General features: G+C 40.4%; 3 protein-coding genes across 5 annotated transcripts in view; 1 reads left to right on the top strand and 2 right to left on the bottom strand.

Annotated features, from left to right (window-relative positions):
* Positions 1 to 5,043, bottom strand: part of LOC121135338 (zinc finger protein 709-like) — a 159,872-nt gene extending 154,829 nt beyond the window's left edge. For all 3 annotated transcript variants that reach the window (XM_040733905.1, XM_040733907.1, XM_040733906.1), the window contains exon 1: positions 4,960 to 5,043. In XM_040733905.1, coding sequence (XP_040589839.1) covers positions 4,960 to 4,986 — 27 coding nt within the window. In that variant the 5' untranslated portion in view covers positions 4,987 to 5,043. The remainder of the gene's footprint in view (positions 1 to 4,959) is intronic.
* A 20,884-nt stretch (positions 5,044 to 25,927) lies between these two features.
* Positions 25,928 to 38,747, bottom strand: LOC121135299 (vomeronasal type-2 receptor 116-like). Its single transcript, XM_040733823.1, has 6 exons — positions 38,542 to 38,747; positions 32,468 to 32,759; positions 31,319 to 32,119; positions 30,016 to 30,243; positions 28,788 to 28,911; positions 25,928 to 26,856 (listed from the first exon to the last, which is right to left on the bottom strand). The coding sequence occupies exons 1-6, from the start codon at positions 38,745 to 38,747 to the stop codon at positions 25,928 to 25,930; spliced, it is 2,580 nt and encodes an 859-aa protein (XP_040589757.1).
* A 13,471-nt stretch (positions 38,748 to 52,218) lies between these two features.
* On the top strand, positions 52,219 to 52,592 carry LOC101825378 (zinc finger protein 431-like). The gene is made up of 2 exons (XM_040733824.1): positions 52,219 to 52,363; positions 52,528 to 52,592. The coding sequence occupies exons 1-2, from the start codon at positions 52,219 to 52,221 to the stop codon at positions 52,590 to 52,592; spliced, it is 210 nt and encodes a 69-aa protein (XP_040589758.1).
* The last annotated feature ends 19,497 nt before the right edge of the window (positions 52,593 to 72,089 follow it).

Here is a 72,089-nt window from a genome sequence, read left to right on the forward strand (position 1 = left end):
AGGGAGAGGGACCTCATACTGACTTGTGAAGCAACCTTGTTTCTTATCTAAATTTAAAATGGAAAATAAAAAAAATTAATAAATATAAAAAAAAACAAATGGACTTCTTGTGTCCATGGCACAAGGAGGGATGCTTTCTAAGCCTGGAATATGGGGGGAGTGCCTGGACTCTGCCCTGAGTGAAATGACAGACTCTGGATAACCCCTGTGTGGATGTAAGTGGGGATGCGGTGGGAGGCTTGGGGGGATTGTGGTGGGGTGCAGGAGGTGAGAGAAAGGGAACTGGGATATGTGGAGCGAGCTATTTAAAATTAAATTGATAAAAATTTATTTTTGCATCTTTCATGCTTTCAGAATGAGTATAACATGGTTTATTCCCCAAATTTGGGTTTTAAGTTGTCATGGATGCTACCACAATTATACCAGAGTTGCAGGAAGGTCCGTATGAAGTTGCTTCTTCAGCTAAGGAATCAAGTTGCCTATTCCTCCTTAAATTAAAGGCTTAGATGGATGCAGTCTTACCGTTTGGATATCTTCCTAGGTTTCAAATGTTGAGAGAGACCTTTTCTTCAATGGCGCTAAACTTCTTGAAATTTCCTGCCTCTGCTTCAACACAGTACTGCCATTTGAATATTTTCCTCTACAAATCTGACTGTTCATTTCTTTCTGTCCCACTTGCTTCTATAGCATCATTAATAAACACCCAGCAGAATAAATAATTTGTCCATGAAATCAGCCTATTAACTTTTAATTCTGCCTCACTCAAGTTCTCACGGAATGGAGAAAAAAAGTAATTTGGGAAAAATAGTATGCAAATGACCTCTAGCTAAAGATTTGATTGAGTCTATTTCCCACTGAAATCCTGTGACCTCAAGCTTCACTGTCTGCATTTCTTTCAACACTGCCATATTTCTAGTCCTATAAGAACAGTCAATTAAGAACTTGAGCAGCTTTGTATGACTTTTGCCATCCAAAGTGGCAATATCTTCCACATTCCTCCAAAAGACAACATTCTCACATTCTACCCAGCAACAAAACTACTTTTGATGCACCACATTGTGATGAAACTCTTGTTCCTTGCTGTGATTAAATTCTCTGATCAAAAACATCTCCATTTATGTGGGTGATATTCCCGGATCACAACCCATAATTGCGGGAGCTTAGAATAGAAACTCAAGCAAGAAACTGAAGGCCAAAACCACAGGGAAACTTTTGTAAGGCTTTCTGTCTTGCTTGATAACTGTCTTTGCACAGCTAGCTCTGTTTTCCATACCAGGCCCACTTACTTAGTGTTTTGCAAACAGAGTGGCAGTGCAGTCCCACATCAACCACAACCAAGACAATTACCCATAAACAAAGGAACTAGTGATTCTGATCTGGGCAAGCCTCAATTGATGTTCCCTCAGATGATTCTAGTCTACATTATATTGACAACTGAAGCTAATAAAGACAGAGACAATAATATAGGAGAAGATTTTAAAAACACAAAAAGAATATATTAGTCATATCAATTACTTTTGCAGAAAAAATACCCAAACATGAATTTAGCATGGAAAATGCAGATATATCAAGAAATGAGAAGAAGCAAGTCTCTAAGATCAAGAAGAGAGAATGAAAGCTGTCTCTCAACAGACACTTCCAAAAAAAGTTAGGGAACTTATAGTGCTATAGTAAATTTTCTGAAAAAAAAAGGTGTTGATCAACCATTTTCTACAGAAATAACAAAACAATAACTTTAATTGACAATACAATGAACAACATAGATGGCACCACTGAGCAGACAAGACAAAATGACATACCTACAAACATATATTATGGTCCCTTAGACACAAATAACAAGATTCTAATGGAAACCATAGGACATCACTGGCCAGCACTCATCCTGTGCACTCCAGTTCTGTCCTTTGCCAATAGTAGAAAACCGAGTGGGCATGGAGAGCTCTACTGCCAAAACTGGAGAGATTCACTTGAGGATATCTGAAGATTAACTTTGTAGAGCATAGTTTTGACTACTAAAAGGATGTCATTCTCAGCCAGGCATTGGTGGTGCACGCCTTTAATCCCAGCTCTCGGGAGGCAGAGGCAGGCGGATCAGTGAGTTCGAGGCCAGCCTGGTCTACAGAGCGAGTTCCAGGACAGCCTCCACAAAACAATACAGAGAAACCCTGCCTCAGAAAATCCAAAAAAAAATCAAAACAAAACAAAACTAAAAAAAAACAAAATAAGGATGTCATTCTCTTGATAAAGAAAAGGTTGTCTGATAGGATCATTCAGGCACCTTTTCCTATGACTAATGATTGACAGTCTGAATCAAACTGAAGAAATTAAAACTTTTCCAAACCAAATGCAAGATAACAGATTCTATAAAAATCAGTGTACACCTAAAGCAACTTGTTTTACTCTAATTGCTTTATGAGTCATAAGTACTTTTGAAAATATTCTTGTTGCTATTTTTTACATATTTGTGCATGAGACAGAATGTCTTCCATTTGTTTACAGGTGACATACAAGAAAACAGGGTGTCAGATGTCCTGGATCTGAATAGTAGGTAATTATGAGCCTCCCAACCTGAGTGTAGATATCTGAACTCACGTCATCACCCAAAAGAATATGTGCTGAGCCACCTGCCAAGACCCATAATATCTTTTATCCAGTCAACCAAAAGTCTTTCACGGATTAATAACAAGAACAAATACTAAATAAATAAAGAAGTAAATAAATGATCCCGAGTAACATGATGCATCAATGTTAAGATGTTGTACATGGTAAATTTGTACCATAAAATGACTACAATCCAATGACAATGCCCAACAATTTACAACAGGAAAGATGATTGCAAAGCTACATTCACAGTGGAAAAATTCAGAATGTGCAATGTGATTATGAAAACAAAGTACAGGTTGGCATAATGGATTCTATATTTACTGCAAAGACACAACACTCAAGAATGTGTAAAATATTTGTGAAAGTATAAAGTGGATTGGGGAGAAAAAGCCAAGAACACAGGCAAAAGAAACAAACAGAAAAAGTTGACAAGTGTTACCCAGCTACCTACGTTTCTATGTGTATAGAATTAAATAAGGGTGGACTTCACAACTTTCACAATATTAACTCAAAGTGACCCTGAAACTGTTGTTTCTGGGCCTCAAGATACTGATATTTCTTCCAAAGACAGAAGCCCCATGCTCTAGAACTCCCTCTGCAAATGGAGGTCATCTCTTGCTATGACTCTACAGTCCCTTATGCCCCCTTATGGTTTCAGGAAACACAGCCCTACTGATGTGAATCCCAAAACATAGAAGAATGATTTAAAATCTACTTCCTGCCACATAGATTATGGCACAGATGTGGATCCTGTCCTAAGTACCTGCCAAACACCATGCACAACTGAGAAACCTCTGCAGAACAGAAACTCCTTCAGTCTCCTGGAACTAAACTGCACTGAATTATCCCACTGTGGCTGGATAAAAGCCACAATGAAAGTTAAAAGCATTCTAATCAAGTATTGCTGTGAGAAAATCCACATACACCATCTTTCTGCCAGTTTCTAATGTCTATGTAACTTGTATACAGAAAAACTTGAAAGCAGAATGCAGTATTCAGAATTTCTAGAAACCAGACCTTCAGTTTACCAATCTGTCTTCCCACTGCACACCAAAAGCAAATCCTGGGTGTTTGCATTAGACACTCTTTTCCACTCTCCTAGAGTACATCCTGTTCCTCATGCAAAGCACAGGGACCTTTGTGTGCACATTCCATTACACACTCAAGGGGGATCTCAGGAACATTACTGATTAAGCCCACAGGGCCTTGGGTCTGAAAACCATGGCTCTGTATGCTGGGAAGCATTGGGTTCTCAGGATCTGAAGCAACCTCTCCACAAATGCCCTGGACCCTGACCATTGCAATTGCTCCCAAGAACATTGCTGATTTTAAAGAACCAGCTGTGTTTTTTGTTGCTGTTGTTGTTGTTTTGTTTTGTTTTTGTCAATGTCAGGCTCTTAGGGAAATCTCCCAGGCCCTAGGCCCCAGGCTGTTACTAGCTCTCCCAGGAATGTTCCTCTTCCCTGCCTGAGGGCTTAAATGAAAGGCTTGAATGACTAGGCAAGTCCTTAACACATAGTGTTTTACTTTTCAAATACTTGTCACCTGGTGTCATATTGCCCATCTGGCAGAACTATGCTTTTCTCAAGAAAACTGGGGCTTTATGTCACACCAGACCCTAAACTTGGCTGTGGCCCTGCAATGCCTCCTTGAGCAGCTTGTTTGAGGCCTTTTCTTTGATACAGGCTTGGGCCTAATGGCTTGTTATGAATCAGGGATGGCTCCTTTTTAATGGTTTGGAGGCAAGTGTCTGGACAATCCTGGTGAACAAAGTTAATCCTACCCTCCTAATCTCTAACAGGCCAGGTTAGCCTACACTTATCTTTGGGGTGTTTTAGATGCAGTTCTCCCTCAGCTAAATTCTACTTTGTGAGACTCACTATATCCTAAGAATTTGTAAATCGTTTCTATCACCAATTCTACTTCTCTACATCACCACAGAGTAGTGGATACACCACACACAAGTCACCTTTACAACCTCCACAAACTTCATATGAATGGAACTACCAGGTTCATTACAAAGTGCTGACCATTAGAAAATACTGGAGACATTAGTCCTCTCCAACTTTGGAAACCTGCTTTCCTTCAGTGCACTAAAAGCATGCTGAAGTTGGCTACAGAAATATTTCTACACACAGTTCCCTGCTTCCAATACTCTAAGCAAACCCAATCCACAGAACAAAGTTATTCAGATACCTGCCCCTGGGCCCAAGGAGTTTCAGGGACTGCATGGGTCCTAACAGGACAGGGAATGTGGCTGCAAGTTTCCAACCAGATCTAAGTAGGACAAACCACACTGGCTCCAGCACCTCACCATCTGCTCCTCCCATCTGGGACCAGCAACCCCTCACTCACCATGTTGTGGTTTCGCAGCTCGCCCATGCTCTCTGCTCAGCTGTCTGTAGTAGCAATGGCAGCACAGCACACAGAAACACTAGAGCCAGTTCCTCTTCAAAGCCAGTCCTGAAGCTGGGGCCTGAAGGTCCCTGTACCACTTCAGACTAGCATGTCGCCAAGGGGCCTGATTGGCTAGTGAGGCCTGACTGACAATAGCACCTCCCATAGGATTCCTGTGTGCTTAAAGACACAGCACAAAGATTCCCAGCCCTGCCTTTCATAAAGAGTAGTCTTTCAGCTGGGCGTTGGTGGTGCACACCTTTAATCCCAGCACTCAGGAGGCAGAGGCAGGCAGATCTCTGTGAGTTCAAGGCCAGCCTGGTCTACAGAGCAAGTTCCAGGATAGGCTCCAAAACAATACAGAGAAACCCTGTCTCAAGAAACAAAAACAAACAAACGAGCAAACAAACAAAAAGAGTAGTCTTTCTAGAAAATTGAATATTTAGAGAGTACCATAGCTGGGAAGAGTGTGTTTATGAGCACTGTTGTTAGCCAGCACGTCTTCCAGGATGGACAGGTGATTGCGATAACACAGCTCCATTATTCAAGGTTCTGTACATGAACAGGACTGAGAGGATGAATCTCTCCATGTATGTAGAAAAAGTGTTTATTTATTTCTGATTTTCTAAAATAAAATGTAGCATTAGATATATCTTTAAATTTGGTTATTGGTTTTGTCACACTGATAGATACTTGTTAATTAGTGGAAATCTTGTTTATTAATTTAATCTTTTTTATTCTTTTTTGTTTTTTTGAAAGAGGATTTCTCTGTATTGCTTTGGGATTATCTTGGAACTTGTCCTGTATTAATTTAATCTTATAGTCATTCATTTTTGAAACCTATTAAAGTTCACAAATTAAGCAAATTGTTGGTTAAAAAGCTCCAGTCACCAAAGAAGGAGAAAGTGAACTCTGTCTCCAGTTCTAAAGCCACTATTTACAATTATAGTTAAATGACTGAATGATGGGGCTGGAAAGATGGTACAACAGTTAACAATAGTGGATGATCTTCCAGATGACCTGGATTCAATTCTCAGCACACACATGATGGCTCACAACTGTCTGTAGATACTGTTCTAGAGGATTTGATGCCTGCACACACATATACATGCTGGCAAAACACCAATGTACATAAAATAAACACCAATGCACTTAAAATAAACATAAACCTTGGCCAGAGACCCACTACCCCATCAGCCTGGGACCAGGCAGCTGTAAGGCAATGTTTACTAAAATCAATACAATTCCCAGGGCAATAAGTTCCTGAAAAGGGCTTGCCCATGGGAACGCGCTGACTTCAACCTTTTCCAAAGACTAACCACCTCTTCTGACCCACCCAACGCAGTCTCTGGTGTCAGGGCAGAACCAAACCAGGGGTAAGACAGGGAACAGAAGCTTTTCTGGAGGGAAGCCTTTCTTGGGAAGTCTTCTTGAGCCTTTTTCAGGCCTGCTTAAAGTTTTCTTTACATCATTGACTGGTCTCTGTGTCATCAATCCTGACACCCTCTGCACATTCTCAGATAGAGGCTGCATAGTGGCCAGGGCAAGTATGTTTAAAGTACTGAATATAATTTAGCATGGCCTTCCAAACAGAAATGTCTTATTTCAGTACCATCCTGACTTTACAGATTTCCCAGAGGTATGTTTGTACACCACCACCACCTGCCTATGTAGTTTTGTTTTGTTGAGGTTTTTTTTCCTTTTTTATGAATCAGGCATGTCTGATCCTGGCAGCACCAATATACTTCCAAGAAGATGATAGGCACTAAATGTCTCCAGGTGGAGTCTACTTTCTTTGCAGCAAATGTAAGCCACTGGGAAAGAAAGTGCTCATGCCTCATCTGCTGACAGGATGCTGTCCAAATCGGGCAAGCAGAACATAAATGTGAGTGAGTGCCGAACCTTCCTAAGACAAGAGGAGAGGTGGTGGGGCAGTTCTTCAAAGAGACTGCCTCATAGAAAAGACTGTTGAAAAACCTCAATACACCCCCACCTTTTTTTTGAGACTCAGAAGGTCCCCTCAGTGGAAAATTCCCCAAGGTCCCTTCCCCTGGACAGGGAACAAGGTCAGATTGAAACGAACATCTGGTCCAGACTACTGATATAGGACAACAGCAGGCTGTTAAATAAGTTTAATTTTGACCTTGTGGTTTCTCCTGGAAGGATGAGTTATGAGTTATTCCCGCACTTCTTACAATACCCCTATTGCTTTGCTTGCCAAAATTATGTACATAAAAAGAAACTGTCCTAAATCCCAGCACACTCAGTTTGCTACCTGGCTACTGAGGTGCCCTTAGGCCTTTGTAATCAATAAACCTCTTGCGGTTTGCATCCAACTGTCTGGTTTTTGAGCTCTGGATATTCAGCCTGATTACTTCAGGTCTTTCACTGTTAGATATTAAAGGTATTCTTCCAAGCCCCATTCTCTCTGAATATTCAACTGACATGAATTTTCTGTATTTTCTTTTTTCTTTTCTTTTTTTTGGGCATTTTTCAAGACAGGGTTTCTCTGTATTGTTTTGGAGGCTGTCCTGGAAATCTCTCTGTAGACCATGCTGGCCTCGAGCTCACAGAGATCCACCTGCCTCTGCCTCCTGAGTGCTGGGATTAAAGGTGTGTGCCACCAAAGCCAGGCTTCTCTGTTTTTTCAATGGGGTTGTTTTCAAGACAGGGTTTCTCTGTGGCTCAGGAGGCAATCCTGGAACTATCTCTTGTACAACATGCTGGTGTCAAACTCAGAGAAATCCACCTGCCTCTGCTTCCCAAATGCTGGGATTATAAACATGCACCACCAACTCCAGGCAGAGTGCCGCATCTGCTGCACAGCTTGTGTCCGAGAATGTGCGGACGGTGTCAGGATTGACAACACAGAGACTTGTTCAACGATGTAAAGAAAACTTTAAGCTGGCCCCAAAAATGCTCAATTAAACTTCCCATGAAAGGGCACCCTCTAGAAAAGCTTCTGCTCTCTCCTCTCCCCTGGCTGGTTCTGCTCTGACACCAAAAACTGATCTGGGTGTGTCAGAAGAGTCAGTTAGTCTTTGGACAAGTTCGAGGTCAGGGCGGTTCCCGTGAGGCAAGCCCTTTCCAGGAACTTATTGCCCTGGGCATTATATTGTTTTTAGTAAACATGTTTTTAGTAAACATTGTCTTACAGCTGCCTACTCCCAGGCCAATGGGGAAGTGGGTCTCTGCTCAAGGTCTGGTGTCCCCACAATTCACCCTTTTTATTTTCTAACGAGGCACTCCTGGCTTAGGTCAAGTAGGGTCACCCTCCCTTGCCCATCTTGGAGGGACCTTGAATCCCTGTCTTAGGTGGGATGGCTCTTCCTCACAGGTTGTCCCTCAATGGAAGAACCTCATCCTTAAATCATCTGTAACCAACCTTCATGGCTATCGGGATTGCCATGGGCTAAGCTAAGCAATACTTGGTTACGGATCTCTTGCCTCTGGAACAAGGCACGTTTGAGCTCGGCATAAAGCCAGAATGCCTACCACCACTGCCACCATTTCCAGGTCCCACATTGACATAGCACCTATCCATCACCATACTCATCACCAGATCTGGGCCATAACATCCTACCAGCCTTCGTCTGTTACAAGGATAACCCGCACGTGATTTGCATTCTGCTACAAGGGTAACCCGCATGTGATTTACATTTACAATTTGATAAAGTTTACAATCATTCCAAGATCTGCTCAGGAAAGCATTTAGAAAGTGCACTTGCACAGATACATTAGGTACAATCATTGATGTTACACATGTAGCATTATAAAAAATATGAACAAGAGGCTTGTTGCACTATCCACAGAGCACCAATTTGTTTCTGTGGTGATGCAGTTTGTTGATTTAATGTCAGTAGCCTCAGCTAAATATGACTTGAGCCAAAGTCTCCTTTTTGTCTCATTAGGACAAGTTGCATTTCTCCAGAAAAATACACTGGCATAGGCACGATTCCAGAAACAGGAACCACCAAGTCTGATATTTCAAGTGACCATGTCCTGTTCAAATACTAAGAAAAAATGGCTTTTGCCACTCATCAGATTCCATACCAATGTCCAAATGTTTTAAATGGGACAATTTTGTCCCCACAGGGAAAAACTGGCAAAATGATTTCTGTTGTTTCAAGGTGTGTCAAGGGAAGACAGTTAGTCTTTCCAGTTCTCTGTTGGCTTCAGGATGAAAACTCATGGGTCTGGGAGGTTGATGCAGCAGGCCTGTTGAGAAACTGGAAATCTCAAACCAACTGTTTTCCAACTTTCTCGGGCTGTAGATTCAATGACATCAAGGGGCAGGAACACTGATTTAGGAGATCTCACTCAAACTGGCTTAGGTAGGCTCCCATGGTCTCAGGTCCAGTTTTTCTCTGCTCCATGCATCCCAGCAAATGGTCTGACAGCTTCCAAAGCTTTATTCTTTTCCTGCAAGAAAACACAAACATGCCCTCGATCCCAAAGTAGGGTCTTCTCCACTGTCTAGTGCATGGATGTCTCCATTTGACCTGAGCAATAGTTGCTTACGTTCCATCATGCCAGAATCTGTCTGAAGCAGATTGCTCACTGGCATTCACATTTTAAAATTTTTAAATGAGGAGTGTACTACTTGATGAGTCATGTGGGGACTGGGGACATTACTCCCCCTTTTTTATGTTCTGAATTTTCTTTGAACTTTTGAAGCTGAACCATAACAGTAGATGGATTTGTCTACCCTCCTTAGTTAACTATCTAGGTGAATTGGGATCACTATCTAGATTGTTAGTAGATGCTCTTTTTATAAAGGACATATAGATTAAATATTTCCCAAAAAAATTCTGAAAATCACTCAAAGATTGTAAACTATACTGTGTCCAAATATCTTTTGAAAATTATTTGAAGTCTGTGAGCAGCCTTTCCCAATCTAATCTGTAGAGCTCTAACTAGCTGACAAGGCTCATTTGTATCTGAACTATTCTGTTAAAACATTAACAGACTGGTTGCATGTTACTTTTGTCTATATTTAAAGCAATCTAGGTAGCTTTTTAACTATTTTTGAAGGGATTTAAGCATCCTTTCACTCATATAAGCAATTCACACTCACGCATTCACAATCACATTTCATACATACCAGTTTGGCCAGACCATATATTCAGAACATACATGCATTCTTTGGTCATCCTTTTTCCCAAGGTCATGATTAGTCTGTTGAAATGTAGCTTCCTTAATTGAAATCTATGTAAAAGAAAAACTCCAGCCAATCCTTGAACTAAAAAGGTTAAATAGTCCTGCATGCTCTTCATCATTCCTCCATTTGAGCTACAGTCATGGGGTACAGCCGTGTCCACTCCTTGTAACTCTGTAGATGCAAGGTGGAGAGGCCAGGCTTTTGGCCAAATTTTTTAGAGATGACTCACAAAATTGACCTTAAATGCAATCAAAATTTTCCATTCCATATACCTTTGTCTTTTTCTTTTCTTTACTTAATACCAGTACCTCTTTACTGTTACCACAAAAATATTTTTTGATTCATCCATTTTTTTTGAGTCAGGGTTTCTCTGTATTGCTTGAGGCTGTTGGTCCAGCCTGGCCTTGAACTCACAGAGATCTGCCTGCCTCTGCCTCCCAAGTGCTGGGATTAAACGGCATGTGCCGCCAACTCCCGGCTTCTCTATTTAACACTATCCTGTTTCTTATATTTTTTTCTCTCAATCCTACATATATTTTTTTTTGGTTTTTCGAGACAGGGTTTCTCTGTGGCTTTGGAGGCTGTCCTGGAACTCGCTCTGTAGACCAGGCTGGTCTTGAACTCACAGAGATCCACCTGCCTCTGACTCCCGAGTGCTGGGATTAAAGGCATGTACCACCAATGCCCGGCATCCTACATATATTTTTAAACACATTGTAAACCGTTAGAGGTTTTTCTTCATCTGAGTCTGGTGTTCCCACAGCAGAGACTATTCTTTTCATTACTATTCATTTCTCATAGACTTGGCATGAATTTCAGTAGTAAAACTCCAAATGCAATGGAGCTGTCACCCAATCTTCTAGCAGGAGAAAAATATATCATCTTGTTTGTGATCTGGTTCCTGCATTTCTGTCATGGTTGTCTGAGGATCCTCTGACTGTAGAATCAGTTCTTCTGCTTCTGACCTCAGCAAGAAGCTACAGTACAAACATTACCACCATCATCATCATCATCTTCTTCTTCTTCTTCTAATTCTTCTTCTTCTTCATGTTGTTGGTGTACTTCTTTTTGTTGTTCTTGTTCTTTGGTTTTTCGAGACAGGGTTTTTATGTGACTTTGCAGGCTATCATAGCACTAGTTCTTGTAGACCAGGCTGGTCTGGAACTCACAAAGATCTGCCTGCCTCTGCCTCTCAGTGCTGAGATTAAAGGTGAGTGCCAAAACCTCCTGGCACAAACACCTCCTTTTGTGTCCTAAATGTCTCTCTTAAGTTTTAATATCCTGGGCACACTTTGATCATTTGAATAAGAGAATCAGTCCAATCTTCATTGGGTAATTGTCTGTGCAAGCTTGGCACATTTTGTGGAGGAGGGAGAGGAGGATGAACCTGTGAATTGCAGAAAGAGAGCTGGGTTGTATACTGGAGACAGGGGTAAGTGATACTGAAATTTGCTTCTCTACACATCTCTAAAATGTCCAGGTCTGGAGTACAGGCCACGTCCAGGAAACCCTGTGTTATGTCTTTAAGAACACAGTAACCCTTAAGGAAGTGCTCTTGTCACCTGACCCTCACTAGCCAATCAGCGACTCTAGGCCAACCTACCAGTCACAAGTAAGGCAGGACACTTCCTGGATCCATGCTGCAGACTTGTATTTACAGCACAACAGGCAACAGGGGATTGACTGCTTTGTTGTGAGTGCTACATTAGGGTATTGTGAGGGGAGCATGGGTGAACACAGAAGCCAAAGCATTGTGACCAAGGGGATGCTGTCCCAAGATGGGGAGAACAGAATGGGGAGTCATGGGAGACTGTGTGCCAGAACCTCCCAGAAGCTGGTTGGGAAGCTGCTGCCACGTTCATTGTTCTGTGAGGTTCCACATGGTCCTAGCAACTCCCCAGACCCTGTTTCTGTCCTACAAATTCTTCACTCTGTGGGCTGTATCTGTGGAAGGAATTTTGATTAGGGAACTTTGTGTAGAAAAAATTTTGTAGTCAATACCAAAGTGCTTTTGTTGCATATGGAAGGCAAGTTGCCAAATTTGGAAAGGGCTAGTTTCTTTAGTCTTCTAGAAGTTTGTACCTCACATTGAACATTTGGGTGTAAGATCCACTTTCAGTTAATTTTGTGCATGGTGTAAATGGCATTCCTTTTCTGCATTTTTTATATTTAATTATTTGGGGGTTTTTGAACCAGGATTTCTCTGTATAGCTTTGGAGCCTGAGCTGGAACTCGCTCTGAAGAGCAGACTTTCCCCAAATCATACAGATTTGCCTGGCTCTGCCTCTTCAGTGCAGGTGAGGGCAAATAAAGTCACTTGTAAATGGACACACTCTACTAATAAGCTGTGCTGTGGAAGAGTAGAATTTTTTGTATAAAGGTTTTCACAATTCTCCTGGAGTCACAAAAAAAAAAGAATTTAGCTGCGGGAGTGCTGCCTCTAAAATAAGTAAAAGATAAACAGTATGCTGACTAGGCCTTTTACAGATCTGATGTTAAAGCACACATCTCTTACCCATGATTGTCCAGACATTTGACTCCAAATCATGACAAAGGAGAAAGCCCTGATGTACAAACAGCCCTAAGCCTATAACCACACTATTGAACAGGGCTGCTGTTTTTTCTTTTTCTTTTCTTTTTTTCAAGATGGGCTTTCTTTGTGGCTTTGGATGGTGACATGAAACTATATCTTGTAGACCAGGCTGGTCTTGAACTCACAGAGACCTGCCTGCCTCTGACTCCCAAGTGCTGGGATTAAAGGCATGCCTACCAATGCCCGGCTCAAATAGTTCTTTTAAGCATTTGTCTGATCAATCAAGGATTTCATTTAGGCCCTCAGTCAGGGAGGAGGAACATTCTTATATCTTCCAACAGCCTGGGGCTTAGGTCTTTTGTGCTTTCCCTAAGGGCTTGATGTATTGACAATAAAACATAGAGCCTTGTCTAAAACCAGAAATTTGCTTGGGAGAACTGGAAATGGTCTGCAAAGAATCCTTTGAGTGACCTTCTCTTGAGTTTCTTCTGTTGTGTGATACATTCTGCTGACTTCTTAGAAATTTCCTCTTTCCCTCCATTTCCTCCTAGAAGTAGTATACAAGAAGCTATTCCTCTTAAGAAGCTTTTGTAGATTAAGACACAACTTAAGCAAGACCTCCATGCCCCAGCTTTTATCTTTTCTTTGTTCTGCCTTTCCTGTCTTTCTCATCTCCTGTCACCTCTGCCTCAGGACCTGTCCATAAAATATAAAGTTCTGTTTCATGTTACTTTTGTACTATGAAATAATTATGGCAATATCGTTTCTGTTGAAGTGCTTCATTTGCCTACCTGTCACTACTAGCAGTGTCCACAACATGATTTCACTTCTTCAATGTGTATGCTGAATTCTGACCCTAAAAGAAATAAAAGATGACACCAAATGTGGAATGCAAAATTTGTTTTAGGAGCCAGGGTGTCGTGGTGAATGCCTTAAATCCCAGCACTCAGGAGGCAAAGGCTCTGTGTCCATTGGTATTTTGATGAAAAGCTGATTATAGTTTTTTTTTTCAAGATAGTGTTTCTCAGTATTGTTTTGGAGGTTATGGTCCAGCCTGGCCTCGAACTCACAGAGATCTGCCTTTCTCTTCCTCCCCAGTGCTGGGATTAAAGACATGTGCCACCATCGGCCTGCAAAAGTTGATTATAGTTTCATGCTTGTGTTCTTGGCTTTTCCTCTCCATCATACACTTTCTCCAATGCTGTAGATGTGTTGTAGGTATAGAAGTCATGCTGTGCCGAGTGTAAAATAATTTGTATGCCTTTTGAGAATTCTCTTTCTAATTTGCATATAGTTTTGAACCAGAGATCCTATTATAAGGTGTTAGGAATTTTCTTTAGATTGTATTCAATTTCATGCTGCAGTTTTCCTCAAATACTATTGTAATATTAATGAACCAAGTTTCCAATAAGTATTTATTTATATAGGCTCATTTATTCTTGCTGTGTTTATTCTCTGAAATAATTTTAGTGTTTGACTGAAAAAGTATTATGGGGCTTTGTAGGTGGCTCAACAGATATTCTTCTTGGGGATGACCTGAGTTCAGATCCCAACACCCAAATTTGGTGGCTCATAATTACCAGCGACTCCAGATTCAGGGTATCAGATTACCTTTCTCTGGTATGTTGAAAGACCCCAGGCGGGGGACTTTCATGGGAGGGAGACCCGAACCCAAGGAACACCGAGACCACGAGCTTGGATGCAACAGCAAGAGGCTTTATTGATAATACACGGGTACCCCGGGGCATCTCAGTCTCGGGAACTGAGAGCCCCGAGCTGGGGACTCAGGGGTTCTTTTATAGCAAAAAGCGCAGTACAGAAGCGAGAAGCCTAGTTACGGGACCCTGATTGGGTAATTTAAATGAGGCTGGGGCTCAGAGCGAGGGCAATTAAGGTTTCTCTCAGAACTCAATTCTCGGCCTTGGCCCTGTCTGAAGAACAAAAGGTTTCTGTGCCTGCCCAATCTTTCTGGGCTGGCTATGCAGACCATAGACACCTGTGCCCCTATCTGGACAGAGATAGTAGTGACTATTCAGCTGCGAAGACCTTGAGCTGAGCTCCCTCCTGATAAAAAATGGCTGAGCTGTGGGGGAAAGGAGTTTTCCATAAGCCTCAGCTGCTTGCGCTGGGCCGGGGTCTTTCATTCCCCCATTGCTCTTGTAACTGAATGAAATCTTTCATTCAGAGGTTTCTGCCATCTCGAAATCCCTTTGCTTTAGCTGCTGGTATTGCTGAGTCAAGACCAGTGATTGTACAACCGATAGCCTTTCTTTTATCTTGGCCAGGTTGTCTCTTACCACTCCGTTATGGTCTGCGTAAAAGCAGCATTCTTCTTTAAGGGCCGCACAAATTCCCCCCTGCTGTAAAAATAAGAGGTCTAGTCCCCTTCTATTTTGGAGGGCTACTTCTGCCAGGGCAGCGACAGATTCCTCTAAAGACCGAACATCTGCACACATTACTTGTTGTAGGAGTTGGAACTGTTTAGTTTCCTGCAGTGCGACAGTACCGGTTCCTATTCCTGCCGCTATGCCTCCCATGGTTAATCCCCCTAGTAGGATGGCAGTGGTGATGGAGATAGGTTCCCTCTTACTGCGGCCAGTTCTTATCAGGTCAGTCATAATCAGAGGGGTGGTAAATTACCTTAGGCCATAATTCGATCAGAACACAATAGTCAATGGTGGTATTAAGTACCGTGGTGGAGACACAAGGGGTTAATCCAGTGTTGCATGCCCAATATGTCCCATTGGGGGCTATCAAGTAGCGGCTACTTTGGAGCAAAGGCTCAGTGGCATTGCATAGTCCTTGATGCGTAGCGGGGACTTTACCTATATATAGCCCCTTTCCAGACACTTCTGAGATGGTTAATTTATGTTGCATGGCTGTCCCACAAAGAGCCTCGGCTGTGGCCTGATTTGTATATTCGCCCATAACCGCTAAGCCTTCATAATAGGGAGGTTGTGGAGTCAGACAAAGCCAGCATTTCTTAGCCTTATCTGGGCAAGTTAAATTCAGAGTGGCATATGTCCCTTTAATTAGGGCTAATATTCTATCTCCCGTGCCTTCAAGGGGGGACCTGAGGAGGGGGGTTTGGGAGTGCTTTCTGTAGGCGCGGGAGCGGCTGTGGTTTTAGGCAGGGTCAGGGGCCTGGTATCAGCCTTAGGCATGAGTAGGCTAGGCTGCTTTTGATCAGCAAGGACCTGGTTAGGGCCTATGGCCTGTGGATTAACCGGAGCCACCTTACATCTGATTGTAAAGATTACCCCCTTGTCTGGCCCGTACAGATACCAACGCAAACCCCAAGTATACCCAGTCTGCCAGTCCGGGGCTTGCTTTCCCTGCGCAGTGAAGGAAATGGCAAGAGGCCTACCTATCATTCCAGATTGTCCTTTGTCCCAGCCTCTGCGTACCTGTATTTTATCCCAGGATGAGGATGGCCTCCAATATGCGTCCCCTGTAGTCTCGCACCCCAAGCTGCACAGAAAAAGTAGTCATATCCCCCACATTTCTGGGCCTGTTGCCAGGCATGCCCATCTCGGGGGCAGACATAGAAGTCCTTTGAACTTAGCTGCTCTCTGGCTCTTTGATCAACACACCCGGGGGTGGTTTCTCTGGAGTCCATGAGTGCACGTCGACGTCTGTAAAAGTGGGAACCACTGGCGCATGCCTTTGGGTGGCAATGGGGAATGTCCCAAGTGTCCAACCCTGCTACCAAATCACAAAATTCAGGCCATAGAGTAGGCCACCATGTCCCAAGTGCATGTGGTTCCGTGACAGCATAAATGACCTCCCCCACTTGGGAGAGAACCTCCCAGGTTAATTTATAAACGGTATGGGGACTGGAGGCCACACCAGTGTCTGATTTTATGAGGAGGGCTATTAGCAGGAGGGAGAGGAGCGGGTAAGTTTTATTTTTAGAGGATTTTGAGTGCGCTGAGCCTTTCATCCTGGGTCCGGATCCTCAGGGAAGGCAGCTTTTACGTGCCAGGCATGTATCCAAGCAGCAATCCCGTCCACCTTGAGAGCAGTAGGGGTGGTTAACAGGACCGTGTATGGTCCCTTCCAGCGGGGTTCAAGGTTCTTAGCCTGGTGGCGCCGGACCCAAACGCTGTTCTCGGTAGGCTTGGGCCAGAGGCTTCCAGACTTCCTGCTGGACCAGCTGGAGTGCCTGCAGGTGAGCTTGAAGAGAGGAGGAATTGGCATAGTCAGAAATATCTTGGTCAAAGAACTGAACAAAGGGAATGGTGGTTCCATGTAAAATCTCAAAAGGGGTGAAGCCATGGGGGCTCGGTGTATTCCGGGCACGATAGAGGGCAAGGGGGAGCAAGAGGACCCAGTCTTTAGTGCCAGCTACAAGCGATAATTTAGTTATAGTCTCCTTAATGGTTCTATTTATTTGTTCTACCTGTCCTGAGCTTTGGGGTCAGTAAGCACAATGTAATCTCCAATTAATCCCCAACAAGGTGGCCACAGACTGACTTACCTGAGAAACAAAGGCAGGCCCGTTGTCTGTCCCCAATACCTGTGGCATTCCGTAACGGGGAAGATTTCTTCAAGAAGTTTCTTGGTGACCACCTTTGTTGTCTCGTGCTTGGTGGGGTAGGCTTCAGTCCATCCCGAGAAGGTGTTAACAAAAACCAGGAGATCTGTGAAATCTATTTCCCAGTGCACCCCAGGCCAGTGCCCCCGAGCTCGGGTCCCCATGGGTAGCTTTAGCCTGGTCATATTGACGCGGGCGCAGGCGTCACATTGCTCAGTCACTTGTTTTATTATTTCTTCTATTCCCAACAGGTGGCGGGTATTTTCTTCCCGGGCTAACAGTTCTCTCATTTTCCTGGAGCTCAAATGAGTGAGTTTGTGTAGGCTGTTAACCAGATATCTAGTCATTAGGCGGGGAAGGACAGTTTTTCCTTGATAGGTCCAGAGACCATCATGTACTCGGGTCGCCCCCAGTCTTTTCATGGCTTTGATGTCTTTTATCTCATAGTCCCATGACGGGGAGGTCTTCTCGGAAGCCTCATTAGTTACAGGGACTACAGCTGCCTGGAGGAGGTGACTGCTGCTTTCCAAAGCCAGGGCAGCCTCCCGGGCGGCCAGGTCTGCCCTCCGGTTTCCCCGGGCGACTGGACTGTCACCTTTCTGATGCCCTGGGCAATGTATAATACTGAGGGCGGTTGGCAAGTGCAGAGCCTCTAAGAGGGCCAGGATTTCCTTTTTGTTTTTAATGTCTCTGCCCTCTGAGGTCAATAGCCCCCTTCGCCTATAAATTTCACCATGGATGTGAGCGGTGGCAAAAGCATAGCGGCTGTCTGTGTAGACAGTGAGTTTCTTACCTTCTGCCAGTCTCAGGGCCTGTGTCAAGGCAATCAGTTCTGCTCGTTGGGCTGATGTTCCTGGCGGCAAGGCCTCGGCCCAAATTGTTTCTGACTCAGTTGTCAATGCAGCACCGGCTTTCCTTTCCCCTTGATGTACGAAGCTGCTTCCGTCCGTGAACCAGACATGGTCGGGGTTGGGAAGGGGTTGATCCGTGAGGTCAGCTCTCGCCCCATGGACCTCAGCCAGGACCTGCAAGCAGTCATGAGTCTCTGCTTCCCCGGGGAGGGGAAGTAGCGAGGCGGGGTCTAGGGTCACCGGAGCCCCGGAGTGGATTCGGTCCTTGTCCAGCAACAGAGTCTGGTAATGGGTCATCCTGGCATTGGTGAGCCAGCGGCCCGGTGGCTGCCTGAGCATAGATAGTCAAAGGCTGCCCCAACGTCAATTTGTCAAAGGGTTCAGTCAGATCAGGTAACCCCAGAGCTGGGGAGCTGAGCAGAGCCTTCTTGATGTCCATGAAGGCTTTCTCCTGGCTCTCCCCCAGTCAAAGTTGTCCCAAGATTCCCAGGTCTGCATCCTGCCATTCAAAGGCAAACAGTGGCTGACTGTCTTTGTGTAACCGCAGGCAGAAGAAGGCATCCTTTAAATCCAGGACTGAGTATCAAACATAGTCAGGTGGCAGTCCACCCAGGAGGTTATAGGGATTGGGGACCATGGGGTGTATGTCCTCAACCCGCTTATTGACTTCCCGGAGGTCCTGGACCGGCCTATAGTCATTGGTTCCTGGCTTCTTGACTGGCAACAGGGGAGTGTTCCAGGGAGACCGGCAGGGGGTTTGGGTCTCTGAAAGGTCCTTCTTTCTAAGTGAGGCCCCCTTTGTCCCTCTCTCTACCTATCCTGTCTCTGCGACTACTGTGGCCAACAGTTTAGTCATTTCTCTGTTACGCTTCTTGTCCCTTGCTATCCTGTCTCTGACATTCTGTTTCCATCTTTTCTCTCTCTCTCTGAGCTTCTTTTTTATTAAAAAAAAAATGCGTTCTGTCTCCCTCAATACATCTGGTAGTGTATACCCCTGTCATATGGGTTATACATTCTGTAAGCTTTCTTAAGTCTTTCAAAAAATGCGGCTGGCGATTCCTCTGCCTTCTGAACTATCTGTCTTACCTGGGCCAAATTTATAGATTGCTTATCCGTCTCTCGGAGACTCGCTACAAGCAACTGGCATTAAAGACATAGATGGGTCCTACCTGCCTCAGTAGTGAAGTCCCAGTCTGGGCAGCATCAATTTCATTTGGAAGCTGCGTAGGTTGTCCATTTGCCCCAGGAACAATTTTTCCGGGCTTCAAGAAGGATCCGCTATCTCTCCTCCGAAGTTAGGAGGACTTGCAAAAAGCTGTTGGGCAGTGAGAACCGATTCTAATAGATCAGTCAGTCTCACGGGGTCTGCTGAAAAGGAGGGGTTATTATTTTTCCAGTTATAAAGATCTGAGGCAGAGAACGGCCAGTACTGCAACTGGCCATCATGGCCCGTCCGGAGGCAGGGCGGTTGAATCCGGGAGCGGGCTGAGGCCGCGGCGCCACCCGGAAGGGCCGGAGCGTCTGCCGGGGAGCGGGGGCGAGGGGCGTGGCGGCCGCTCTCTGACCCGGTCCATCGCGGGCCGCAGGGAGGCAGACACAGCTCCCCTCGCATTGTCGCCGGTCGCGCCGTCACATTCAGGGCGCCCTTCGCGCAGCGGCCGGGACGCTGAACGCGAACCGGGAATGAGCTGCAGTCCGAGCAGTGCCTGCAGCTGCGGCGGTGGCGGGGGTTAGGGAAGAGGAGGGGGAGGGAGGGTCATAGACCAGCACTTCCCAGGTAACTATACTTGGTCCGGGTGGCCCTGGGGTCCAGGATCCATGACTTTCTCTTTCACCTGGAAAATAATTTGAGAGTTAAAGGTGCCATCTCGTGGCCAGCCAACATCAAAAGTTGGCCATTCAGAAGAGCAAAGGGTGATCCATTGCTTCTTGCGCGCATCGACAGTCCGGTTACGAGCATCTCGAGAGCGATGACAAACGACATTCAGACGGACGAACAGATAAGAAACAAAAACAAACAGATTTTCGCTGCGCGGCTTTGACGAAAGTCAAAAGCAAATTCAGATCGGGGACGGGGGCCTTGTGCTCCCGTCCTTGTCCCCTATCAGGATGGAAACTCCCTCGGCCAGCGGGACTTCCCCAAACAGACGGGGCAGATTCCTAGGCATCTACCCCAAACAACTGAGTCCCTAAGGACTCCCAGATACAAACGGGGCAGATTCCTAGGCATCTACCCCAAACAAACGGTTCCTTAAGAACCTCAAATACAAACGGGGCAGATTGACATCCACCCCAACAAATGAGTACTCCAAATACAAACGGGGCAGATTGACATCCACCCCAACAAATGAGTACTCCAAATACAAACGGGGCAGATTGACATCCACCCCTACAAATGAGTACTCCAAATACAAACGGGGCAGATTGACATCCACCCCTACAAATGAGTACTCCAAATACAAACGGGGCCCCCAAACAAATGAGTACTCCAAACGCTACCAGGACGTCTCCTGGAGCTTACAAATGCATACAGCTGTATACTACAAACGCAGGCGCGAGAAAATAACAGGCATAGACAGACAGCAGACAACAGAAACAACAGAAATTTAGTCCGGACAATTCTTACCTCCCAGAAGTGGGTCGGTGGTCCCTGGGCGGGGTCTCAGTTCCCGGCCAATGCACCAAATGAAAGACCCCAGGCGGGGGACTTTCACGGGAGGGAGACCCGAACCCAAGGAACACCGAGACCACGAGCTTGGATGCAACAGCAAGAGGCTTTATTGATAATACACGGGTACCCGGGGCATCTCAGTCTCGGGAACTGAGAGCCCCGAGCTGGGGACTCAGGGGTTCTTTTATAGCAAAAAGCGCAGTACAGAAGCGAGAAGCCTAGTTACGGGACCCTGATTGGGTAATTTAAATGAGGCTGGGGCTCAGAACGAGGGCAATTAAGGTTTCTCTCAGAACTCAATTCTCGGCCTTGGCCCTATCTGAAGAACAAAAGGTTTCTGTGCCTGCCCAATCTTTCTGGGCTGGCTATGCAGACCATAGACACCTGTGCCCCTATCTGGACAGAGAGGCAATTAAGGTTTCTCTCAGAACTCAATTCTCGGCCTTGGCCCTATCTGAAGAACAAAAGGTTTCTGTGCCTGCCCAATCTTTCTGGGCTGGCTATGCAGACCATAGACACCTGTGCCCCTATCTGGACAGAGATAGTAGTGACTATTCAGCTGCGAAGACCTTGAGCTGAGCTCCCTCCTGATAAAAAATGGCTGAGCTGTGGGGGAAAGGAGTTTTCCATAAGCCTCAGCTGCCTGCGCTGGGCCGGGGTCTTTCAATGTCACATGTACACACATGGAAAACCTGTCTCACAAACAAACTCTTTATACAAAATAAATATTATGATATATCTGAACAGTTAGGAATCTGCTATAAAAGAAAGGTGAGCCAGGCAGTGTTGGCTTCTTTAATCACTGAACTTGGAAGGTAAAGGCATGTGGATCTCGGGGAGTTCAAAGTCAGCCTGGTATATAAAGTCAGTTTTCGTACAGCCAGGACTGTTTACAGAGAAACCCTGTCTCAAGAAAGAAAAAGAATGGAGTGTTAGCTTAGCATGAAACAGGGCAAAGCAAGAGAGAAATCCACATATTTTTCTGTGGCTTTGCCTCCAGTTATTAGCTTGAGCTTGAATCCTGAGCTCCCACAATCATGTACTGTATCCTGAGAATGTCAGCCAAGTAAGACTTTCCATTACCTGAATTGCTCTTGCTTAGAGAATTTAATCAAAGTGATAGGGAATCATGTTACTAAAAAAATGGTAACTCAAATGTGTTTCAGTCACAAAGGACTTGGATATATTGTCCTTTGGAGTAATGTGGAAGATACCAGAAATTTAGATGGCAATGCCATAGAGAGTTATGAACAGAGCTCAGTTCTTTATTCCTGCAGGACCTGGAATACAGAATGGTCAATGGTAAGGTATAGAGTTGAGGTCAAGGTCATAGGATTTCATTGATAGTCTCCAAGAAAAATTAGGTAGGAGTCATTTATGTAATATTTTGGTTCAAAATCTTTCTCATGTTTCACATGTACTGCAAAACTGAATGAGGCCAAATTAGAAAGGAATGGGCTGATTTATTGGAGAAAATATTAATTTTATTTGATGGTTACTACAAATGAATCATTCAGGCATATAGTAAGAAAGAGCAATAATTTGGTTAAAAAGAATTTCAAACTCTGTGTTTTGTAGAGGAAAACAGCACTATGTAATTTCAGATGGCTGCCAAGTACTGAAACAGAGGCAGGGAATTTAGTATTATCAGCATTTAAAAGAAAGCCTTTGCTCTACACTGGGACCTTAGCAATGTACTCTATTCATTCAAAACTCTATTCAGCACATCTTCTGTTAATGGAAGGAGTAGGCAAAGGGATTCCTATTTGCAGGAAGCAGCTCTATACAGATCCTGCTGCAACAAGTTTCCTAGCATGGCATTATGATATTCTCACTACGCTGTCTGAAGAATTAGGTTTATTTTCATTTTTTTCCTGTGTTAGATTTCTATGTGGCTGATATATTCCAAGGAAGTGTGATAACATCCTAATTGACAATAGCACAAATTACAACACACAAATAAGTGAACTCTGTGTGAGAGATTTCTGGTACAGCTGTTTTTCACTATATGGAAAAACAAAGTTTATTCCATGAATGATAAAAGATCTTCAAGAGACAGGACAAGGGTTAAAGACATGCCCATTGTTTTGAACAAAAGCAGAGATATGTCACTTAGAACATGGGAAATCATTTATGTCCTGATTGGGTAACACAGAATAAAAGGACCCCTCTGTACATCTACAGACTTGTAAGAAAGAGAAAGCCCAGTAGTTTTGCATCACTGCATTTCAGTCTAAAGAATGAAATGTAAACTGATAACTAATACCCTCTATAGCAGAAGTCACTGTATTATTAAGAGAAGACCATTCTTCCCTCAAACCTCATGCATTCACTGTCTTCCTCCATACATGTGGCACTGCTCAGGGGTGTTAGTAAACCTAATTTAGGAAATGGGACACAATGGAAGGACATAGGTCACTATGATATTCCCAGTCTTGCTAATTCCCCTTGTTCCACAGTGTCAGGGTCCTCAGCCATAAACTGACCATAGCAGTATCCAGGACACATGGTAGAAATACCACCTCTTAGGATATGAAGCAAGTTCTGAGAAACAGTCTAGCAGTTTATCTGTCAGTTAAAGATTAAGCCAAGTGAAAATTACCAAGTCACTTGGGCGATAGGCTTGAGCAATAGAGGGTAGATTGTGAAAGATAGAATTGGAACCTGCAGCTAGGTCACCAGGATGGTCAACCCCTCACTCCACTTTTTGCCCTCCCAGCTTCCTCGAAGCTGCAGTCAACACCCCACTCCCTCCCCTCCTCACATCCCACCTACAGCCATATATGTATAAACCCCTTTGGAATGAGTAAAGGTTGTTAGCTCCATAAGAATGCTGTCTTGTCATCCATTCTCTGTACCACTTTTCACCAATTATCTCCTAGGTGCCCCTGCTCTTACACTAAGTGTCCCTGCCAGATGGGTCACCACAAAGTGAACAGCATGTGTTTTCTCAAGTAATCTGCTAGCAGGATGTTCTGTCCAAGTACACTGGGCCAAGTAACCACAGGTAAGCCCTCTAATACAATGAACCAAAATATATTCTATTTCTGATAAATTATTCTATTGACATTTTTACATTGGTAAGAAATCAAATACATTGTGCTTCAATAGTGTGAGGAGCCGCCCTCGCTATCGCTATCGCCATTAGAAGATGGCACTGACATCTGCTGTCAGTTGGAGTTTACCGTTTAAGCTGTGCCTCACCCATCATCTGGGGTGATGAGCAAACCACCAATCCCAGCTCTACACGTCTCACTCGGAGCTCCTAGGCTTATATAAGGGGCTGGGTTTCTTAGCTTGGGGTCTCCCTCTCAGAAGCTGATCATCTATCTCTCAAGATATATTAAAGCTTTACTGCAGAAGGATCCGAGTGTCCTGCGTCGTTTTTGCTGGCGAGACGGTAGCGCGGGACATCTGGTGCCGAAACCCGGGAACTCTTCAACATCGCCGGCGCCGCGGGAGACCCCTCGGAAGACGGGGCAGATTCAGAACTGCAGGGACGTAAGTTCAGAGAGGTATGCTTTATCCTGAACACCCCTTTTCTCGACTTTGGCCTTAGTTTGTCATCACCGTGGGACGGGTCAGTGGAGGCTTTGGTGCTAGTCCTGTTTGTCCTTCTTCTTCATCGTGGCTGGTGCCGACAGAACGGTGCTGTCAGTCTGGTAAAGGAGTCGAGCGCCATTTTTTAGATAAGCCGCTAGCGCGATGGGGTTGTCACAGTCAGTGGTTACTGCCCTACAGACTGTGCTAAAACAAAGAGATCTCAAAATTGCACCACGAACACTTCAAAATTTTGTGAAGGAGGAAGATAGAGTGGCACCATGGTATGCTTGTTCCGGGTCCCTCACTGTGGCCTCATGGAACAAGCTAGGTAAAGAACTAGACAGGAAGCATGCAGAAGTAGATCTCCGCTTAGGTACCAAAGCCATTTGGAAGCTAGTTAAAAACTGCTTGGAGGATGAGGCCTGTCACCCTGCTATAGTAGAAAGTCAGGGAACATTAGAGGAAGTTCAGGATAGCATGTCAGAAACTGAACGGAGTGAGAGAATGGGAGCTCGCAAAAGGAAAGACATGTCTAAGAACAAAGGCCCTCCCCAAGAAGTTAAGAAAGGGGGAGAGAAAGAAGGGAGTGATCATTCACCCCCTAACAAATCTAAGAAAAAGAAAAAGCCAGAATCTAGCCTATACCCTATGGTAGAGCTAGAAGCCTTGGAGCTAGATAATTCCGATTCTGACACTCTGGATTCTAGCGAAGAAGGTGGACTAGAGGAGGAGGTGGTACGTTATGAGGAAGAAAGATATCACCCTGATAGACACCGGCCGCTGAAAACACAATAGCATGTCAGTAATTGGAAGAAAATATGAAAAACACTCTATTAAGTCCTAGAGAATATGAAATTTGACAAATATGAATAATCAAAGCTACACCACCCATCACTTATGAAAATTTAAAATTAATAATGTTGGTGAGACATATTGCACTCTTAAGTGGGCTCTAACAATATTGGTAGCTTCTGAGAATCAGTTTTCAGGAGTAGGCACAGACTAAGTTACAAGAAGAAGCAGTGTATCCTATCTGTGGTGAAGGAGCATTTGGTGGTGATGTAAGAATGGATAAATCTCGCTGGGTGTTGGTGGTGCACGCCTTTAATCCCAGCACTCGGGAGGCAGAGGCAGGCAGATCTCTGTGAGTTCGAGGCCAGGCTGGACCGACAGCCTACAAAACAATACAGAGAAACCCTGTCTTGTAAAACCAAAAAAAAAGGATAAATCTCAGTGAAATTTAATGAATATAGGAGCATTTTGACAATCTTCTAGGATCCATCTATTGTACCTGAAATGGATAGCATGTAATATTGAAGCAAAGATGTCAGATCTTTAAAGTAGTATTCTAACATATTCCATAATTTCAAATAAGCTACCATGTTTGACTTATTTCACCTTAATGTACTTATTATACAAATGTCCTCTATCACAAGCCAGAATATTTGTCAAATTAATCTTTCTAATATAGATAAACATGCAAAACATGTTCCAAAATGAGAATGTAATGATGGATTCATTAATAAAAGAAAACAATAATTATCCAACATTACACTGCTTCACTATCTCTGTCAACTGGATTGCTCCTATATTGACATGAAGTATTATATATAATTAAGAAAACCATGGACTAAACTGTATAATCGACTTTTCCTCTAGAATGTGCTTTGTTCCTGACTTGATGAAGCATATTCCTATGTGGTCTTAACAAAATAATATAGCACTTGGGGATAAAGATGCAACCTAGGATACCTGCATTAGAAACCAAGATAGAGAATACTTCCATGGCAACCACAAGTTTCCCGTTGGTGCTATGGTAGACAGGAAGGAATGTGACCCACACACTGAAGAAAATCAACATGCTGAAGGACATGAACTTGGCTTCATTGAATGTGTCGGGCAGGTTCCTGGACAGGTAAGCCATAGTGTAGCTCCCAAGTGCCATGGAGCAGAGGTAACCCAGCACAGAATGGAAGGCAATAGTGGAGCCCTTGTTGCATATAATAAGTATGTGTCCATGATTTGAGTAAGCATCTGAGTCAACAAAGGGAGGAGAGGTGCTCAGCCAAATTCCACAGAGCACAAGTTGGATGAGGGTGCAGATGGGAATGATGAAGTTAGGAGCCCTTGATATCATTATCCACCTTATCAGTCTCCCTGGAACTGTGATCCTGAAAGCCAGAACCACAGTAATACTTTTGGCCAAGACTGTGGAAAGAGCCACTGTGAACAGAACTGCAAATGTGCTCTGCTGCAGGATACAGGTGGCTGTGTTGGGGTGGCCAATGTAGAGCAAAGGACAGAGGAAACAGAAAGTCAGAGTGATGAGTAGGATGTAAGTCAGAGCCTGATTATTTGCCTTGACGATGGGAGTGTGGTGGTACTTCACAAAGACACCAAGAACACCAGCTGTGAGCGCAGAGAAGCTCAGGGCCAAGGAGGTCAGTGCCATCCCCAAAGGGTCTTCATAGGCCAGAAAGGTCACTGTTTTCTGGAGGCAGTGATTCTGCTCAGTGTTTGCATAATGACTTTCTGGACACCTCACACAATGATCCATATCTGCTCAGGAATTCAAAGATTGTGAGTCTCTGTTCAGGTTACCCCTTTATCCCAAACCACTTCCCAGCACCAGCCCTCTGGAATTTTCCCACATATCTTTTGTTGTTTCAGGCTCAAGTAAATCAGTGCTCAATACTGAAAACTCCCAAATGCTTTGAAATTAATGATTCTAGGTTTTTTATTATACATATAATAAGCAAGTCTATTCTTTTTATTAGCATACTTAAATATATTTTCACCTGAATAATGACTAGTAATTATTTATATATGCATAAAGTACTGATTTAAATTACATAAATCTAATTGGTCATAGTATCAACTCAATCTGAATTCCCATATGTGACTTTTTTCTGAGAGTTCAGTACAAGGAGTATGTGTTTTTATTTGATTTCAATGAATGTCCTCAGTCATAAGATCTAAATTAATCTGTTCCCATAATGTTTAATGAATGAATTCTTCAGGGTGCTGATTCTCTGATACTGCATTTAGAATGACAGTTATTAGATTTTTCAAACTTGGAAAGTTCACTTTTGTGAAACTGTTTATTCCTTTCTAGGGATAAATGATCAATTTAACAGATAGATATACGTCTGCAATTTTAGTCTTATTCGTTCTTGAAATAATTGAGTGATGCTTAATCACTTTTAATTTTTGAGCTCCTTTTTTAAGTAAAAAGATAAAAATATCATTGTATTTATAATATTTTCCTTCCATTAAAATATTCAATACTTCTGCAAAATGGATTTTTCAATTTGTTGAAAATTCACATTTAAAGATCTATTGAATTCATCATGTTGCTAGTGCCTACTCTCTTTTACTCCATTATCAGCATTTTATTTGTTATTTCTTCCAGCTCTGCCATCATGTTACTCTCTCACTCTCAAGGTACTTTGTCTCCTCTACAGCCTGTGTGATTATTTCTATTGATTCTATCTGAGCATGAATGGCCCATAAGTACAAACTTATATCTTCGATAATAAAAGCAATGGGTATATAAGTCATGATAAATATTTTTAGAAATTGAAAATTATATTTTTAAAGATAGTTACACATTATTCTATAAGTTTTGAAGTATGAGATTCACTGCTTTGAAATATTTAGAATTTTTGTTTTAGTTTCTTCTTTGTTACTATATATATTTGGAAGTGCCTCCTTAAACTGCAACAATGCATTGGTTGATACTGTTGCTTCTAGTTTCCTCCAAGGAATATATTTAACATTTGCATCAAATTAATATGACTCCAATGTAACAAAGTATAAGCACAGTAAGTCTTTGATAGCATGTATAGTATGGCTCAATATGCACATTTTGAATTTAGGCAAATCAAACTCACCAAAACATTGAAATTTCTCCACTCCTTAAGAGGAAATATTAACACATCTGAGTGTTCAGGAAAGACATTATTTTACTCAAAATATTTCAATTGTTATATGAAGAATCTATTAGATATTAATGTTAAGATTCAGGAATCCTCTTTGATTTTCTCTCCATATTAAACATTGTGTCTAACCATGCTCATTCCAGTCACTGTTTTCAAGAGTCTCATGCCTATGTCCTATTCCTTGGATATGCTTTCAGATAATATTGTTGTGGAATATTAAATGAAGATGGGTTACATTTGTTTATGATTTAGAAAATGTGTTTCATTATGCAAAGAGATTAATGGCCAGTAAACTGGAAGAAGAATGCATGGGCAGGGGAAATATGTGGAAACAGTATGTAGATGAGAGATATTGGGAATGAGAATCAAGAATCAAAAGAAGGATGAAATGAGGACATCAGTGGTCAGGCACCAAGTAATACAGCAAGTCATGGAGTAAGAATTTTAAAAAGGTATATAGAACAGAGAAAGTTGAAAACCAAGAGGCATGAGGAAGACATTTCCAAACAGGTGGAGACCCAGTTGTCACCCAGTGAGCATGACACTTACCTGTCTCATTGGAAATCTCATTGTGTGGACACTGAGTACAGTGATAGCAACAAGGAGGCCTCCCCTCCTGGGCAGATTTTCTGAATCCAGGAAAACAGCTCTCACTGCACACAGAGCGAGGAAGCTGAGAATAAAATACATGGTGAAAATCTTCAGGAGTGGACAGTTTAAAACAACAAAAGTGGTATTTTCCATTACTGAACAATAGGATGCAAACAACAATATATATATATATATATATATATAACTTGCATCCCTGTTTTGATGTATAGCTCCTATTTCAATATATTATATGGTATGAAGTTCACTGTATTTAATCAAATGATCATAAGACAACAAAATATGAACCAGTGTGTAAATATTAGAGGTAGGGAAAATTAAGAAAAATTTAGGTTACTGAGAACATGTCTAAAGGGGCAACTCTAATGCCATTGCGGTCCTAATGTGTACTTCCTGACAGCTGCAGGAAGCAGCTTTGTTTTCCAATGGTGATGTGTAATCTACATGTTTCAGCTTGACTGATTCAGAATTACCAAATAAGCTAGTCTTGCTCACTTTCTGTGAAAGATGGTTACATTAAGGCACTTAAAGTGAGAAGACATAAATGGCAATATGTAGCACCTTTTTATTGGCAATTGTTGTTTACTGAATGAAAACTAAAAAGGGATGTGAAGAGCAGTGTTCTCCAATATCTACTACCTGCCTGAACAAACAACATGATATAATTCCTCAGACTCTTGCCTACATGTTTGCCTGAAACATTATGTGCTGCTAATGGCAAGTGTGACCAACAAAAGGCTATGTTCTTATGTTAGGTCGGCCTGGATTTTGGTTTGGTTTGGTTTGGTTTTCTTGGGTCCGGTTCTTGCTTTTGTCATGTAACTAACTCCATGCTCTTATGCACTTCCTGTTGCCTTAAAGCTCAATGACTATAAACTTACATTTCTTAATCTGGGAGTCAAATTAATGCTCTTGTCAGGTGGTTTCAGCACATGGATGAAATGTGAATGAATTGATACTGTATTTATAACTGGAAGTAAGAGCCCATAGGAAAAAAGGATTTAAAAATAAACAATCCCATTAATCAGAATAAGGAAACAAATAATTCCTCAGAAGACAGTAGTTTTATGTATACAGATGGGCACTGAGTAAGGAATCAAAAGCCATTACATCCACAAATTAATGTTTATTGATTGAGATCAAACCTATTAGATAAGATCCAACCCACCTCTGCAAATCCTGTGGGCCACTGTATCATATGGTCAGACAAAAATATTTCTTGTCCCTCTGGAGCATTTGGAGAAAATGTTCCAATTTTCATCTTTTGTCTGAGACCAAGTGGAAAATTCCAGTGGTTGAGAATATCATAATCTGTATCTAATTTCCTTCGTGGGTCCAGAACCACAGTGTTTCCAGCAGCATTTTTGAAATTCATATTCTTGAGAAAGTGGTTAAGCTAAAAGAAATGCAGAATCTGGTGATGCTCATTCATAAAATAAATACATCTGTTCAACGATATTCATGCCCTCATTTTTTATACTAACCAGAACCTGGAAGCAAACTAGATGTCCCTCAACCTAAGATGGATAGAGAAACTGTGGTTCATTTGCACAATGGAATCTTGAAATTTGCAGGCAAATGGATGACACTAGGAGAAACAATGCTGAGTGAGGTAAACCAGTCACAAAAAGACATACATTAGGAGGGGAGAGGAGGACATGGGGGAGCAGGAAGGTTGAGTTAGGGCATGAATAGAGGAGAGCAGGATTAGAGATACCATAATAGAGGGAGTCATTGTAGGTTTGAGGATAGATCTGGCACTATTGAGATTTCCAGTGATCTACAAAGATGACACCAACTGGCAAACTAAGCAATAGTGGAGAGACTACCTTAAATGCACTACCCAATAATGAGTTTGATGACTACCTTAAATGTCATCCTAGAGCCTTCATCCAGTGGCTGATGGTAGCAGAGGCAGACAAGCACAGCTAAATACTGAACTGAACTCCTGGAACCCAGTCACAGAGGATGTGATAAGCAAAGGGGCCAGGACCAGGCTGGAGAAGCACACAGAAACAGATTATCTCAACAACGGGGAGTCTAGGGACCCCAGACTAATGACTGAGAGGCCAGAATGGGACTGAACCAAACCCCCTGAATGTGGGTGTCAGTGAGGAGGCCTTGGCAATCTATGTGGCCTTGTGTAGTAGATCAGTACTTATCCCTGGTGTATAAATGGACTTTGGGAGCCCATTCCACATGAAAGGATGCTATCTCAGCCTTGATACATGGGTGAGAGCCTAGGCCCTGCAGTGGATTATATGACACACTTTTGATATCCTCCATGGAGAGCCTCACATTCCCAGGGGAGTTCAGGGTGTGGGGTACAGGGATATATGAGGGTTGATGGGGGTCAGGGGAGGGAGAGTGAGCTGGGATTGACATATAAAGCAAACTTGTTTCTAATTTAAATAAAATAAAACATTACTTTTTCACCCTGCTATTCTTAAAATAGAAAAGGTGAAAATTACCTCCCATCGGTTAATGTTCATCTCCCCATTTTCTTGGGGATAATTTTGCACTTGCTTGCTGGTCATCTCATGGAGACTGTGAGCCACAGCATATACAGAATTGAATACATTGTAACTCTCTTCACTCATGTCCATTTCCCAGTAATTTCTAGGCAACATTTCCAAGGAAACATTGGGTGGACAGTTACCAAGAATTTTACAATCAGGGCCAGAAAAGGAGCAATTGAAGTGTCGTTTCCAAAGAAAAGCAAGATAATAATCATCTGGGTATTTGGAAGGGTTGTATGTCTGGATAAACTTCCTAAAATCAGAAAACTCAGCATGCTGATGTGTAAAAATGAGACTCCCGTGTAATGAATCCAACATGAAAACATCAGCAGTAAAATTGAGATCCCATTGTGACTTCATGACCCAGACTTTCCAATTCATTAAATAGTATCCTATAGATAAGATTATGCCACTTAAATATTCATTGTCACCATAAATGACAACCACATTTGCAGTTGTTATCATGATCTGGAGAATAGCTTTGTTTTTATTGAAAAATGAAGCCACATTGCCTGGAATCATTCCTACAAATGCTGTACACACATGGTTCCTGTCCATCTCTCCTCTCAGATCTGAGAGAATCTCAGCCCCATTGTTGTCATCCATGAGAACCAGTCCTACCCATGTCCACTTGAAATGCAGCATCAAAAGGACAATGCCATGTGGCAGAGATGTGTCCTTGGGTGCTGTCTGGTAGAGAGAAGAGAATTGGTGTCTGTCACTCAGGATAGTGACATATGGCCCAAAATAAACCTGAAGGAAATTTCAAATAGAAACAAGAATGAAAACATTGAAATAGAACACAATCCTAAACCCAAGGCAGCACTTTGGTTTCATAGAGAATAACTTCTGCTCATTGTGCTTTAAACTCCTATGATGATTTGAAAACATTTATAGATAATACCTCACAGGACACAGCATATTCTACCCACCCAATGTAGTTTCAAACTATTCCTATTCTCTATCTCCAGCCAAGTATCTGAGGCTTTATAACCAAATGTCTGATTTATTCTCTTCAATTGATAATGACATATTCTCACTTCTGTACTTTTTACTAAGCCTGAAATGTCTGCAGTGTAACACAGGTTTCTTGTTTGTCACCTGTGGAAAATTGTAGATATTCAGCAGTCTCCCAATATGTGCAGATGTTGGCCATGATGCTCCTGTAAGTAGAGCAGCAACATTATTCTGCCTTCTACATGTGTAATTGGGAATCATTATACCCATTCCTGTGAGGCAAAGAAAAGGTGCCTCCAGAGTATCCCATCGATTGCTGTTGACATTGTAGAGGTCAAATCCTAGAGATGTGTTTGGTAAAATGTGAGTGTTTCTGTTGATTTCCTCAATGGCGAATATGAAGGACACAGAATACTGGTAGGCAATGTTCCTGATTCTGCAGAGAATGATTATCAATATTTATGAATGATACTCATATAACAGTATGATGCAATGGCTCTTTTTTTTTTTCTTTTTTTTTTGTTTTTACGAGACAGGGTTTCTCTGTATTGTTTTGGTGGCTATCGGTCCAGCCCGGCCTCGAACTCACAGAGATCCACCTGCCTCTGCCTCCCGAGTGCTGGGATTAAAGGCGTGCACCACCACCGCCCGGCTTTGCAATGGCTCTTATACCTTCTATGTTATGTATTTACAAACAATAATTTTTTTCATCGTGGTAATGGTTATAATCTGAATGTCAGGGTATATAGTATGTGGAGATTTTTAATTCCATAAAGGCCTTGAGGGAGTTAAAATTCCTGGACAGGAGAGTTGACTTGAATTTATATAACCCTGGAATCTCCTGGTAATTAGAAGCACATACAAAACCCCAGAGTCTTTGATTATTAAGTGAAATAACCAGAAGATGGAAACTTGCATCCTGAAAGTTTCACCTGTGCTGTACTATATCACCCCAAAGCCTTCACACATCATTCCTTCTGTCTGTACACAGATGGAGAGATGGAAGCATTTGAGTTGTCTAATTAAGGATTAATGATGCTTATGTTGATGTCTCCCTGAGTTGCATATAGCAAACCTAAAGCAACATTAAGTTCTGCACCTGGGAGGGGTTTAAATATCTCCCTCCCAAGCAAAGATCTTTGAAAAATCTTTCATCTCCCCCATGTCCTTCTCCATTCTGAGAACCATACAAGGAAGAGAGCAATGATTGAGTAATCTTCCAGTGGATTAACAGCCTACAGTCATGACTTGAGATTTGGGGGGTTTTTTGTGCTCAATACTGTATTTTCTCTCATCTGCTTTCCTCATTCTCCATGCCTTCACTATGTTCCTACCTCCTTAGCAGAATGTATTACACAACAACCTTGAATGACCTGATGGTGGATTTGAATACTTTACCTGAAGGTGACTTCAACTTCAGCAGAAAAGAAAACCTAGTTTATTGCACACACATGCTTTATACCATCTTCATCTTAACTAAATGAGAAAATTTTTCCCAAAGGATGTCATAAGGGCCACAGTAAATTCTGTCTACATGGGCGATGTTAATTAGCACTCCAGGTTTCTCACTTCTTTTTTTGTTTTTCTGAGACAGGGTTTCTCTGTATTTTTTGGAGACTCTACTGGAAGTCACGCTATGGATCAGGGTGGCCTCAAATTCACAGACATCGCCTGCCTCTGCCTCTCAAGTGCAGGGATTAAAGGCGTGTACCACTAAAGCCCGGCTTCAGGTTTTTCTCTCTTAAATTGCTGCTAATGTACCCAGTCAGATTCCTTACTGGGAACCCACATACAACACAAGGGTATATTTTTGGAATTAGCCACATTAATCCCATGTCCTTTAAAACAAGATGCATGAAGTAAACAAATCTTAATAAAACTTAGAATGATGATCTTGAGTACTATTTACTACATATTTGAAAGGTTATGTTTAGGCACTGAATTCAATTTACCATACAAATAGGAATTTCTTCTACTCCCAAAGTATAATTTTAAATCTCTGTACCCTCTTCCATTAGCTGAACAGGAACTCCTTTGTCATAAGGACCAGGTAGAGAAGAAGACTCATTAACCACCACAGGACTATCCATATCTGTTCAACTTAACTGCTGATCTAATTGGATGACTTGGAATATAGGCCCAGTAAGTATGATCAGTCCCTGTGTTCTACATAGATACCACCTATAACATAGCAAGGTACAAGGTTGTAACATTCTAAGGTATCTGAGAAACTCAAGTAAGTGCCTCTCATTCCTCACACAAATGCTATGCTGGCCATAGCTGGGTGGATTGGCTGTCTGCTCCAAACGCCTTCCCTATCTTATCTTCTGAGAGGCATCTCAGCAGCATAAACATCCAAGAGATTCCTCTTTCTCATGACAGATTTGTAAAGGGAAGCCTTCTTGTCAGCCTGGTTCCAGAGCCGCATCAGTCCCAAATGAACACACAGGAGGCTATATTAATTATGTAGCTGTTGGCCTTGCTTGTTTCTTACTGTCTAGCTCTGACTTAAGTATTTATCCCATAATTGTTAATCTAAGTATTTCTCTTACCAGAGCAAAGTTTCCAGGCTTCTTATCCCTATGGCAGTTACATCTTGACTCCCTGTGTTTCTCCTTCTCAGAGTCCTCCTCAACTCCTAGTCACTCCTATCTTGCTTTCCTATTGGCCAACAGTGCTTTATTGATATATACACAGGACTTTCCCTATCACAGATTTTTATCAGTTTTGATGGTGTCCATAACCTTTTATCTCCTGTGGAAACATAAGCATAACCTTGGCCCCATCTTAACACTTTCCATGCTTTAAACAGGCTGACATAATTGAACAGTTTTTTCCATAACCAAGTGTTTTCAACCAACTCATGTCCCTGTTTTATTAGTGTTTAAAAGTTTTAAAGTTGGTTGACCATTATGTAGTTTATTCTTAGTGGTCCTCATATCCCTCTTCTGTTTGACAAGCATCTCCATTAGACTATGATTACATCTTTAATAAGGATTTCATATCTCTATTTGCCCTTCAGACCCTCTATATTTAACTCATTTTACATTCTGTTTTTCCTGAGATAAGGTACCAATGTCCAGTTTTGAGTAGAGACTTATTGTATAGGCCAGTTAGGATTTTAAGAGTTTTGAGACATTACAGATACATCAGTTTTGGTGTCTGGAAGAACTGAAATGTCAATGTCATTTGTTTGGAATTTTATCTATGGCCTTTGTTCATTAGCAAAAATCTGTCAAAATATTTTCTTTCTGGTATTCCTCAAACCCCTTTCATACATATTGGAGCTGCTTTCCCTTTTAATTATGGGAGTAATAATTGAGCAAATATAATCAACAGGTTCTATTGCATATTCCTTTCCCTATAGTCAAGTCATCTATAAAGGCATTAAAGACAATTTTATAGAACTTTTAAGAACAATCTCATTTTCCAAACCTATCCCAGTTACCTCTTCATCCAGTCTTCGCACTCCCCGCAGCATCTCCTCACCCCACAACCCATTCACTCCTCAGAGAGTGGTAACTTTAGGGAGCGTTATGGAATAGTTTTTTTTTTTAATTAAAAACAGGGTCCTTTAGATAGAGATGTAACTTTCTAATTATTAACCGTGTGGAACAATTTACTTATATTTTATTTAATGGATAAGTACATTTTATATAATCTATCTGTAATTGGTTATTTTTTGAGCTTTTTTCTTAGTAAACATAATATCTAATAACCTTACAATCGATTTTATTTCAGGTGTTACAACTTTATAGAATTTTTAAAAAAGCAACTTAAAGAGCAGAGCCATAATCTGAGAAATGATAAACAGATAAGATCATACCAAATAATACAGCTCAAAATCAGTAATTTTGTTGTCTGGTTCATTTACTTTGAAAATTACATACTCATTTAAATATCAGTTTCACAATGAAAAGAGCATGATATCCTCTATTATTCATTGAGTGACTAATATATATGGAAATTCTTGTAGTTGCATTATAAAAATGGCAATTGAACTTGTCCTATAAACTGTATCTTCAAAAAATATGAAAAATGATGGGGGTACATAAGTAGAGAAATTGACTGTTTTTAATCTGTCACAGGGAATATTACTATTCATTCACAAAATTATTTTAAAATATACCTGATCAGAAAATTAGTAATTCTGCTAATATGTATAAACCAGCATTAATCTGAAAGGGAACAGTTTTTATATATACTGTATTGCAAAAATAATATATTAATATTGATGTGTTCTGGGCCACTAAGGTAAATGGATAGAAAAAAACAAAAGAAAACAAAAGTCCCCAACTAAGTGAGGAAGGTTATATGAGGTTACCTGATCAGAATCCCAGACCCATGAGTATCTGCAACAGCAGTGGCAGCTACTCCTTTAACTCAGAGCCATAGGATGTTCTCTGGCCATTGAATCCTGGAGCACAGATGTGACAATTAATTCTACCTATCTAAAGGCAGTTATTGTCTTCTAAAGGCCCCATTTTTACTTTGTATGAAAATTTGTTGTGCTATAACTATGTATAAAGACTTAATGTGCTAAGTAATATCTTTAACTATGGGAACACTAATAAGACTTGTAGTCTCAGGTCTTCCATCCACCCTAGCTGGATTTCTGGAAATAAAAGGACCTTCATGTACATGAATTTAATGTTGTTATGCTCCTTGAAGACTTGGGGTCCTCTCTGAGTGGCCACAACAAATTCATTTATAATAAAAATATATAAAAATATATAAAAATATATATAGGAGTATAGATATATGATGTTTAGTTATCTTTTAAATTGTGATCTAACAATAAAACAACTTAGAGATTAAGAAAAAAAATATTGTAATGAATATACTCCTTGCCACACATTTCATGTCCTTTCTTATGATTATCAGAAAGAACATGTATAAAAGGGTAAAAGACAAAATAAACTCATCTTCCACGAATAGACTCATAGGCACCTTCCTGTAAATGAATGTCTGTCACCATACTTGCTATGTCTATTACAGACTATGTATCATATCCTACATAATCTATCAACTTTTCCTCTCTGATCATTTGCTGTGCTGAGCACTTGTCACCTCACCCCTGTTTCAACACAAAGACAATCATATCACAAGGACCTAATTTCATTGTCACTTCTACTTGTCTGTGTGCCGACTCTCTACTTGAACCTTGCTTCTGCATTTCCATTTTCCAGCTTTGTGTTAAAATTGAGTATAAAAAATTTTTCTCAGTCTCAGGTCTCATGTACCTTACATCTACAGAAAATTTTGCATCTAATAATAGAGATCTTGCATCCTTCACAAGAAAGTCTCTGTAGGCATTTCTCGACAGTTGAGTATAAGACATTTTACTAACTTAAGTGCCATAAGCACCACTGACCTCTACCATAAAAGGCACAAAACTAGGATACTACATTGAAAATTCACAATCAATATCTGTGTGAGCTCCAGATAGTATCCATACCATTTTATTTTTCAAGACAAGTTTTCTCTGTGGCATAGGAGGCTGTCCAATAACTAGCTCTTGTAGACCAGGCGGTCTCAAACTCACAGAGATCCACCTGCCTCTGCCTCCCAAGTGCTGGGATTAAAGGAGTATGCCACCAATGCCCAGCATATCTATACCAATTTTAATAATTAGAAAGACATATATGAAGTGGAGCAAATGGTGCCAAATTGACAGAATCTAAAAGGTTTTTAATCAAAATTTTACCTGAAAATTGCAAATCATTTTGAAGCATTTTAAGTAGATCTCCCAGAGTCTCACATTCTGACCTGCTAAACAACAGCAGATAGCACTGGCATTCCCTATCACCCCACGATCATCACATAGGGACTCTGTAGTCACTGTGATCACTGGCAACATTTCTCCTGAAGGGTGAAATACTACACATTGAAAATGGCCCAAAACAACAAGCCAAATTGCAAGATATTCCATCTGCAAAGAAAACCATGTAAATACCCCAACACAGGACAGCTGAAGGCACTGAAAAGGAATGCAGAGATTGAGAATATCAAATGTTTAAAATAACATGGATTAAAACACTGTATTTTCTTTGAGAGGGGAGAAAAAGGAACAGGAAGACACACCTGAGAAAGAAGTTTCTGAGTACTTGAGAGGGCTTGCCAGGGTGGGAAATAAAATTAAATTTATGACAATCCAAACTTGCTTGAGTTCAATGAAATTTGAATAACGAAAAGTAATAAAATTTGAAACCACTTACCTTTTTTGAGTTTGTCGTATGAAACTCGTAAAAGTAAGTGCCCTGTCCTGATAAGAATTATAAAATGGAACAAGTGCAGCAATCACTACATTTCCATCACTATATACATGACTTTCTTCTTTTGAATAGCATTGAGAAGCATTAAAGTTGTAAAAAGGAACAATATTCTGCAGGAACCAGAAAAGAAAAATCCAAGAGAACATCATAAAAAGAACTATCTATCACAGATGAAGTATCGGGCATATAGATCCCTGTGTGTTCAGCTGATACATATAGAGTTGATTTGTTTGTGAACACAAGGGGTTGTAATATTGTTGGTGACTGAAGTCATCATTCTAATGACTATTCCTTTGACAAGCCTCATCTATACTCCATGTAGAATTTTTGAAAATTTTTCTCCCTGAGACTTCACATTTAAACCCTACATTCACGATCAAAACAAGCTTCAAAAGACATTTGGGATCTTCTTGAACCACAGGCACCATGATTTGATCTAAGAGAATAGACAGGAAGACCCCAGGGATGACTCATTTTAAATTGACTTGCTTCGAGCTCTCTACTGCAAAAATTAAACAAGACATTGAATTAGGATGATGCAAGGACCTTACAAGGTAGGATGCCAAGGGAGATGAATGGAAAAACATCCTGAAATTGTTCCAACAAGAATGTCAGAGTGAAAAACCGTGGGAAGCCCTGTTCATTAAAATTGATTATCACCTATGCCAATATAGCTAGGGAATGACCTGAAGGAGTCTGAAAACAATTTTGTGCAAATCTTGCTTGTCTGTACAGCAATATTTTTTTCATGTCACCCTGTAATCCAAAATATTTTCTTTCTACATCCTAGGAAACTGGTAGGATAATTGATGAATTCCAAATGATGAGAGGAGGGTTCCTGTTTGCTTTTTGATCTCTGACCTACTGGGCTATTGTTTGTACTTTTCAAACTGAAATAGCCCATTCACTATAAAATCATGATCTCTCCTATATCCAGATACTGAGATTTGAGGCACTATTTATTCTTTCATAAATGTAAAGTATTGCAAACTCCCCTTCCATTTTCCTCAAATAAAATAAACAAGCACTTGTATACTCTACTCATACTTTCACATAGGTTTAATTTTACTAGTTTACCTACCCTTAGTCACTAAGTTGAATATATCAGGTAGTTTCTGACCTAATGACTACCACGCATGCCAAATATACATCTACTTTGTACAAATGAAAAACTTTTGAATACAACATTTCTACTTTATGACTGTCACTGGGGCCTGGAATTCCTTTGTCTTGATAAAGGTTGTAAGTGATTCAGTGCTTTTTTTTTTGATGTTTCTCTTAACCATCTGGTCTTCCCCATATGGGGACAGCTGACCCTCACTCACCAAATCATGGCCACCACCCTTGCCAAATCTCTCCACTCAGCTTTCTGTAGCCATAATTGCATCACAGCTCTCAAAAAAGACGCCAGCTCCTCTTCAGAGACAAGCCTGAAACTGGCACTAGGAAGGGCTCTGTATGTCTTGTGACTGACAGGTTTCCTGGAGGCATTGATTGGCTAGTGAAGCCTGAGTGACAAGAGAACCTACCATAGGGCTACAGTGTCCTTAAAGACACAGCACAATGATTACTGACCTTGACTTTCATCCTAGACAAAGATGTTTTCTAGATCAGCAGAGATCTGCATTTAAATAGCACTGGCCCCTGGCTCCAACAGCAGACCCTGCTACCATCCTGTACTCTCTTCTTCTTCCAGGACAAAATGTGCCTCCCTAGCTTGCACAGCCCACTATACAATGTGGGTGGAGTGATTATTGCCTGTCCCACAGTGGAAGGGTGTCCAGAATATTAACAACTAAAGAGAGATTTCAGGGCCCTAAAGACAATATTTTTTCTGAAGTTCACTCTGAGGTCAGATGAACTGAAGGTATTTTATTCCTGGTTGTCACACAGAATACTGACAACCAGGGAAGAAAAGCAGGACCTTAATCTCAAACAAGAACATAGGTCTTTCTCCAATCACAAGGCTAGATGATGGCCCATTGCTTTAGAAGCATGAAATGCAGAGCAAACTCTTGGCAAATGAATAATAATTAAGTGTTAGCTTTCATTTCTATTTGTAAATGATTCTTATTTTATGTGCATTGGTGCTTTGATGGCATGTATGTCTATATGCAGGTGTCTGATCCCCTGGAATTGGAGTCACAGAGAGTTGTAAACTGCCATGTGGGTGCGGGGACTTCAACCAAGGTTCTCTGGAAGTGAAGCCAGTGCTCTTAACAAGTGAGCCATCTCACTAGCCCCTAAATTGTAGTCTTCATGGAAAGTTGGAAACTTAGAGAGTAATGGAAACAGGGAGCATGTGTTTATGAGCATTAGTGTTAGCCAGCACATCTTTCTTGGTGAGCAGATAAAAAAGAAAACCAGCTACATTATTCTAGGTTCTCTACATGAACAGAACTGGTAGAAAGAGTCTTGCCATGGGTATAATCAATTGATTTATCAGAATAGAGAATGTCTCACAAGTTGTGGTCCACATAGTTCAATAAGGGCTGCCTGCTATTGGAAATTTAAATGGTCCAGTATTTGTTTAGTTCATCATGCTGGATGTCTCACTGGTCTTCATTATACCCAAAATCCTTTAAAAAGTCTCCTCGAATGCTAGTAATGGTAGCTAGAGGGAGAGCAAGCAGGCAAAGAGAGATTCCTTCAACATGTTCATGTATGTCTGCTGCTACCAGAAAGTGTGATCCAGATTAAAGTGGATCTCATTCCTTCTTTGATTGCTTTTGCTGTTTTCAAGACAGGGTTTGTCTGTGTAGCCCTGTAACTCATTTTGTAAACCAGGCTGGATTCAAACTTAGAAAATCCAACTGCATCAGTTGGGGTGCTGGGGTTAAAGGTATGCACTGCCATGTATCAGCTGAAGGTGACTCATTAATTTACATTATCCAGATTAAATGTAGGTCTTTAATTTCAAAACCTTTAAGAAAAATCCTTCACAGGTGAGACAACTGCTTGGGTTTTAGTTAATTCCAAAGGGAGTCAATTGAGCTACCAAAACAGTCATTAATACTGGCAAGATAGAAGAAAGGAGAAAGAAGCCTTGCATTCAGGAAGCAAGGAGAGCATGGAAGCTATCAAAAGCAATGCTTTTCCTAAATAAAGGAAGCATGAGGTTTTTACTTAGTGTGTCTGGACACATTCACATGGGCTTTGCCTATTCCTAAAATAGGCTCAGTTACCAAATCCTCATCTGAACATGATCACAATGTAGAAGCAAATACATTTAGGAATATTCTTACCTCACAGTAATGCAGAGATACTTATAAATTATAAAATGTTGTAAAGAAATGTCTCTGACATATTCTTCTTGAACCACACTATCTTAGCTGAAAATAAAGAAAGTGATACCATGAAAGTAGTTTGCTTTGCATTTTATGCTACCTGTCAATATTTATGTTTGATTTAAAAGGTGATTTTACCAATGCACAGTTCTTATAGATGCAAAAGATAGAGAACACAATTACAGAGAATATCAAGGAAAAGTCATGTTATATCACTGTATACTCTGTTCTTAGATTAATGATAACAATGATTTCTAGTAAGCTCAGAACAATGTTGCTTTTGCCTCTGAGCAGACAGGCTCAGTGGAAGGTCATAGCTGCTTCCCTGCCAGACAATTATGAATTCATTTTACCTGTCCCTGGTTGTTCCTGTGCTCTGTCACATACCAGTAGAGAATTCCATTCTTTCCCTTTTCTAACATTTTGAAATTTTAGTTGTTTGGATGTTTTACCTGCACGTGTCTGTACACAGCACTTAGAGATTCCAGAAGAAGGCTGGAGACACCTGGGAATGGAGTTACAGCAAATGGTTACCTAAGATGTGTTCTGGAGATGGAACCTAGGTTCTTTGTGATAACATCAAGTGCTCTGAATTGCTGAGCCATCTCTCTAGTGCATCTTTTTATTTAAAATTTACTTCCATAAACTGATAATTAGAATGTGTTATACCAATTGACACTTTTATCTCTTCACTCCATTCCTTCCCAAATTTCTTCCAACTGCTTCCTTATTATGCATAGGTGAATAAGTATATTAAAATATATGAATACAACCAGCTGCAATCATTTGTGCTGGTTTTGCATATAGGGATAATTGCCTTATATTGTTTTATTGCATAAACAGTTAGGCAGCTCATGCCTGCCTGATGCTTATTCTCTCAAATGGAGGAGAATTCACATTTTGAATCACCATCAGGTGCCTGACCCTGAAATGACTGCCTTGAACAGGAAGCAAAATCAAGAATAGAAAACTTGCCAGGAGGTGGTTACATAAGTATTTGATCCCAGCACTTGAGAGGCAGAGACAGGTGGATCTCTGTATATTTGGTCCAGGCAGCTCTACAGAGTTAGTTCTGGGATAGCCAGGACTGTTACACAGAGCAATCCTGTCTCAAACAACTAGAAATAAGGGAAAACTTAAGGTGGAAATACCTTCAGCAATGAAAAGCACTGAAAATTCTTTCAGAGCATACAGCTTCCATTCCTAGTATATATAGAAGCTCACTACAGCCTGTAGCTCATATATCAAGGGTTGTAACACAATCTGCTGGCCTCCTTGATCATGCTAAGAACAGGAGACTTAAACCATAAAAAATATTTTCAAGCAATGTGGGGTAGCAGCAGGAAGATCAATCTGAGTTTCAAAGCTTGTGTTACATAGTCTGTAGACAGACAGACAGACAGACAGACACACACACACACACACACACACACAACACAAAGAGGAATAGAACAATACAATTACAAGAATACAAGCATTGAAGAACTGGGACAATACAATACTTAATAAATTCATTTCAAGTCTGTGCTACTGACTGCTATAAAACCATTTTCAAAAGTAAATGTAGCTAATCATGTGACCACATGCTATTAAGCACAGCCACTGGAAAAAATACAGACATTTACCAGTGGGCCACAGTCTTACCATGGTACCTGGAAACATCAAGTCATAAAGTAGGACATGCATTGCATCAATCTAATATCAAATGGATGTGATATTTCAGAGACTGGGCCTGCTGGTTTGTAGTGTCACAGGCCTTGAATTCAGCACTAGGTAGGCAGAGACATCAGGTCTCTATGAGTTCAAGTCCAGCTAGGTCACAAAATCTACACAGAAAAGACCTGTCACCAAAAACCTGAGAGGGGGTAGGGAGAGAGGGAGAGGGAGACAGAGAGACAGAGAAACAGAGAAGCTACAGACAGGTCCTGAAGGCAAAAACAAGCTACATAAACAAGTTATCCATACCGCTACCATTTCTATTCCTGTTACAATGCTTTCCACTGCCACCGTAAACCTATAGCCTCATGGGGCCTTCCATATGATTGGTTGGCTGAGGAAGAGAATAATAGGGAAGGGTTTACTGAGGGTTCTGTACATCATACAGGCACCACCCAAAAGTGGACAGCTGTAGCATTTCAACCCCACTCTGGTACAAGCCTGAAAGTTACTGGTGTGTATGATATTTTGTTTGAGTTCTGACAAATAAAGCTTGCCTGGAGACCAGAGTGTAGAGCTACCCACTACTTAATCATGGAGGCCAGGGGATGGTGGCACATGCCTTTAATTTCATCAGGAAGCAGGAATATCAGAAGTTCAAGACCACCATTTGCTAAAAAAGATTACTCCAGTCTAAAAGAGAAACAAAGTCACATGATGGTGGCTCAAAACTTTAGTCTCAGGGTAGGGGAGGTAAAGAGAGTAATATAATAAGTCAGGTAGATATTTCCACTACCTATTCAGTCTGATGATTCATAGAGACTGGTTCTCCCCCATTCAGTCTGAGATTTCATAGAGACAAGAAGTCTATGGGGGCTGGGTGGCCTGCTTCTCAGATCTTCCAGCTTTCACTCTAAATATCTGACTCTGGCTTTTTATTGATTAAGATTAATTAGGATCACACTTCATACTGGTGAAGGTAAAACTTCACAGTTGGCAGATGTCAGGCAGTACACATGGTCATACAGTTTTTTTGGAAGGAGAAAAGACCAAATGAGCAACCACTCACTGATTGATCACTTGTAGTAAATGAATGGGCTGGATGGTCAGTGACTTGGAAACAACATGATTTATTATGGGTGAGAAAGACATCTGGGGAAGAGGTATGTACATAGATCTCTCCAAAGGGGCAGAGGATATGAACATACTTGTGTCCCATGTAAATGTTCACCCAAAGGTGACTTCAGCTGAGGAGAAATTCAATAATCAAATACATATTCTGCCTTTCTGTGGATGATCAGCCTCTTTTCCATGCCATTCATGTCATTTCACAGTGAGCCCATGAACAAATTGGTAATGTTGCCAGAGATGGGGTCTCTGGATAGTCTCAACAACCTGGACTTACCTTCCCCATGCATGAAGTGGCTACTGCTGTGTCTGACTGCCAGGTCAGCCAACAGTAGAGACCAACACTAAGCTCCAGATATGGCCCCATTCCCTGGGGTGAGTAGCCAGCAACTTATTTGCAGGTGACTACACTGGACCACTACCTCCATGAAGAGGACAACTCTTCTCTACATGTTATGCTGCTACCAAGCCTGCCATCATTGGCAGGCAGTGTTGGCACATGACTTTAATGCCAGCACTTGGGAAGCAAAGGCAGGATGATCTCTGTGAATTTGAGACCAGCCTGGTCTACAAGAACTGGTTCCAGGACTGGCTTCAAAGATTCACAGAGAAATCCTGCTCTGAAAAACTAACAGAAATAAATAAACAAACAAATGAATATATAATTAAATAAAAACCTTCAATCCATGGATTTACTGAAGGTCTTACCCACCAACATGTTTTCCCACACAGTATTGTTTCTGACCAGGGAACTCGCTTCACAGGAATCGGGTTCCAGGAATCAAGTGGTGGAAACAGGTATATATCCACGCACTATAACCCCTAGTTGTCAACAAGGAAAGTTTTCCTTCCTGTTTCTGCATTTCTACCTTCTTGTGATCTAGAAATTTTGTTACACATGGCGGCAGTGATTCCACCAGGAGCCACAACAAACATTCCCATAGAACTGGAAACTCAGACTTCCACTTCAGCTTCAAATACCGTTAAACCAACAGACTAACATCGGAGTAACACAATTAGCAGAGGTGAAGTATTCAGATTACTATGGGGAAATTGGATTGCCTCTGAAAAATAAATTGTATCTCCAATCCAGTAAATCCTTTAGGGTATTACTTGGTGCTACTTTGCCCTGTGACTAAAGCTAATGAGAAACTACAACAATCCATTCCAGGAATGATGACAAAGGACAGGGACCCACCAGGAAAGACAGTGTTGGTGTCTTTTCCAGGAAATGACCCAAGACATGCTGAAGTGCTTGTGGAGACAAGAAGAAATACCAAATGGGAAGTAGATGACAGTAGTTCTAAATTCCATCTAAGGCCACATGACCAGTTACAAAAATCAGAATTATAACTGACATGAGTGTTTCTGTTGTATTTTGTGAATAACACATTTGTACAAATATTTGTATGTGTTAGCATTCAGGTACCTCTACTGGCCTGTCCTGAGGTTCTAACAGGATATGACTCAGCTGCAGCCACTAAAAGCATCACCTGTACACATCCATTTAGTTCCCTTTTTAAAGAGCCCTTCCAACCTACCACCTCTCTCTCCACCTCTCTTTGTCTGTTCCTCTCTCCCTCCCTCCCTCCCTCTGTCTCTCTCTCTCTCTCTTTTCCTCTCCCTCTCTATCCCTCCCCCTTTTTCTCCTTCTCTCCCTTTCTCTATCTCCCTCTTTCTCTCCCTCTCTATCTTTCTCTGTCTCCCTTCACCCCTGCTTCTCTGTCCCCCATCTTTCTCTACCTCTCTCTTCTGTGTTGCCATTCCTATCACAGAAGCCAGTCTCCCCTCTCCCCTTTGTATTTTTCCCACTCACTTTACCCCAATAAAAATCAAATGGCATCCTTCTCTCACATGATACATCCTTAAAGTGCAACAGTATTTTCTTTCAATTTCCTCAACATATGCGGTGACATCAATTAAGAAAATACCAGTGGTTGTCCGATGTGCATTTGAGGCTCTAGAAAGACATCCCCCAAGGGACATTGCCACTCTTCTAAGTATAGAATGCACTTGTCATTGTATGTGGCATAGTTTTTTTATGATTAGGCATAACTAAAACCTAGTTAGTCTTTTCATTTGGAAATTAATCATGACATAAAGTGATATGTTTGTGTGTCTGAGTTGACAAGGGATGAATTGTGATGCCTATTCTTGGTTGTTGACTTAACTATATCTGGAATGAACTGTAATTCCAAAATGTATGGAGGTGTTGTATTCTGAATCTTGAGAGTTGTAATCAGAATCTTGAGGCAAGAAAATAACATTCCTTTGATCCAGATCCTGAGGCTGAATGACACAGTTATTTAATCCAGACCTTGAGGCTCTAAGGCACACTATCACTCTAAGTCACACCTTAGGCTGTAAGGACAATGTAAGAGGGAAGGTAGTTAGTTAGTTTTTGTCTGCTTTCCCTCCACTTGTCAGCAATCCATTCCTTCACAGGCATCGAAGCCTACTTCTTTGTAATTCCATCATATAACAAAATACTAAAAAAAAAAAACACCTGAGACACCAATCGTTATGAGACTGAGCAACGCTAGATTCTTCAGCTTTCCATGCACTGCTAGTTATTATTGAACTGTAGCCTATAAGACATTCCAATGAATCCCCATACACACATACATAGATAGATGATAGATAGATAGTAGAGAATTGATGGATAGATAGAGAAGATAAATAAATAGATGATAGATATATATATATAGACAGATGACACATGATAGAGAGATAGATGGATGGATGATAGACCCTAGATATAGATAGATAGACAGAGATAGAGAAGATAGGGAGATGATAGATGGATACATGATAGAAGATAGATATAAACAGAGATAGAGAAAGACAGATGATAGATGATAGATATAGATATAGGATACATAGACTGATGATAGATAGTTAGGGAGATTGACAATAGATGATGGATAGACAGATGATAGTGAGAGAGGGGGGGATAGATAGATAGATATAGAGGATTGATAGACACACAGATGATATATAGAGAACAAGATTCTATTTTCTTCTATTCCTGACTAAAACAGTGGGATTTCCAGTCAATTAAATTTCTATACTTTTAGGTCCTATTTTATAATTTACACTGTAACTACAAATCAGAAGCATCTTTAGCAATTGCTTTATTACCACAATACATAAATTTTCCAAAAATATCATTTCCTATTGTATAAAGCTAAAGAATATGGGAGACAGTGAACCATAGGGTTAGGTGTTTTTTCTGATGAAAAATTACTAAAATAATATGAGCATTTAGATATATAGTGAAATTTGTTTATTTGTGTTTTCAAATTGATAGATACTTGTTACTTAGTGGAAAACTACTTGTTTATTAATGCAATTTTGTTTGTGGTTTTTTCAAGACAGGATTTCTCTGTATTGCTTTGGGGACTGTCTTGAAACTAACTCTGTTCTAATTTAATTGATGCTTAACAAGGAAATACCATTATCCTGCTCCAATTACCAAGGAAGGTGAAAGTAAACTCTGTCTCCAATTGTAAAGCCATCATTTACAATTGTAGTTGAAGGACTGAATGATAGAGCTGGAGAGATGTGTTAGTAGTTACGAACACTGACTGCTGTTCCAGAGATCTGGATTCAACTCTCAGTTCACACATGGTGGCTCCCAATTGTCTGTAGCTACAGTTCTAGGGGATGTGACACCCTCACAGATAAATACATGCAGGCAAAATGAAATAAAAAATGCTCATAAAATAAAAACAAATAAATTTAAAGTAATGGATGAAATTTAGTATTACCTTCTAAAGGGAGATACCTTATTCCAGTTGCATCCTGACTTCATGGATTTCTAAGATTTATGTTTGTACAAAATCACCACTTAGATACATAATTTTTGTTTTTGTTTCTAAAAAATGAGGAATGTCTGATCTTGGTAGCACCAATGTGCTTCAGAGAAGATGATGGATATTGAATAGCTCCACAGAGGCGTTACTTTCTTCTCAGCAAAAGTAAGCCACTGGGAAAGAAAGCACTCATGCCTCATCTGCTGACTGGATGCTGCCCTTATTGGGCAAGCAGCACATAAAAGAGAGTGAGTGCCAAACCTTACTAAGACAAGAAGAGACAAGGCGGGTCAGTTCTTCAAAAATACTGCCTCATAGAAAATATTGTCAAATATTAAAGGCATTCTTCCTAGCCCCATTCTCTCTGAGTATACAATTTCATGAAGAGTAGGCTTGGTTTTATTTCTTTTCTTCTTCATGGGGCAATTTCAAAGCAGGGTTTCTCTGTGGCTTTGGAGACTCTTCTGAAACTAGCTCTTGTAGAACATGCTGGTCTAGAACTCACAGAGATCTGCCTGCCTCTCCCTCCCAAGTGCTGGGATTGAAGGCTTTTCCCACCAATGCCTGGCAAAGACTACGTTTTTATTAGTATTCATGTCTCAAGAGTTTGACATGAGTTTTAGGAATAAAACTCCCAATGCACTGGAGCTGTCACCCAGTCTTCTGTCAGGAGAAAAATATATCATCTTGTTTGTGATCTGGTCCATGCATTTCTCTCATGGTTGTCGGAGGTGCCTGTGACTACCAGGTAAAAATTAGACTCAGTTCTTGCTAACAAGAAGACACAGAAGAACCATCTTTTTGTTGCTGTTGTTTCTTTTTGTTTTTGTTTTGTTTGTTTGTTAGGTTTGTGTTTCTCTGTGACTTTAGAGGCTATACTGGGTCTATCTCTTGTATACCAGCTGGTCTTGAACTAACAGAGATCCACCTGCATCTGCTTCCTGAGGGCTTGAGTTCAAGGTGTGTGCGAAGACCGCCTGGCACAAACACCTTCTTTTGTGTCCTAAACATCTCTCTCTCTATTTTTTAATATCCTGGCAACCTTTCATCTGTTGAATAATAAAATCTTTCCAGCCCAAATTGTGCAATTGTCTGTGCAAGCTCAGAACATTGTGTGGAGGAGGAAGAAGAGGATAAACCTGTGAAATGCAGGAATGAGCTTGGTCATCTCCCAGACACAGGGGGTGAGTGATATTGAAATTCATGCCTCTGCAGATCTCTAAAATTTCTGGGGCTGGCGAAGAAGCAATGGCCACAGACCCCTATGCTGTGTCTTTAAGCACACTCTAATTTTTAAGGAAGACCTCTTGTCACTCAAGTCTTGACAGATAATTAGGGACACCAGGCCAACTTGCCAGTCACAAGTCTTGTAGGACTCTTCCAGTGGATTGAATTCTGTGCTATGAGTGCTGTTGTAGGGGATTGTGAGGGTGGCATTGATGAGAGTAGAAGCCAGAGCATGGTCACTGAGGGAATGCTATCCCAAGATGGGGAGGTTGGAATGAGGAGGCATGGAAGAGAGTGTGGCAGGCCCTCCCGGAGCCTGAGTGGGAACCTGCAGCCAGAACTACTGCTCTTTGAGGTCCCATATGACCTTAGAAACTCTCCAGATCCTGGTGCTGGCCTATGAATACTTCACTCTGTGGGCTGATTCTGCATAAAGCATTTCTATCATCAAGCTTTTGTGGAAACATCTTTGTATTCAATGCCAATGGGTTTTTGGTGCATATGGAAAGCAAAATGCCAAACTTGGAAGAGACGAGTTTCGGTAGTATCTTCTAGAAGTCCTGCACTTTACATTTAACATTTAGTTGTAAGATCCATTTGGAGTTAATTTTGTGCATGGTGTAAATGGCATTCTTTCTCTGTCTTTTTTAAATATTTCTTTATTTTGGTTTTTTGAGACAGGATTTCTCTGTATAGCTTTGCACACTGATCTGGAACTTTCTCTGTAGATCAGGCTACCCCAAACTCAAAGAGATTTGCCTGCTATGTCTCCTTATTGTTGGGATTAAAGGCATGGGTCAGCAAAGACATCCCTAAATAGAGGCATACCACTACTAAGCTGTGATGTGGAAGGGTAGAATTCTTGATATAAAGGTTTTACCAAGTCTTAGGGAGAGGTTAGTCACAGAAAACAAAATTTAGCTGAGGGAGTGCTGCCACTAAACTAACCCAAAGAGAAGTATATGCTCAGAAGACATGATAGAGATTAGGATGCTAAAATACACATATGTTCTCCAGGATTATCCAGATATTTGACTCCAAACTATGACAAAGGAGAAATCCCAGATTTATAAACAGCCCCTAAACCCTTCCCCATATCACAGAACAGGGCTTTTACAAGAGGCTCAAGGGGGCATTACTGTGTCACAGTTAACATCAGGGTTTGGTGTTCCAAAAACGTACAGTTTAATATGAAACATTTCATAGTTCGGCCAGATTGGCGAGATGAAATCAGGTGACAACTGTTTGCAAAGGAAAACAGTGGTGCATTGAGAGTTGAAATGAGCAAGAAAGACATTCTGGATAGGTCTTCACTCAAGGAGAAAGAACATAGCTCCTTCAAAATCCATGGAACATGCTTTGCAGATCCTGTAACAGCCTGGGGCCCAGCCCTAGGAATTTTCCATCAGGCTCTGAGGTATTGAGGATAAAATAGAGGTTCTCCATTAAAACTAGGAAGGTTCTTGGGAGAGAATGTAATGGTCTGGAGCCAGGGCCTTCGTGGAGAGGTTTCCTCAGAATCTGAGAACACAACTTTTCCCACCACATGGAGCTGTGGTTTTAGGTCAAAAAGCCATTGTGGGCTTAGTCAGTAATGGTCTTGGGATGCCCTGTGTTCCCTTCATGCTGTCATGTTTCAGTGGCCTTCTCCTTTGTTGGTCCCATTACATGATTCTTTCTGCTGACTTCCTATTTCCCCCTGGAAGCTATGACTTTTTGTTGTTGTTGTTTTCCTGTCACTATGAGTCTTTAAACCGACCACACTGTGTCAATGTGTGTAATATATTTTTGTTATTCTCTTGAGAATTACATGTGTTTCCATTTTGCGTATAGATTTTGAATAAGATATCCTATCTTATGATGTTGGGAATTTTATTCATATTTTATTAATTTCATCTTGAAACTTTTCATTATATGGTATCTTAATATTGAGGCATCAAGTTTCCAATGATTATTTACATCTTAATTTATGTAGGCTATTTTATTCTGGGTGTTTTTAATATGTGAAAAGCTTTTAAGGTTTTGCCCAAAAAGGACTAAGTGACTTGGCTAGTGGCTCAGTACATATTCTTCTTAGGAATATCCTGAGTTCAGTTCCCAACACCCATGTTTGGAGTCTCATTACATCCTGCTATTACAGATCTAGTATGTCTGACTTCCTCATCTCTGGCATGTCACATGTACATACATGGAAAACGCCTCTCAGAAAAAAATTGCATGTACAAAAAAATTGGGATAAACTTGTTTTCCAAATCCTTGTTATTTACAAAGGAGACCAAAAGCCATTTCTTTGGATGCATAATACAAAGCATACACTAATTTTTTAAATTTAGTTTTCAGTTTACATACCAACCCCTGTTCATATCACGCCCCATCTCCTGTCCCCAATCTCTCTCTCTTCCCATCCACTATCCACTCCTCTGAGGAGTTAAGGTCTTCTTTCAGGAGTAAACAAAGTCAAAAACATATGCAGTTCAAATGTCAGTATCACACTTTCTGCTTTACACATGCATGGATTATTTTGGCATTCAGTTACCTATGATGATGTGCACATTAACTTCACTAAGGAGGAATGGGCTTTGCTGGATGCTTCCCAGAAAAGCTTCTACAACGATGTGATGCTGGAGACCTATAGGAACCTCTCTGCCATAGGTAAGACTGAATTTTCCTTCATTGTTGTTGATACTCATCTGTAATTTTATTGAGAAATGGTAAAATTATTTGAATAAAACATAGTTCTAATGGTCATTGAAGATATTTCCTTAAATTTTGTATAGATTCCATTCAGATATTGTATATTTTCTGTTATATTTTAGGCTACAGATGGGAAGACCATTACATTGAACAACATAGGCAAAGCTCTAGAAGACATGGAAGGTAATTTTCTTGTTCAGGTTCATAAAATTTGCTTCTGATGAAATTTTAATGTGTCCTGGAAGTTTTAAAGAGAAGCAACTATTTAAATAAGCACATCTTAAAGTTAATTAATGATTCTTAATGTCTCACCAAAACACATACCTTAGTGTCAGGTATCTACTCTGTGTTTCCAAGGCATTCCTCTGAAAAAAGAAGACAAAAAATGCTTTAACAGATAAGATCTTTAACTATATAAAATTTTCATTCAGATCAGTTGATCTTCTAAATTCAATCCTACATGCTTACTTCTGTAACAAATTAATGAAGAAGGGAAAATGTTAAGATTTTAAATGCCTCAACCTGGGTTATAGGAATGATTGCTTACATGAGAAACTATTCATGTGTGGAATTCTGTTTAGTTAGAGAATTGGTTGAATTTTAATTATGTAAATGCAGCTGTCCTAAAATGAATACTTTCCCATTTTGGAGGTTTGTAAAGAAAAATCTCTTTAATGATTGTATGCATCATTCTCTAGCTAATGCTGAAAGTGGAGCCAGTTTAGATACACATGCATTCCACATATGCCATCATCCTTAAGTGTCTTTTAGGTTCGAGCTCTATGTTACACATCGAAAAATTAAATACAGACAACTTGTAGAATAGACACTTAAGCATATGGGAGGATTACACAGCAACGATATGTCCTAGAATAAATTCTTAACTACACAATTGACCTGGGCATTACCATCACTCCCAAGCAAATTCCTGGCTTTAGACAGGGCTGTCTGATTTATTGTCAATACACCAGGTCCATAGTGAACCCACAAAAGACCTAGGACCCAGGTTCTCTCTAGAATTTTCCTCTTTCCTGCCTGAAGGCCTAAATGAAAGCCTTGCTTGATCATGCAAGTCCTAAACATAACAGTGTTTTATTTTCCAAAAAGTTGTCCCCTGGTGTTCTACTGCCCACCTGCAGAACTATGCTTTTCTAAAGAGGAAAACTGGAACTTAATGGCACAACAGGCCTTAAGGTTGGTTGTGAACCTGTAATGACTCCTTGAGCAGCTAGTTATAGGCCTGTTCTTTGATATAGGAATAGGCCTAGTAAATGGTTGTAAATCAGGGGTGGCTGCTTTGTTATAGCTTGTAGTCAATTGTCTTGACAATCCCATTGAACAAATGTATATTCTAGCATCCTAATTTCTAGCAGGCCTGGTTAGCATATACTTATCTTTGTGTGTTTTAGAGGCAGTCCTCCCTCTGCTAAATTCTACTTTGTGAGACTTATTACTCATTGCCTAAGCATTGGCCGATCTTATATCACCAGTTCTGCTCTTCTATATCAAGACATGTAAGTGGAGTGCAACCAAACACATCAGATTCCTCTTCCAACTTCCAAAGTAATGGATGTTTACACATGAAGTTAAAACACAAAACGATGAATGTCTAGAAGATACTAGAGGAATTAGGCCTCTCAAAGCTCAGCAACCTTTCCATGGATGCATCATAAGCACCTTGATGTCGACTACAAATATGTTTCTACACACCTCCCTCCTCCTAATGCTCTGAACAGACTCAGCCCGCAGAACAAAGTTTCTCAGATGCCTGCCCTTGGGTCCAGGGAGTTGAAAGGACCACATGGAACCACACAGGACAAGCAATCTGGTTTCAGTTTCCCACTCAGATCCAGGGAGGAACCACAACACTGGCTGCTTCTCCTCCCCATCTGGAGACTTCAGCCCCTAAGTAACCATGTTGAGGTCATCCACCTCACCCAAATTCTCCACTCAGCCCCTAAGTTACCATGGTGAGTTCTTCCACCTCACCCAAGTTCTCCACTCAGCTCCCCGTAGCAGTACTCCCAGCACAGCACACACAAAAAGGCACCCATTCCTCTGGAGAGACAAGCCTGAAAGTGGAAACCAGAAGGGCTGTGTACCTCTTGTGACTGACAGGTCACCTGGAGGAACTGATTGGCTAGTGAGTAATGAGTGACAAGTGCGCTCCCATAGGGTTACACTGTCTTTAAAGACACTGCACAATGATTCTAAAGCTGGCCTTCCAATGCAGACAAATATATATATATTTCACTACCACTTGACCAGGCTCCGAGAGTAGACCCTACTATCTTCCTGTACTCCCTCCTTCCTCATGGAAAGAAACCTGTAATGGCTCCCTTTATTATGGAATGTCCTGGAGACAAACATATAATGGCACCCTCTATTATGCTGTCTCTTTTCTTATTCTCCTCTGTTCTTCCTCAGACTCAAACTTCCTGCTCCCTCATGTCCTCTCACCTCTTCTCACCTCCTCTTTCTCCTAACTGTCTCCTCCCCCAATGCTGCCAATAATCTCAGGAGATCTTGTCCCTTTCCTCTTCTCCAGGGGACTATTTATGTTTCACTTCGTGTCCTCCTTGTTTCCTTGCTTATCTGGATTGAAGGTTGGTAATCCTTTGATGTATTTCTAAAATTCATATATGTGTATGTATATACCATGTTTGCCATTTTGTGACTGGATTACTTCACTCAGGAAGTTTTCTTTTAGTTTCATCATTTTGTCTGCCAATTTTAAGATTCCATCCATATTACTGCAGAGTAGTGGCCCACTGTGTAAATGTCTTACATTTTCTCCAACCATTCTTAAGATGAGGGGCATGTAAGCAGTTTTCATTTTCTGGTTTTTACCAGTAATGCTGATATGAACATAGTTGAACAGAATGGACACAGTTCTTCCAAGTGTGAAAGTGACTCTTATCTCCCTCCAGCAACAGATGGGCATACTCTGTCACCCCTAGATCAGTGGCTATCCCCCTTCCTGATTATGTGACCCCTAAATGCAAGTCCCTTTGTTTTGGTAAGCCTGAGATATGAATGTTTGTAATTATTTCTGCTTTTGCATTCTGATGATGTCCCAAAATGGATTTGTTGACTTACTGCACAGGAACATTTCTGTAGTCCTTAAGTAAAATCACCATGCTTGCCTCATTTAGGAAAAGAATTCCCTTGGAAATTATACCCATGCTGTCTTTGTCATATTATGTAAGATGTAGGTCACTGTGGGGTCAGATATTTCTATACTCTGGATGCTGCCTTGTGTGTCAGTCAAATTCCTTTTGCCCATGACTCAAGATGTAATGACTCAAACCTTCAGTAGCACATCTGCATATACGCTGCCATGCCACCTGACATGATGAGGATTAACTGAACCTCTGAAATTTTAAGGGAGACAGCTCAATGAGATATTTTCTTTTTAAGCAGTGCCATGGTTCATGGTGTCCCCACACAGCAATAAAAACCCAATTAAGACAGACATTAGTACCAGGAACTGGGGTATTGCTGTGATAGGCTGGCCGTATCATATCATTTCTCTGATGTCTTCTCAGTAGTGTTGATGTGCTAGCTTGTCTCTCTCTTCATGTCTGTTCGTTGAGATTTCTTTCTCAAGGCTATTTGCTAATTAAAAGGACAAGAAATGGTGCATGTGAACCTCCTACTCAATTTCCTTGTAAAGTGACTGGGTGAATATATTATAATGTCCATGTCATGAAATGAGAGGGGGAAGCATCAGAAATATGTGATGCCTTTACACAATATGGCAGTCTAATAAGTCATAAAAGAATACATACTTAAGATACACACTGTGAATATAATTAATGGGCTAAAGCCTTGGTATGTATCATCCATTTTTAAAATCATGAAAAACACCATACTGCAGAGAAACCCTATAAATATAAGTAACATCAAAACTTGTATAGCTATTCTAGGTAGTCAAACTGATTACTTCTGGAATCCTAAAATTCAATGAGGTTGGACATTTTTTGTTTGTTTGTTATTTTTAGTTTTGTTTTTTTCAAGACAGCGTTTCTCTTTAGAGATGGGACCAGTCCTGGAACTTGCTATGTAGACTTGACCTCAAAGAGACTCATATGCTTCTGCCTGTCAAGTCCTAGAATGAGGTCATGTGCCAACAGTGCCTGGTAGGCATTTTCTTTTCTTTCTTTCTTTCTTATTTTGTTTGTTTGTTTTTTTGTTTTGTTTTGTTTTGTTTTTGAGACAGGTTTTCACTGTAGATTTCAAGACTGACCTGAAAATGTATTTGACAACCAGGCTGGCCTTGAACATAAAGAGATCCACCTGCCTCTGCCTCCCTAGTGCTGGGATCAAAGGCGTGCAGCACTACTGCCCAGCAGGCATTTTCTTATCAAGGATTTAAAATGGGAACACGTATCTAGATCTTTGGAGATGTGCACCTTTACTAGCTTGGTGTTGATACACATCTTTATTCCAGCCCTTAAGTGGCAGAAGCTGTTGTGTGTCCTGAATTTGAGGTCTATCTGGTCCACAGAATGAGATGCAGGGTTACACAGATAAATGATGTTTTCAATAAAAACAAAATAAAAAAATCATGAGAAAAAATATCCATCTGTAATCTGGGTCACACATTTTGGTGGCACTGTACATTTATAAGGCATATTGAAAGAGTTCTCTCTCTCTCTTTGCCTGCTTGCCCTAGCTCTGCAATTGAGTTTATTCTTTAATAGCTGTAGAGCCCACTTCTTTGAAATACTCATGTGTGCTGAAGATAAACTGAGACATCCAGACTCATAAACCAAACAATTACTGGACACTTCACATTTCCACTAAAAGTCAGCCATTGTTGGACTAGCTGGACCACAGCCTGTGAGCCAGTCTAATGCATCCACTTTCTACAAAGAGAGAGATCCATTCTACCAGTCCTGCTCAAGTGAAGAACATTGAACGATGCAAGTGTTTTTCACCTGCCCACTTAGGAAGATGTGCTGGCTCAGCATAGTTCTCTTAAAGGCATTCTTCCTAGCCCTGTTCTCCCTGAGTATTCAACTTTCCATGAAGACCACACTATTTATTATTATTCATTTTTCAAGAATTTGGAATAGATTTCAATAATAAAACTCCCAATTCAATGGAGCTATCACAGAGTTTTCTGGCAGGGTCTCGTTACTGCATTTCTTTCACAGTTGTCTGAAGTGCCTGCGACTAACAGGTAAAAAGTAGACTCAGTTCTACTGAACTCAGGAAGAAGTCACAGGACAAACAACAACTTTTGTTTAGATGGGGCGTTGTTTTGAGTCAGGGTTTGTCAGTGGCATTGGAAGTTGTCCTAAAACTAGCTCTTGTTGACTAGGCTGATCTCAAACTCATAAAGTTTCACTTGTCTCTGCCTTCCAACTGCTGGGATTAAAGGCATGTGCCTCCACTACCTGGCACAAAAGTCTATTGTGTCCTAAAAAAATCTCTCTTTATTTTTTAATGTCCTGGGAACCCTTCCATCTGTTGAATAAGAGAATCATTCCCATCTGCATTGTGTAATGATATGTGCAAACTAATTCCATTGTGTGGAGGAAGAAAAGGATGTACCTGTGAACTACAGGCAGAGAAATGGGTCATCTACTGGAGACAGGGGAAAGTGATATTGAAATATGTGTCTCTGCAGATGTCTAAAAGTCCGGGTCTAGAGTAGAAGCCAGGGTCAGGGACCCCTGTGTCATGTCTTTAAGCATACTCTAACCCTTAAGGAAGTGGACTTGTCACTCAAACCTCAATAGGCAATCAGGGACACCAAGCCAAGCTGCCAGGCCGAAGTCGGAGTGGACACTTCCTTGAGCCATGCTGCAAGCTTGGTTTTACAGCAGAACAGGTGCCAGTGGATTGATAGCTGTGCTGTGAGTGCTACTGTAGGGGATGCCATGGGATCATGTAGGAGCACAGAAGCCACAGCATGGTGAGCAAGGGCTGCTTTCCCAAGATGGGGAGGGCAGAATGGGCAGACATGATAGACAGTGTGGTAGGCCCTCCCAGAGGCTGCATTGGAATGTGTTAGCCACGTTCAGAGGTCCCATGTGGTCCTAGCAACTCACCAGACCCTGTTCATGGCCTCTGAATACTTCATTGTTTGGGCTGCATCTGTGGAAGGCATTTTGATCAGGCAGCTTTCTGTTGAAATATTTTTGTAGTCAAGACAAATGTGCTCTTAATGCATATGGATGCCAAGTTGCCAAACTTGGAGAGACCTAGTTTTTCCAGTGTCTTCTAGAAGTTCTGCATTTCACATTTAATATTTAAGTGGTAAGATTCACTTGAAGTTAATTTTGTGCATGGTGTAAATGGAATTATTTTTCTTTCTTTTTTGTGTTTTTTTATTTTACTTTATTTTTTTGTGGTAGGATTTCTCTGCATAGCTTTGGAACCTGACCTTGAACTTGCTCTGTAGAGTAGGCTAGCCTGAAACTCATAGAAAATTTCCTGTCTGTGCCTCCCGTGTCCTGGGATTAAAGATGTGAACCATTAAGAAGAGTGTAAATGGCATTCTCATGTTGGATAGCTCTCCAATGCTAAGCTGTGATGTGGAAGAGTAGAAATGTTAATGTAAAGGATTTACCAATACTTAGGAGATAGAAAATCCCACAAAATAGGATTTAGATGAGGGATTGCTGCCTCTAAAATGACACAAAGACAAGTAGTATGCTAAGTAGACCTGTTATAGATTAGTATGGTTAAATACACATTTGTTCTCCAGGATTATCCAGACATTTGTCTCCAAACCATAACAAATGAAATACATTGAGTAGGTGATACATATATGTTCAAAACTTTGTAAGAAAAAAAGGGTCTATAGTAAAGCTGTCATAATTCATATATTTGTGACTTTGCTAAGCATATTGAAAGGGTCAGGCACGTGAATCTCAATCACTTGGAGGGCAGCCTGGTCTTCAGAGAGATTTATAGGACATGCTGCAAACATACATAGACAAACCCTGTTTCAAAATGCTAAAAAAAAGAAAGAATATCATATGTCACTCTAAATACAAACCATGTGAGCATAGACTATGGAAAGAAGCAATACATCACATTTTCTCCCCCCTCTGTGTCTCTCTCACTTTTGAGACAATTAGAACATATGAAAGATATTGAGAAGTCTTCACTTTGAGTAGATTTGTTGAATGCGATATAAGTATGCAATTAACTGTTTTACCAAGTTCATTGGAAAGATATCGATAAACTCACACTGCAGAAAATCCCTATGATCATTGGAATGTATGAATACTTTCATTTCTTCTGGAATATTCTGCCAGTGTAGTATAACTCACAGTGTAGGAAAACTTATAAATGCCATAAGTATGTCAAAGCTCTGAGTTCCTCCTGCTGTTTTCAACATGTGAAAAATCTCATATAAAGTAGATTCGATAAATGTGGGCTATGAATTAAAAGCTCTTACTATCTATCACAGTTATCATCATGGCAAAAACAATCCCACATAAAGGAAAGCATTATGAATATAAAACTTATGATCTTATTCCACTTTACAATTAGACCAAGTTATAAAATTAATATATACAGATACTAAGTTTCTTCAGTATAATGCATGTGGTAAAGCTTTTAATGTACTAATTACATTTGCAGGAATGAAAGAAGACATACAGGAGAGGAACCCTGTAAAAATACTCAATGTGTTAAAACCTTTGTGTGTTACAGGCATCTTCAAAGGCATGAAAAATTCATACTGGAAAGAAACCACATGAACATGTTCAATATGGTTAAATCTTTCCATGTCACTGTTGTCTCTGACTCCATAAAGGAACACATACTGGAGAGAAATCCCAAAAATGCAATCAATGTGGTAAGTTTTCCAAGTCATGGTCAGCTTAAAAGCCATCTAAGAACACATACTGGATAGAAAGCCTATGAATGCAATCAAGGTGGTAAAGCCTATTCAGAATGCTCTAACCTCCAAAGACATAAAAGAGCACATACTTGAGAGAGACCCTGTGAATGTAATCGATGTGGTAAAGCCTTTGTATGTATCTTCAATCTTTAAAATCATACTGCAGAGAAACCCTATGAAAGTAAGCAGTGTGGTAAGATTATACACTTTTCATATCACGTTAATCATTGAGGGTCTGAGAAAGTTGATACTGAAGGGAATTTTACTGTAGAGGAATTGGTAAGATCTTCAGCTGATACATTTAGTAATATAAGATTCTGGAGAGAAAATATCTGAAAAGTGTAAACAATCTGTTCAAGCATTATGATGTCCCTCTTTTGTTTGCACCTGCAAGCTCATGTGGCCAATATTCCAATGAATTCACTGGTGATGTAGCCCTTTTTGATTTCACATTTTCCTTTAATTTCATAAAAAAATCTCATTCAGATTGTATGAGATTTGTACATTCAATACTATTTGCTTGGTTTCTGTTACATGAAAAAATTCATGATGAAGTGAAATTGTTAAGACTTTAAATGCCTCTACACCTGGGTTACAACAATGAATGCTTACAGGGGGAAATGTTTATGTGTGAAAATATGTTTAATTGGAGATTTTGTACAATTTTAATTATTTGATGTCAGGGTGAATTTTGTGAATGTTGATCCTTCTTTCCAAGATTGTTAGTCTCTTCAGTATTCCTGTAGCAGGAACAACAGGAAGTTCTAAGAATCCTGACCTAAGTGCTGGCAATGAACTTGGCATAATTTTGCTCACCCATATCTCTAGCCCTGTACATTTTAAAAATTCTTTTTGTATCATTTTGATATCAGTTATTAGGGAGAACTCATGGAAGAGGAAATCTAGTTCATGTAAACAATTTGGTAAAGGCTTCATACTTGTCTTTAGTTTCAATTAAAACAAAACTGTTTTGTGGGAAGATTTGTATTAGCAAGTTTACTAGACCCAAAGCAAATGATAAATAGGCATTTTATTGGGGAAAATTAAGAGTCCCTGCAGCCTTCCTGCTCCAGAAGATGCAGTCTCTTCCCTTCTGACACATTCTACAACCTAATAGAGAGAGAGATGAGCCCGACCAATGCTTCTGCATCTTGCATTCATATAAGAAAAACACAAGGCTCAGCACAGGAGACAACTTCTGGCTTCCTCAGAAGAGCTGATCAGAAAGCCTGGCTCCAGAAGAACCCTCCATCTGATGTTCAGGTGCACTTGCAGTTCTGATTTGATGGTAATGCCTGAGTGAAAGGAACAGGTGAGCAGAATTTAGACAGCACCTTGTGCAGCATTTGAACAAGGGCAGCCAAGCATCCAAATGTTTTTGCATAGATATAGAAGCTGGTAGGTCTTCCATCTAAACAACCCAGAACCCTGGTTATAGGAACATTGGTTTAACCCCAGAACTCCGGAGCTAATAGGATTTTCTGAGTTTGAATGTACACTTATTATTATTATGCATTTAAAAAGACTTTACACTGAAATTTAGCAAAAAAAATATTCTCCAACAAAGGGGCCATCATCCAGCCTTCTGATGGGAGAAAGACTTATTATCTTGTTTGTGTTCTCATTCCTACTTTTCTTTCCTGATTGTCTGATGTTCCTGTGACAACCAGGTAAAAAGCACCTGCCTTTACACCTAACCTCAATGTAAAGCCAAAAAACAAACATCTTTTATATCCTTAAATCTGTCTTTACTAGTTAATATTCTGGGCTCCCTTCAAGCTTTTTGACATAGAATCACTCCATCCACATAGTAAGTGTAGTGGGGTATACAAACTAGCTAAACACATTGTGTCCAGGAGGATCAAGAAGGGGAAATACCTTGGAGTGCAGAAAGACAGAAGGGTCTATTATTGGATCCAGGGGTGACTGAGTGCTATAGAAATGCAGTTTTCTGTTATATTAATTTTTTCAATGTGTAAGCAGGAGTCTGAACCAAAAAGAAATTGAAGATGACAGCATATTTGGAAATTCAAACTATTTTATGAACCAGGCAGTGGTGGTGCATGCCTTTAATACCTGCACTGTGGAAAATCTCTGTGAGTTTGATGCCAGCCTGGTCTACAGAGCTTCTTTGAAAACAACTAGGACTGTTGTACAGAGTAACCCTGTCTCAACAAATCAAAAAGAATGTGCTTTAGGCTCTCTTCTTTGAACATTAGACAGAGATGAATGTATGCTATCATTACAGAGATATTTTTCTTTAATCTCTTAATTTGTGGAGTTATTTCTAATTGGGAAGGCATATTAATTCTACCACAGTAGCACTTCCAGCATTTTAGACAAATGTTTCAGAGGCAAGCTGGCCCATGTTGACATAGGTGGCCTTGATTCCAGTCTGTTCCTTTCCAGGGCAATGACCTTGATCCTATCTTATTTACCCCTTCTTAAATTAAGTGACTGTATGATGTCAGGGGTTTTTAATCATCCATTTTGATCATATAGTTTACTGTCCCTTGCAGTCACAGGAAAAGGATATTCATGTGGAGAATTATATCTGCCTTTAGACTAGAGTAGGAAAAATTGGTTTTTGGGTACACTGCAAGGGAGAATAGAACTGGAAATCAGCTGGTTGAGTCACCATCATGTAAAAGACCCTGACTGTGGAAATGTGATAGTTTGAATGAATCTCATAGGGATTGGCACTATTAGAAGGCCTGGCTCTGTTGCAGTGAGTTTGGCAAATATACATCATACAGTACACTAATATTTATGCATCAGATTCCTAATGATTATTATTTCCTTTTTTTACTCATGTAGGCTCTTTTAGTCTCATTGTTTTTAATCTGTGAATGAGTTTTAGTGTTTTTCTTAAAGAGTACAATTGGGCTTGGCAGGTGGCTCAGCACATATTCTTCTAGAGGATGTCCTGATTTCACATCCCAACACTCAATTATGGAGGCTCATTACTACCTGCTTGTCCAGATCCTCAGTATCCAACACTCTCTTCTCTGGTATGTCACATGTAAACACTTGGAAACCCTCTCTCTCACACAATCTCTATATACAAAAATTGGGATGACTTTTTTTAATTCTTGTTACATATAGAGAAATGATAGCAAAACCAGTCACTTTGGGTGAATAATACAAATCATACACTGTTTCTTTTTAATTTTATTTAAATTTTTTTTTCATTTTACATACAAGCCTAGTACTCCTCCCTCTCCATCTCCTTCCTCCTATGTATCCCCCTTTGTATACACTTTTCACTCCTCAGAAGGGGAAATTTCTTCTTAAAGTTGTAATTACTTCCTTTGGGAGGCACAAACTCTGGCACACAAAGTTGAGGAAGGACTAAGCAACGCCATCCTTTATCAAGATTGAGGAAGGCTCCCCCACATGGAATGGACTCCAAAAAGCCAGTTCATGCACCTGGGATGGGTCCTGGCTTCACTGCGAGCATCCCCCCAATAGTCCAAGTCACATAACTGTCAACCACATTCACAGGGTCTAGTTTGGTCCCATGAAGTTTCCCCAGCTTTCAGTCTATAGACTCTGAGTTCCCACTAGCGACAGCTGGAGGTGTGACTTGGTTGGAGTGGGCTTTTCCTTGGTAGAGGAAGCATGTCACTATGGGGTCAGTCATTGACAGTTCTTATATTCTGGATGCTGCCCGGTGTGACAGTCAACTTCCAGTTGACTCTGAGTCAGGATGTAAGTACTCTAACCTTCATCTCCACATATGCCTGCAGGCTGCCATACCCCCTACCATGATGATGGCTAACTGAACCTCTGAGATTTTTAAGGAGACACACTAATTAAATGTTCCCTTTGTAAGAGTTGCCATGTTTCATGGTGTCTTATCACTGCAATGATAACCTAACAAATACAGACATTGTCACCAGGGACTGGGGTATGGCTGTTAATGGCTGGCCCTATCATACAATTTCACTGATGTGTTCTCAGTAGTGTTGATCTGCTAGCTTGACTCTCCCTTTATCAGTGTTTTCTTATATTTGTTTCTCAAGGCCATATGCTATTTAAAGGGCTAAGAAATGGTGCATGTAAACCTCCTATTCAGTTTCCATCTAAAGTGACTGGGTGACTACATTATAATGCCCATTTCATGAAATATGTGTGGGAAGCACCAGAATTATATGAATATATTGTCAGGGAAGCATGAATTTAGACTGTGAGCATTACACTTCCTGTTTTACACATATACGTGTTACTTTAGGATGCATTGACCTATGATGACATGCACATCAACTTCACTCAGGATGAGTGGGATTTGCTGAAACCTTCCCAGAAAAGTCTATACAGACATGTGATGCTGGAGACCTACAGGAAACTCACTACTATAGGTGAATCTGAATTTTATTTATTGATTTAAAATAATTTTTGGTTGTTGATACTCTTATGTGATTTGGATTTAGACAAGGAAAAATTGGGTGAATAAGACATATCATTGAAGATATTATCTTAAATTTTGTGCAATTTCCATTCATATATCTTATATTATGTGGTATTGTATTTTAGACTACAGTTGGGAAGACCATAATATGGAAGAACATTGTCAAATTTCTAAAAAACATACAATGTAATTTTCATGTACAAGTTTAAACAAATTTATCTATGAAGAAATGTTAAGATATACTGTTAGTTTTAAAGAAAAGCAACAATGTAAACAAGCACAGCTTAAAGTACATTAATGATTGTTAATTTCTAAAAAACTGCCTCAGTGTTAGGGAGGTATTCTGTGTTTTGAAGGCATGCCTGTGAAAAAGGAGACAAGAAAACAATGCCTTAAGAGATACTACCATTTGCAATATAGCTTCATGAGAGCTAGGCTGTAGAAATATAAAAACATTTAGTTTCATACCACTCAGATATTGTAAATTGTGTATTAATAGGTGATAAATACATTTCAAAACTTTCTAAAAAAAAAGAGTCTATAGTAAAGCTGTTATTACTCATATATTTGTGACTTTGCTAAGCATATTGAAAGAGCCAGGCACGTGAATCTCAATCACTTGGAGGGCAGCCTGTTCTACAGAGAGATTTATAGGACTGGCAACAAAGCTACAAAGAGAAACCCAGTTTCAAAATGCTAAAAAAAGAAAGAATATCACATGTCACTCTAAATACAAACCATGTGAGCATAGACTATGGAAAGAAGCAATACATCACATTTTCTCCCCCCTCTGTGTCTCTCTCACTTTTGAGACAATTAGAACATATGAAAGATATTGAGAAGTCTTCACTTTGAGTAGATTTGTTGAATGCGATATAAGTATGCAATTAACTGTTTTACCAAGTTCATTGGAAAGATATCGATAAACTCACACTGCAGAAAATCCCTATGATCATTAGAATGTATGAATATTTTCATTTGTCCTGGAATATTCTGCCAGTGTAGTATAACTCACAGTATAGGAAAACTTATAAATGCAATAAGTACGTCAAAGCTCTGAGTTCCTCCTGCTGTTTTCAATATGTGAAAAATCTCACATAAAGTAGATTTGATAAATGTGGGCCATGAAATAAAAGATCTTACTATCTATCACAGTTATCGCCATGGCAAAAACAATCCCACATAAAGGAAAGCATTATGAATATAAAACTTAGGATCTTATTCCACTTTACAATTAGTCCAAGTTATAAAATTAATTTATAAAGGTATTAAGTTTCTTCAGTATAATGCATGTGGTAAAGCTTTTAATGTACTAATATCTTTGCAGGAATGAAAGAAGCCACACAGGAGAGAAACCCTGTAAAAATACTCAATGTGTTAAAACTTTTGTGTGTTACAGGCATCTTCAAAGGCATGAAAAAAGTCATAATGGAAAGAAACCACATGAATGGGTTCAATATGGTTAAATCTTTCCATGTCACTCTTGTCTCTGACTCCATAAAGGAACCCATACTGGAGAGAAATCCCATAAAAGTAATCAATGTGGTAAAGCTTTTGCAAGTCATGGTCAGATTAAAAGCCATCAAAGAACACATACTGGATAGAAAGCCTATGAATGCTATCAAAGTGGTAAAGCATTCTCTGAATGCTCTAACATCCAAAGACATAAAAGAACACATACTTGAGAGAGACCCTGTGAATGTAATCAATGTGGTAAAGCCTTTGTATGTATCTTCAATCTTTAAAATCATACTGCAGAGAAACCCTATGAAAGTAAGCAGTGTGGTAAGATTGTGCACTTTGCATATCTCATTAAACATTGAGGGTCTGAGAAAGTTGATACTGAAGGGAATTTTAATGTAGAGGAATTGGTAAGATCTTCAGTTGCTACCTTTAGTAATATAAGATTCTGGAGAGAAAAATATCTGAAAAATGTGAACAATCTGTTCAAGCATTATGATGTCTCTATTTTGTTTGCACCTGCAAGCTCATGTGACCAATATTCCTATGAATGCACTGGTGATGTAGCCCTTTTTGATTTCACATTTTTCTTTAATTTCATAAAAAAATCTCATTCAGATTGGATGAATTTTGTACATTAAATACTATTTGACTGACTTCTGTTACATGAAAAAATTCATGATGTAGTGAAATTGTTAAGACTTTAAATGCCTCTACACATGGGTTGCAAGAATGAATGCTTACAAGGGAAATGTTCATGAGTGAAAATCTGTTTAATTGGAGATTTTGTACAATTTTAATTATGTGATGTCAGGGTGGAATTTTGTGAATGTGAATCCTTCTTTCCAAGATCATTAGTCTCTTGGGTAGTCCTGTAGCAGGAACAACAGGAAGTTCTAAGAATCCTGACCTAAGTGCTGGCAATGACCTTGGCATAATTGTGCTCATCCATATCTCTAGCCCTGTACATTTTAAAAATTCTTCTTGTATCATTTTGATATCAGGGAAGAACTCATGGAAGAGAAAATCTAGTTCATGTAAACAATTTGGTAAAGGCTTCATACTTGTCTTTAGTTTCAATAAACACAAAACTGTTTTGTGGAAAGATTTGTATTAGCAAGTTCACTAGACCCAAAACAAATGATAAATAGGCATTTTATTGTTGAAAATTAAGAGTCCCTGTGGACTTCGTGCTCCAGAAGATGCAGTCTCTGCCCTTCTGCCACACTCTACAACCTAATAGAGAGAGAGAGGAGCCCGACCAATGCTTCTCATCTTGCATTCATATAAGAACACAAGGATCATCACAGGAGATAAATTCCGACTTCCTCAGAAGATCTGAGCAGAAAGCCTGGCTCCAGAAGAACCCTCCATCTGATGTTCAGGTGCACTTGCAGTTCTGATTTGCTAGTAATGCCTGAGTGACAGGACCAGGTGAGCAGAATTTAGACAGCACCTTGTGCAGCATTTGAAACAGGGCAACCAAGCATTCAAACATTTTTGCAAAGATATAGAAGCTGGTAGGTCTTCCATCTAAACAACCCAGAACCCTGGTTATAGGAACATCGGTTTAACCCCAGAACTCAGGAGCTAATAGGATTTTCTGAGATTGAGGGTAAACTTTTTATTATTATGCATTTGCAAAGAGTTTACAATGAAATTTAGCAAAAGAAAAATATCCTCTAACAATGGAGCCATCCTCCAGCCTTCTGAAGGGAGAAAGACTTGTTATCTTGTTTGTGATCTGGTTCCTACTTTTCTTTCCTGATTGTCTGAAGTTCCTGTAACAACCAGGTAAAAAGCACCTGCCTTTACATCTAACCTCAGTGTAAAGCCAAAAAACAAACATCTTTTATATCCTTAAATCTCTCTTTACTAGTTAATATTCTGGGCAACCTTCAAGCTTTTTGACATAGAATCACTCCACTCACATAGTAAGTGTAGTGGGCTATACAAGCTAGCTAAACACATTGTGTCCAGGAGGAGGAAGAAGGGGAAATACCTTTGGAGTGCAGGAAGACAGAAGGGTCTGCCGTTGGATCCAGGGGCGAGTAAGTGCTATAGAAATGCAGATATCTGCTGATCTAGAAAAGGTTTTTTCTGGGATGGAATCCTGGAGCACTAACCATTGTGCTGTGTCTTTAAGCACACTGTAACCCTATGGGAGGTGCTCTTGTCACTCAGGAGTCACTAGGTGACCTGCCAATCAGAAGTGGTACAGAGCCATTATGGTTGCTGCCTTCAGGCTTGGCTTTGAAGAGAAACTCGTGTCAGTGGTTTTGTGTGCTGTGCTTTGTGCAAGGAGAAGCTAGAAAACCACAACATAGTGAATAAGTGACTGCTGTCCCCATGGGGAGTGGCAGATATTGAGGTGTTGGAGCTGGCATGGTGAGTATTGCACAGATATGTGTGGGAAGCCGTGGCCACACTCCCTGTCCTGTGAGGTCCCATGCAGTCCTTGAAATGCCCTGGACGCTGAAGCAGTGCTCTCAGTGACTTTACTCTATGGGTTGGGTCTGCTCTGATATTGGGAGCAGGGAGCAGTCTGTAGAAACACCTTTGTAGTCAACATCAACAAGCTTTTTGTGCATCCATGAAAAGCAGGTCACCACACTTGAAGAGGCCTAGTTTCATCAGTAACTAGTAGAGGTTAGCACTTTGCATTAAACTTTATGTGTAATATTCATTTAATATTAATTTTGTGGAGGTTGTAAAAGTCATCCCCTATGTTGGGTAGTAATCCACTAACAAGCTGTGATGCACAATAGTAAAATTGGTAATACAAAGGATTTATAACTGCTTAGGAAATAGTAAGTCTCACAAAGTAGAATTTAGATGAGGGAGGACTGTCTCTAAAACACCTAAATATAAGTACATGCTAACCAGGCCTGTTAGAGTTTAGGATAGGAGGATACACTATTGAGATAGCCTATGGTATAGGAGATAGAGTATATTTATTTACCAGAGAGAGAGTCACACAAGCTAGGAGTTAGAAGCGTGGCTAGCTTCAAAGAGAAAGAGAGAGTCCTTTTCCTGTCACTTTCTTTTATATATACCTGTGCTAATTTACTTGTCCCCACTCTCATGGGTACATAGCTTTGTGGGGTTCACTCCTGTAATTCCCCTTTTAGTCTAAATAAAAGATTTAAATTTGATACAAACTCAAATATATACAACATATATACATAGACGGTGATAATTAAGTTAGAGTCTACTTATCCTAAGCTACACATATCCATTCCACCTAAATTCTAAACTTATCTGAAAGGGATGCTTAAGTCTGAACACCTCCTTTGAATCCCAACCCTAAAATAATTGCAAATTAACACTAACAGGTGTAAATGTTCCTCTAATATCAATAGTAGGGAGAAGGGACGTGGAGTTCTCAAATTTACTTCCTGCTGAAGTGGGATGATGACAATCATGGGGACCAGGGGGAAGAAATTGTTAGTGTAACAAGAGTCTTAAATAGGTTAATTAGTTTCTGCTTGGCAGGAGATGCTTGACTGAAGTTCTTCATTAGAGCTCTAATTTTGATTTAAGCTATTATCTGAAGCCCTGTTCTGATTGCAGAAGATGCACTGTATCAGATCCTTGGTCTGGAGATGTGTCGAGTGATGTAGTTCCAAGCTGGTTTCAGGAAGGTGCTTGTCAGGTGGGGTCGATGATGTGGGGAAGTTCAGATGCATCCAGTCAAATCACGTGGAGTTGGGGAAGCGAATCCACATTCTCTTTCTGAAGCAGTTGGAGATTGCTGTCAGGAAATCCCTTTTTCTCTGGAAAACTGAAACATTAATGTTAGCACAGAAATTTTTACCTTTTATTTGTATGAATACTGGGAAAGGCAAACCTAAGGAAGATAATACACATAAAGGAGATTAGAATTTTAGAAAAAGAACCAAGTATACACAGATGACAGTCCCTATTTTTGTTTTCTTCTGTCTTATATTAATGTCTCTTTGATATAGTACAGAAAGTCTGAATTGTATTTTAACAATATGCTTGGGTTAAAAGCAGGAGAGCCAATCCAACTCTACAGCCAGAATTAATTAGATGAATTGGGACTCAGGCATATTAAGAAGCAAAGAAAATAGAAATCATAATAACAAAATAGAGAGATTTAGACACTGATACCACGTTGTATTATTGCATGTTTGATGGTCCTCTGAGTAGCTATCCTGTCTTCTTTAGGTATCTATATACCTAGTGTCTTTTTGCTGTTCAGAACTAATTTTCCTGTAAAGACACAAACAGAACACTTCTCTTTCCTTTTATGAGGTCTCCTTACACATAGGAGTACATGGTAGAATATGACCTTGTAGATGAGCCATTATCTTTCCTCCTCCTGAGACATCTTCTGTTCTGATTGAATCTTAATTAATTTTGATGGGACCCAAAGGTTTTCTTCTCCTGTGGAAACAAAAGCAAAACACCTTCCCCAATGTAACACATATCCTGCTTTCCAGACTGAGGTCATAACATCCTTCAAATACACTCGTTGGTTCAGTTCAGAAGTCTTCTCTGTAGTCCAGTGTCTTTCTGCTGTAGTCCAATGCCTTTCTGCTGCAGTTTGTCCTTTTTCATCAGCATTAAGAAAATCCAACGTTAGTAAAGCATTATGTAACTGGTGTTTGGGGATCTTTGTTACCCCTGGCTGTTAATGAAGCATCTCTTTTAAGGTTCAGTTAGATCTTTAAATCACTGCTTGTCCTGTGGGGTTGTAAGGTATACCAGTTACATGTGTTATATCATAATACTGGAAAAATTGTTCCGATTTAATGGAGACATATGCTGGAGCATTGTCAGTTTTTATTCTTTTAGGTATACCCATAACAGCCATCACCTCTAAAAGGTGTGTAATAACAGAATCAGCTTTTTCAGAGCTGAGGGCAGTAGCCCATTGGAAGCCTGAGAACATGTCTATGGTATGGTGTACATATTTCAAACTGCCAAATTCTGGGAAAAACATCTATTTGCAAAGTCCATTTCTGTGAATATCTTTATGATTACAATCTGCTGGTAACAGAGGTTGATTGTAGAATGAGCAAGTGGGGCAATTTCTTACAATTTCTTTGGCTTGTTGCCAGGTGATAGAAAAATCCTTCTTTAAACCTTTGCTGTTAACATGGGGTTTCTTATTAAATTCTGAAGCTTCCAACACATTACCCATCAATAAATGATCAATTTCATCATTGCCTTGTGCCAGAGGACCTGGCAGACGTGTATGGGATCTGATGTGTGTTATATATATAGCATGAGTCCTGTTTCTGATGGTTTCCTGTAATTGTAAAAACAATGAGGTTAATTCTGTACTATCAAGAACAAATTCTGCAGTCTCAATGTGCAAGACAACTCTCTCTGCATACTGAGAATCCGTGACTATATTGAGAGGCTCTGTAAAGTCTTTAAGTACCATGAGAATGGCATATAATTCTGCCTTTTGTACAGAGTTGTAATGGCATTGAACTACTTTACTTATATTTCCTGATTTATACCCTGCCTTACCTGAATTGTTTGCATCCGTGTAGAAGGTAAGAACTCCAGAAATAGGTGTTTGTCTCATGATACGTGGAAGAATCCAAATTGTTTTCATTATGAATTTGATTGTCTCTGTTTTGGCATAGATATTACTAATAGTTCCCAAAAAGTCACTGAAAGCTATTTGCCAATACTCATTATCCTTACATAAGGAGGAAATTTCCTCATTTGTTAAAGGTACAATAATTGCAGCTGGGTCTTTCCCAGTCAGGTGACGAAGCCTTAACTTACCTTTTAATATCAAATCGGAGATCTTTTCTATATATGTTTTCAATTTTTTATTCTGTTTGTGTGGCCGAAATACCCATTTCTTACCTCTGCATTAATATTCCTGAGGGGTATTCTCTAGATGGTAAAATAACCAGAATACAGTCCAGTTTTGGATCCACACGGTCCACATATGCTTA

The sequence above is a fragment of the Mesocricetus auratus genome, unplaced genomic scaffold (assembly GCF_017639785.1).
Source record: "Mesocricetus auratus isolate SY011 unplaced genomic scaffold, BCM_Maur_2.0 Super-Scaffold_100037, whole genome shotgun sequence".
In the NCBI taxonomy this organism is placed as follows: Eukaryota; Metazoa; Chordata; class Mammalia; order Rodentia; family Cricetidae; genus Mesocricetus; species Mesocricetus auratus.

Coding starts and splice junctions, on each gene's coding strand:
- LOC121135299 (XM_040733823.1), bottom strand. CDS start 38,747: ATGATGTTCTCTTGGATTTTTCTTTTCTGGTTCCTGCAGAATATTGTT. Junction 32,760..38,541: donor ATACGACAAACTCAAAAAAG/GTAAGTGGTTTC, acceptor CATTCTCTGCAG/AATCAGGAACATTGCCTACC. Junction 32,120..32,467: donor ATATCTACAATTTTCCACAG/GTGACAAACAAG, acceptor AATTTCCTTCAG/GTTTATTTTGGGCCATATGT.
- LOC101825378 (XM_040733824.1), top strand. CDS start 52,219: ATGCATGGATTATTTTGGCATTCAGTTACCTATGATGATGTGCACATT. Junction 52,364..52,527: donor TAGGAACCTCTCTGCCATAG/GTAAGACTGAAT, acceptor GTTATATTTTAG/GCTACAGATGGGAAGACCAT.